The following is a 65,820-nucleotide window of genomic DNA, read 5'->3' as shown; positions in this document are numbered from 1 at the left end:
TTTAACAAGCTCCTCAGGATACTCTAGACTACCCACAGTCGCATATCAGTCCCATCTTTGCTTGATTTCCTATCCATATGGGACTGATATGCGATTATGGGCAGTAGAACACTCATTATATGCAGCGCTTCAGTGATGGCTTCCCGGCTAGCGCTGTTGAACGTATTCTTAACGTCGACCGTCTCTTCTCCGCTTCTGTTTGGACTCCTTCTCGGCTCTCTCGACTTCTGTCTGAATTGCATCCATCGTTGATCTCCATTTCCGGAATCCGAGCTAGCTCTGCGACAATCCATGCTCACTCTCCGTGCATTTCGTCAGCCTGTTTAGTATGAACCTCTCCAAGAGCTTCCCGAGTGCATCCAGCAGACTAATTGGTCCATACGATGCTGGATCCCCCGGTAGTTTTCCTAGTCTCGGTAGCAACACTAGCTTTAGTATTTTCTACCTGTCAGGGCAGTTACCCTTGTCCAGAAATTTCTGCAGCACTATCCTGAACATTTCCGGGGACACCTGGATCGCCGGTTTCAACTCCATGCCAAGGGATTCCATCGGGACCGGGAGCTTTCTTCTCCTTCAATCCTTTCGTCACTGCTTCGAATTCCTCGTTGGTGACTTCGACGTTATCTCCTCTCCCTCTCCGTATGGTGTAGGTGACCAGGTCGTTGGTTTGTGCTTCGTTGGTTCGTCCTTCACCGATGACTTTCAGCTTCTCTGGGCACATTTCAGTAGAAATCGTTGGACCTCTGATCTGTCAGATCTTCCGCGTTCAGTTGGCCCCTGTCCACACGGAGTGCTTCAACGAAAATATCCTTGTCGAAAGCCTTCGTTTTCCACTTTCGGTCGCAAGCTCACGTCCTCCGTACTGCAAAAGTATTCCGTTGGCCAATGCCATATCGGATCACCTGATGGTCGCTATAGAATGGGAATGGGTTCGAATCCGACCGGTACCCTTAGTTTTTTTTCGCAAATTTTCACACACACACGTCTCTTACTGTCTCCAACGTCATGTGCTTACCTCTCAGTATGTTCAAACTATCTTATAAATAGATAGTGATAAACGTAGCTAGAACTATTCCACAGCCGCAGACAGTATATAAGCAAGTAAAACGAGCACTCTTTTGCACTCTTTTTTTTTCGGAAGCATAAAATCTAAGCCGTTGGTTCCCGGTCCATGAGTTGATGGGTCGATAGGTAGGCTCTAGGTGTGGGATCTGCCTTCCTGTCATTGGTAGCATTGGTACTCAGTACGAAAAACAAGATCGACGAAAAACAGATATTGGGAAAAAAAATGCAGCAATTCAGAAAATCCAGTTAAGTTTATAAAAGCACAGCAAATTTTGTAGAAGTTCATTAAACTGCATAGAACTTCAGAGAAAATCAGTTGAATAGGAAACTTTAGCTAATTATGTAAAGACTGTACTCGGAAAAAATGCAAAAGACAAAAATGATCACCATTCATTTTAAGTCGGATATTTTTGAAACTTTCAGGGAATCAATAAACACATATTAGCTATGTTTCTTCAAAGTTGGTGTATTCAACCTCCTCTCCTAGGCTAAATGCCCGCACTGGACTTAACGCTACCCATCAAATCCTGTGCAACACTTGTGCCATCTTTCTTATACACTTTCATCCACTCTTTCTTCAAATACTTGTCGTTTTTAAAGACCTTCCCTATTTATCGGCGCTTGCTAATCATAAAGGGTGTCCACGATGAAATTGCCACACTATGAAATTGCTCTAACTTTTTTACCGTTGGGTAGAATTTAATGAAAATTTGGGTGGATTTAGTTCATAGTGCATTATTTACATCCTGCAAGTTTTAAAGTCCTGTGATCAAAACTCGCGGAAATGGAATCGAAAGAACAGCTCGTGCGTGATAAAATCTTGCGCATTCATCACGAGAACAAGGATCTCTCGCATCGTTCCATCGCTAAAACGTTGGGAATCGCGAATTCCACGGTGTCGCGAGTGATTAAGCGGTTCGAGGAACGGTTGACCACCGATCGGAAGCCCAGAAGTGAAGGAAAAAGTATTCCGTACAACACCAAAAATCACAACCGCGTAGTTGGGGCCTTCAACCGAAATTCGAACGCCTCCGTTAGGGATGTGGCTAAGAAGCTGCACCTAAGCCGAAGTTTTGTCCAGAAGGCCAAAACTAAGGCTGGGTTTCGAACGTTCAAGGTACAAAAGGCCCCTAATCACGACGAGAAGCAGAACAAGTCCACCAAAACCCGTGCCAGGAAGTTGTACCTCAACATGCTGACGAAAGTTGAATGCTGCATCATGGACGACGAAACATATGTGAAGGCCGACTTCAAACAGATCCCCGGCAACCTGTTTTTCACGGCCAAGGATAAGTTCAGCGTTCCGGAGCATGTCCGCACTCAGAAGATGTCCAAATTTGCGAAGAAATTTCTGGTTTGGCAAGCCATCTGCACGTGCGGGAAGCGGAGTGCACCTTTCGTGACCCAGGACATGATGAACGGACAGGTGTACATAAAAGAGTGCCTCCAGAAGCGGCTGCTTCCTCTCCTGAAGGCCCACAACGTCCCAACAATCTTCTGGCCGGATTAGGCTTCATGCCACTACTCCAAGGACGTGCTGAAGTGGTACACGGACAATAAGGTCAATTTCGTGCCGAAAATGTTCAACCCTCCCAACACTCCGGAGCTCCACCCCATCGAGAAGTACTGGGCGATTATGAAGCAGCACCTTCTTAAACGACCTAAGGTAGTAAAGACAGTCGAGCAACTGAAGAAAGTATGGGTTTACATGCAAAAAACGGTTGAATCACAGGTTGTGCAGAATCTTATGGCCGGGGTTAAGGCCAAGGTGCGGGCATTTGCGTATGGACTGTAAATAAAATACGAGTAAAATGGTAAAATGAAGTTTAATACCCGCATAAATCACAACCATACGATTACCACATTGAAAATGGTTTATCTTCCTCTGAAAACCATAATGAGAAAGGTTCAGTCAACTTTAATCAAACCATACCTAGATAAAGTTTTGACCATATGGATTAAGGTTTTCGAAGACCCAACCATACGAACAATGGGTGGTTAAGAACGTTCACCATACGGAATCTCGCTTGTTCCCATACCTTTTTAGCAGAACAACTATAGCCTTACCACATCAGAAAAGGTTCTAGTTGGATATGTGAAACTATTTCCATTAACTTTCGAAAAAGGTAGTACGGTAGTACGGTTTAGAACCAACCATTGTTGTTAACTTCCTGATATACTATGAAATGGTATAAATTACCATACTTATTGACGTTATAATAAATACTGTCGTAGCTTATCCGGAATACAGCCATCATGAGTTGTTCTTTAATTTTATTGTGATTTACAAGATTTCTTTTTGTGGATACCTCCCTTGCCCTTGGTAACATGTTTATTGATCTTAATATTAAATGAATAAATAAATGAATTTGCCCTGCAAAACAAACTCCATTCCATTTCTGGAAAATAAAAAGGCCCCGGCAAAACGAACCTGCTTGGATTTCCTTCTTGGATGATGTGAGCCGCCAGCATCGAAATCTTCTTCACATGTAAACGGCTGCTAGCCCTGAATATTTGTGTAGAAATTGCATGCGCTTTTAAGAAATATTTTATACTTTAAGCTAATATTACCAAAGATGATTTACCGAGGGGTTTAAAAATAAAATAAGGAACAAAACAACACAATGAACTTACGAGCACAGTTTCAATCAAAAGCGTTTTCTTCTGTTTGTACCAATTGTAAAAACATAAAGCAACCATAATCGAAACACGTAAGCGTTGTACAAGTTGTTTACAACTTTTATTCGTAATGTTTTGCAACAGTTCAGTATAGTTGATCAACCGTAGCAAAATTTAGCTGGAACATACCAGAAACTGTAACAGTTGAAAGTAGTGTTTCTTTAATGTTTATTACATTCCATAAACCATAACAAAACTATTTTGTGTAAAGTTAACATAGCTAGTAAGGTATCAGTGAAGTTTGAACTGTTCTAGAAATGGTATTTTTCTATGCGGGTAGTTATTTCTCAATCCCTGAAAATTTGATGGCAATCGGATGAAAACTCGAATTTTGCGAATCAATTTTTTGTGTGGCAATTTCATCGTGGACACCCTTTAATAACCCAGAAATTTTCAATTGAGCGAAGTTCTTGAGAGTTTGGCGGATTTGCCTCCTTCGGCACAAAAACAACATCGTTGGCTTCGTACCGCTCCATCACCGGTTTCGCATAATGGCACGATGCCAAATCCGGCCAAAACATGTCACCTTCGTGGGACTGGAGGAAGGAGAGTAGGCGCTTTTGGATGCATTCTTCTTTATATATTTGGCCGTTGATGGTGCTGCACCCACAGATCGCCTGCCACGCAGGGTACTTCTTGGAAAATTTGACGAACTTCTTCTTCCGGAACTTTTAACTTTTAAGTGGGTCTTAAGTATGAAGGTAATGTCGATTACGTACAAACTAAAAACAAGTGGGCCCACATGAGATCCCTGGTTCTGAAAGTTTATTTTGAAAGCATACAATTTGCTTACGGTTTGTTAAGTAGGGCTGGAGCCAGTTAAACAATTCGGATTCCATATCCTACTTTCTGCAGCTTGAAGAGTAATAATGGTATGTCGATTCCGTCAAATGCTTTACTGAATTCAGTGTAAAGAGCTTCGACGTGGTTACCATTATCCATGGCATTCAGTGTTAAAGAGACAAACTCCAGAAGAGGCAGTAAAAACGAAATTGATAAAGCATTTATTTATTTTTATTTTATTTATTTATTCGTCAATCAATCAAATCGTAGACTACATATTAACATTAAGACTTATGTTCTATGACTTCGCAGGGTTCTGAAATATATTTTTAATTCACATACTGAAAATGATAGTTGGGCTGTTCTGAACCTATCAGTATCAAAATATCGGTATTCGTAAAAAGGATCCGCAACTGACACTGTAAATATTGCTGTTGAAGTTGGATTTGTACAAGTGTATACTGTATTTTCAGTGTACCTTCAGAAAACTAATTTTTCTCATGTTCTCATCGAGACTATTTTGTGAAAAATCGATGGCAGCGATTGGTAGCATGATTCACGTTGCAAGAGTGAACAAAAGATGCAAGATTGTACGATTGAATCCCGAAAGCAACTCTTTTTATGCAATTAATCAGCTCTAGATACGTAGTGTGAAATCTTTTCGTATTCAATCCTGACAATAACTTCTAATCGTGATCAACGAATTTTGCTATTCGCTTCAAGATAGCGATGAAGTGTTCGCCTGAAGGCCTGAATGAAACCGGTTTTCCTCCTTTTCTATTAATTTTCTTCAGCATGCGGGTTCGGATCGCCATCAAATATTTTCTTGACAATTCTCCTCTTTCTTCATGATATCAAAAATCTCTTCGACCGTCGTTGAATTGAAATCAATTCAACCCAGAGCATGCGACCGAATGCCGTCGTCAGACGACAATTGGTACCATTAATTGAAGACAATTTTCTTCCGTCTCAAATACAGTACCGGCAATCCCAGCAGCCAAAAATCGCGAAAATAATGCTTCAGGGTTTTATTTCTTCTGCAAATTGCAACTACGCGAGCCATAAAGAAAAGCCTACCCCTAAAGCATGGGCAACGTTTATTGGTCGGTCGTTTGCTTTGGCTTCCGACGAATTTTGTTCATCCGTGAGCTGACTTCGAGCAGTATCAGAGACGCACGCAAAGGCCATTGGTCAGCAGAAAAAAGTACCGGAGACAAGCGAATCGAACCGAAAAAGCAAAAAAGACGGTTTGATCTGAATCGTGGAAACTGAAATAGAGACCAATTTCTGCTCGTTTAATGCTAAATTGACAAACATTTGGACGGGACCAATCCTAAACGAGCTTTTTTCTTTCTTTTTTCGTCACAAGGCTTATTGGTATGGATTTTATTTTACTGTCCTTGACAAGCAACGAGGATTGGTGAATTGATGGCTTTTCTCTTCCATGGTGCTTGGTTAGGTGGGAATTAAAGTTGAAAGCAAATTCAGTGACACGTTTTGAATAGATACGTGTTACTAACATTGTGCACTGCATAACCAGTGCCAACTTTCAACAGGTGCGGTTCAGCATGAACATGAGCGTGATTACAAGATCAATAATAAAATTGAGTGCCTTGGACCACATTGGCCACTTCCGGGCATGTTTTGGGTGCCCCCGGGGAATTTAGGGGCTTAAAATGACAGAATATCAGAACTTAATTCCGGTTTTATAGTTCTTTTACCTCCTAGGAGTTTTTTTTTTCGTAAATATGTTGCAGTTAGCAATTTTTAGTTTGTTAACATTTTATTTTAAATTAATTCACACATAGAAGGTGTATGAGAAGTGCTTAATGTAAATTCATATAAACAGATTCTTTCGGCGCTTTCGTGGTAGTTCGGAAATCGGTGGTTACCCTTTCAGCCAACCTGACGATGGAATTCCTCCTTTAAATTTTTCGGCAACCCAAATTGAAACACTATTTTCACTGGATTTTCTTACGAAACCACTTCGCTGAATGCATGCAAACGATTCTTTATGCTTTCAGCTTCAATTTGACTATATTTTTACCACTGAGAAAAAGCAATCTAGCAAGGTTTTCTTGAAATGAAACACACGCACTACAAATTGTAGCTGATTTCGAGTTGCCGATAATAGAACAGCAGATTTATATGCAGTTCAAATGGAACGGTTGCCGAAGAAAAACTGGTTGCCGACAATACTCGCTCTCACTAGAGAAGATTGGAGCTTTGTAAAAGCGTTTCAAAACAGTTTTTGACAATTCTTTCGACTGACATTGTTAGAGCAGCTGGCAGCAAAAGATTGTAAACAAACCAATACTGCATATGTGTGCGTTCATTAGAGAAAAAGGCTATAGAAAGAAGGTTGCTGCTTAGGTTGCCGAGAATACGTAAATTCCCCTATATAAAAACTATATACGATATCAACGAAAATACCCTAAGCTACAATATGGAACCAATGTTTCTAATTTGAAAAAAGCACAGCGAGTAAATTTATTCCTTATATTATATGTACTATCAATGTTACCCGCATTATCGAAGATACCCCGTTTTACGGTATTATAATATGCACACTAGATAAATTTTCAATACTCCAGGACTGCTTTCGAAATTGAGAAAAGTTTCAATGATTCTAGGAGATGGGAAACGGAATGATCATTTTAATTTAATTTCCAAAAATACAAATATTGCTCAAATCCTGGACTCGTATGGAAATGCTATACAATCAATTTTATCCAAGACTGCAAATCGATTTGATCTTTGTACAAAAAGCTACTAATCTTTCACTTTAGACCAAGTTATCCAGACGTACCTACATGCTCATGTATACGCCTGTAGGAATGCGCGAGGCAATAGGTCTAAATCAATATAATAATAAGGTCTTTTTTTTTTTTGCAGAAGTCTAATCGAGTTGCAGTCTTCTACAATGTTGGTCTACCTAATATTTCTAAATTTTTGGTGAAATTTGAGCAATATTTGAGTTTTTGGCAAGCATACACAACATTTAAAATTCTCCCGCAAATCTAGATCATAACCTAATTCGTTCAAGTTTGGCACCGTTGTATGGGGCTACAATACACACCGAAGGACAGTGGAGAACATTCCGTTGTGATCCACCATACAAACTTGATCCACCCTAATAGGCACGTTGTAGTAGCAGCGTTCATAAACAAAAGTTCCTAAATTTAATAATATGTCTTAACCTGTTTTGCATCAGTAATTTATCATTTATTTATGAATAAATTGTATGTTGCTGCTAAATACTTTCCATTCCATGAAACGCACGCTGATAAATGCGTGATAGTTTCGAAGTCGTTTTAAAATGCGGGACAAGCAGGTTTTAACGAAAGTAGTCCGCCTTTATGAATGCGATTCACACAAACGCACACAAGTAACAGAGTTTGGAGTGTACTCCAACCCAACCCGTCAGCAAAATACAACAACAACCATTTGTCTGCCCTAAAAGCTCTCGGCCGTCGTAAAGCTTTTGCTTCTCCGGGTGTTCGGGTCCTGTGTAGGTTGGCTGTGGTCAGGGATGATACTTTGGAATGAACATTCCATTTTATTGCTTCTGTTGTGGCATTTTAAGAGAGGCACATCCTCGAAGTGAAGAGAACGTACACAATATACACTACAGCAGTTAACCTCAATCTCAGACCACAATTTATGGGCATTTCAAGTCACTCGGGAAGCCCTGAGAAGTAAACGTCTCGAATGAATTTATTTATCGAAGTTGGTTCAACTCTGTATTAAGCTGCCACTTTGCCATCGCTGTGTGAGTAACATAAAGTCAACCCGAAATACAACCTCGCGTTCAATTACCTCGCAATGTGACGCAGCCGTTCGCTTTGATATCTGCCGGTTGGAAAATGGCATTCTATTTTCACGCAGCTGGCGAAAATGTAATTAAGCGACCCCTAAGAGGAGGGGAATTATCATTGGAAATGCGATTACTGGGTTCATATTGGGAAGCTTTCGGAGTCGATGTAGTGAAATGGGCGGAAGGTCATTGAGAGGGATCAAAATTTGAAGTAATGATGCTTGTTGCATGATGTTGATATTTCTAATTGCATCATTACCGGTTCTGTGCTATCGAAGAGATCAATGGACGGTATCGGAGGAAGGGCGAATAAAACCGATGTATTTTCTTGTCGTGTATGATTGGCAATTGACATTTATTGTCGCAAGGCTTCAGGATGAATTCTCATTATAATATTAGGAAAATTAAATACTGATTGATGTACTTTTGATGTTTATGGCATCACGTCTTTAATGTTTTTTAATTTCCTAGTGCTGTGCACTCTTACATTTTGAACAATATCTCCTTTTGACGTAGGATTACGTCTTTCGGCAACATATTCGGGGTGCAATTTCAAAAAAACCAAAATCAACCGCGGGACGAAAATAGGTCAGGTTTTGACCACATATACCACTGTCAATAGCAGATGAATTTTAATTCTAAACAAGCCAAAGAATTGGGAATTTATCTACCAATCTGCTAAATTGAACACTTTATTAATGTTCAATAGGTCACTATTGAAAAATACACAAATGTCCAACTGTTGCAATGGTGATCAAAATTATAACCGATTACCTGCAAACAGCGCATTCCCTAACACAGATTTAAAAAATCGAATTCGATCCTGTCTCACTGAACGGTGCTCATTCAATCACCGTGTGTGGTGGTGTCCGGTCGTCAACGTCAGAAGCAGCAGCAGTGATTAGCGTGTGGCGTACCCCACGAAAGGCAACCTGCAAGCAATGAGCTGCAGAGCCCACATGAGCACCCATAGAAGGAGGAAGAAGCCGCTGGATCGAAATCAGTTTCCTCATGAGTAGCTGTAGGTCATTTATGCCAAGCGTGTCAACCTTGCTCCAAACAATTAACAGCTCGCCAACCACACCCCAATAGCTCAGCATTACTCAACCATCACGACTAAACGGTCCTTTTCAGGACCACCACAAATTTGTTAAAGAGTATGTTTTGGATATTGTAAAGGTTATCAATCGGATGTCAGTTCCCGCAAGCAGCTAACTATCAAAACTCAATCTGGTCTATAGGAGGTGTGGAATTGTAGGCCTGAATGTATTGGTGCAATTCGTTTTTCACTAGGTTTTCATTTCGATTCGCACGATTCGTTTACTCAGTCACCCTTGTAGTGGCGTCATAATGTTTGTTTCGATCGGCATAGGACATTAATAAGAATTATAGAATTAGTGTATGTTACCAAAATTTTTGAATGGTCTGCCACTAAATGTTGAGATACTTAATTGATTATTGAATATCACACTGTGTATACCATGAAAAAGCAGCCTGTTTGTGAGTTCCATATAACATACAGCTCGCCAGCCTTATCCGTGTTGAACACCCTAATAGATCAGCATTATTCAACCATCACGAGAAAACGGTCCTTTTCAGGACCATCATAAATTTGGTAAAGAGTATTTTTTTTACGTAGGATTACGTCTTTCGGCAACATATTGGGGGTCCAATTTCAGAAAATCAAATTCGACCGCATTACGAAAAGAGGTCAGGTGTTGATTACATACATATAACTCTGTCAATAGCAGATGGATTTTAATTCTAAACAAGCCAATTGATTGGTAATTTTTCTTCAAAGCTGCTAAATTCAATACTTCATCAATTTTCATTTAGGTTACTATTGAAAATTACACAAATGTCCAACTGTGGAAATGGTTATCAAAATTATCACCGATTGCCTGCAAAAAGTGGTTTCCCTAACATAATCGCCAAATATTGATACCGAGCACGTAATCCTACGTCAAATCTACGGTCGAGTCTTGGATACAACCTCTTACTTTTTTTCCTCTGTTTGGGACATAAAACCATTGCGGCCAGTAATTTGATCTATTGTAATATATCCCGTGTCGGAACCGGTACCGGGTATCCGGATGTGGCCAGATCCACCTCACGGTCCATGGCATGATGTCTTTTTAATTCTGGATGGTAAATCATAAAATTTGAGCCTTCGCATGATACCAGTACATGAGGTTTTGGAAGTGTCGCCTACCGGAACCGGTGACAGGTAGCATAAATGGTCAAATTGGAGAAATCCTGGGAATGGTGCATTTAAGGAATCTTCATCTTTCATTAAAGGTCATAAATTGGTTCAAAAATTGGATTTTGGGATCGAGTAGCAGTTTGGGTCTTGACCCGCTAATACACAATGTGTAACTTTTTCCTAATGCATTAGGATGGTTAAATTTTCAGGCTTGCTGCCAAAATCTAATGGACACTATTTTCGTTCTTGGCATAGCAAACATATATTTTTATATTATTATAATTTCTAAGGATCTCATTTCAAGGAAGTTCTAGGAAAATAATCTTTCAGAAAAACATCAAATGAAATCTGCTTAAGGTAGTTCTGATAAATTTTAGATTTCTTGTGAAGCCTGATAGTTTTGAGTAGAATTTCAAGAAACCCTGAATAGAAATAAAAGTAAATTTTAATGAAAACTCTAAAAAAAAATTCGAGGAGCACAACTCTTTCAGAGCGAAATTCCAAAGGCCTTCTGAGGAAAATTTTGTGTTTGTGGGAGAAAACGAATCTCCTTGAAATCTTGTTGAAAATACTAAAAGGAGGATTACAATTAAATCTGAGAATACTTCCAGAACATCTTCAAAGGAATTCGAAAAATAAATTCAGGAGGGTTCGCCAAACATGAGCAGAAATTTAAGGAATTTGTGAGAAGAAATGCCCTCGAATTCTTAGTAGACTTTCAGTGTGAGTAGAATTCTAAGGGAAGAAGTGAGATTCAAAAGGAAGTCTGAAATGAATTCAATGAATATTCGGAGAAATTTTTTCCAAAGGGTTCCTTATTGTGGAGAATTTCAAGATAATTCCGAGGAAAATTAAAAGAAAATTGAATTCGGAGGGTAGCTTTATTGAAATGTTGAAGAATATCTCATTGATAATCAGAATGGACTATTCTGAGGTCTTCAGAATTACTTGAAAGTTCCCAAATTTTTCCTGTAGTTAATGAAACTGCCTTGAAGTTCATTTGTAATTTGAGAAACTAGCCGGATGCTCACAATACTTTTCATCAAACTCTTAAACTTCCCTGAACTTTATAGAACTTCCTAAAGTTTCCTCAATGTTTCTAACAACTTTCGAGTGAGAGGCAATCACGCTTACCACTACACCACCAGCGCCGCTATTGATGAAATGTTTCGCTGACATCAGAAAAAAATAGATTCTAGAATAACATTTGAAATGAGCCTATGTCCAAAACGTAAACAAACTAGAAAATTAATTTTAAATTTTTCCGCCGCTATTCAATTCATATATAAGAAAATTGAAGTATTTTAGGCATTTATATTGTTCACAATAAGAAAAGTAACTGTAAAACCTTTCAAAAAATATGAAAATTGATAACAATTTATTTTCTTTCAATGGATAGGCTCTTTTTGTTAAGCCGTTGTGCTTGTCATCAGAAATGGTAGGCCCTTTGCTAAGCCTTTTCGCAACGTCAAATAAATTCAAAACAAATCATCGGCCCTGTCTCAAGCAGTAGGGCCTAGCTTTGGTTTGAAAATTTTCAATCATCGGCCCTTCTACGTCACTAGGCCTATTAATGAAATGGAATAAATAAATGGTTGGCCGTTTTAGCGTGCGGGCCTATTGGTGACAATTTCGTTGATCGGCCGTTTCGAAAATCGAGTTATTTTTAATGATTTTTCTCGATTATGCAGAACTTTCCTACATGATTAGTAGCTATCAAGCGGTGCAAAAAATGGTATCAAAACCCGATTTGTTTACGTTTTGGGCATAGGCCAATTTCAAATGTTACTCGAGAGATCAGATATTAATGCCACATAACGAACAGCACCACCCTGTATATAGGCAAATAGCTTGTTGGCGAATAGGAGGAGCTTCCGGTTTAGCTTTCGGTCAGCAAGTCCCGATTTTTGGACAGATCTCAGTGCGTTTTGGAAGGTTAAACAAATTTCCTGAGTGACAAATTGCGACTTATGCACTATATGATCACGGTCTGTTTGATTCTGATAGAGTAATTACTCTAATTGATATGATTTCGGACAAAATTTGCCCCTTCGCCACAGAGTTTGTTGAGCGACACGAAGTCAAAAACATTTATCGTTGAAGAGCTTTCAAATGTTATCGAGACTCCAATGGTGACGGTTTGAAATAACTGTACTTTCTGGGACATCCTGTATAACGGGAACGAGAAATTCGTTTTTAAATCTCTTTATAGCAGTAGGGTAACTGATGATGGTTGGCCCTATTTAGGCCGGTTTCACACGACGTCAACATTCATGTCGTATTTGTTTTATGAATTCAACATATAATTATGAAAAATGCGTAATTAGGGGAAAGATCTACCTTTCTTGTTTCTAATAATAACATAAAAAGTTAAATATTATGAACAAATGATTTTATAAAAGGTTTTTATTCAGCAAAGAATTATGATGTTGGTTGGACCTATACTGATCTTGGTTGGACCTAAAAAATGATGATGGTTGGACCTATTTTTGCAAATGCTAGTTTAGCCCATATTTGTTCAAAAACTTTGTTTAGAGCTTATTGGTATCATGAAAAAACCCTTTTTATACAGTTTTTATGAATTTGCTATTTAAAAAAATCAAGAAATTTGAGTTTAACTTCGTTTTTAAAAAAGTTCACTTTCCACGCATTAGCTATTCATCATCGCTCATTTTCTCGGAAAATCATTGACCCGATTTGAAAAATTTTAAACGTCAAACTATAGGTATTGTGGTCCCATTGAAAGCCATCAAATATTTTTGGAATCGGTCAACTGGTTCCGGAGATATGGCCGGAACAAGTTCCAGGTCATATGGAACATGGACCTAATTTTGACATGGAAGGAATAAAACCTATCATTCGATAACAAGATCAATAATAAAATTGAGTGCCTTGGATCACATTGGCCACTTTCGGGCATGTTTTGGGTGCCCCCGGGGAATTTAGGGGCTTAAAATGACAGAATATCAGAACTTAATTCCGGTTTTATAGTTCTTTTTTCTCCTAGGAGTTTTTTTTTCGGAAATATGTTGCAGTTAGCAATTTTTAGTTTGTTAACATTTTATTTTAAATTAATTCACACATAGAAGGTGTATGAGAAGTGCTTAATGTAAATTCATATAAACAGATTCTTTCGGCGCTTTCATGGTAGTTCGGAAATCGGTGGTTACCCTTTCAGCCAACCTGACGATGGAATTCCTCTTTTAAATTTTCGCCCAACTAGTGACGCAAGGTCTTTAGCAGCTTCCCAGATCTTTTTGGCCGTCTTGGCACAGCCAGAAGCAGCGCACATACAAACCCAATCCGCTAGCTGGTTCTCCAAATCAACACTCAACACTATTTCCCTTCCATATTTCTTGCTGTGGCTTCCCTTAATTTTTGCGTGAAGTGTCGTTTTCGGAATATTGTACCTTTTCTGATACGCGGTAAGTGATTTATTTCTTGCTAAAAGAACAGCCTTTTAAAAAATTTCGACCGTATAACTCTTTTCTTTAGCCATTTTTTCAATCGAAGAAACTGATCACTCGGCCAAAACGAAATCGAATTTCAAATCAGCTGCGCATGAAGGATGTAGACAAACCGAAGCGCACCTAGCGGCCATCTTAGGAAACACATAGGTCCAACCATCATCATGCGTAGGTCCAACCATGATCATATTTATCTATTCGAATTTCGTCAATTATTAAATCATTTTAGTGAAACCAATGGATAAATGGCGTACTAACGTGTTGTTTACACCTTAAAGCAGTATTTTACTGCATGAAAATAAAAATAAATGTAAAAAATATTCCTTTTTGTATGTTTGAAAGTAAGGCATGATGACGAGCAAATGCGTGGAAAGTGAACTGTTTTGAAAACACATTGAAACTCAATTGTTTTGAAGTTTTTTCTTTAAAACACCCATGCAAATTGAAGAAAAAGAGTTTTTTTTATGATAGTAAAGTGGTCTTTGAAAAAAAAATTAGCGAAGATTGACTAAACTAGCGATTGAAAAATAGGTCCAACCATCATCAGTTTTTCGATTTCCAACCAGAATCAATTACCCTACTCATTTTGATCAGTTTAGCGCCTTAAAATCCATTCCACAGAGAAGACATTCTATATAGACAAACATAACTACCTTCAACCAGCTGTTGGAAACGCCGAAACGCGAGCGAATAAAGATAGAAGGCATAAACGAGATTTTATTGCCTTCTGAACTGTAATCAAGCAAAAAGACGCTGCTTTCATTAAATGGAGCAAAATTCGCATTTGCAAGGTAAGTGGCGCTGTGACTGTAATTGAAATTTTTGCCAATCGTCGCTGTTGCTGGGTGGTGGTTGAATTCCAATCGAAAACGAAGATAGGCACTTGAAAAATGTCAATCACACCACTAGGCCCAACCGGAGTGATTGACTTTGAACTAACATGAAATTGGGACGATTCATATCGCAATCAATTTTTTTAGGTGGGTGATAGAAAGAAAGCAACGACGACGGAGCCCGGCTGATTTCCGCTGCTGATGATGCTATGATTGGCTTGAGTTGGCAGACTCTGGGATTGGTTATCTTTTTTTCCTGGAAGGCTTTACAGCACTAATTGGATCTCAATAGCTCAAATTATCAATATGATGCATGAAAATGCCATGTTTACGCAAATTCAAAAATAGGTTTAATAGAACTTCGGTGATTGTTTAACAGATAATAAACATAGTAGGGTTACGGTATGTAATGTGGGTCTAGTCCTTTCATTCGGCCTATCACGCAAATAAATAATTAATTAAGGAATATTACACAAAAAATAAGGAAAATATTGATCACTGATGATTGATAAATGTGTACCACACACAAATCAATTTATATCACAACATTTCAATACATTTTCAGCTCTCGTAAGTAATAAAACTGGTTGAGAATATCACTCTGTTCGGAGTTTTTAGCCGCCATGACTTCTAAGGTTAAGATGGGAAGGTTGCACTGACGATCATCAAATGGCCTGATTATGGCATTTATTGAATGGAATTACCTGATAATACACACTAGACGTAAAACTCACAGTTACTGTTTGAATATTTTATGTTTATTTTAATTGTTTAACAACGTTTTCACAAGTAAATCATGGACCCAACTTTAGGGACACATTTCTTTTCTATGTTCCTAACTTTGGCCCATGAAATTCATTTGACAGCATATAGCAATAAGAGTAACGTCAACAATGTGGTTTGCATTTGGATGATAAGGAACGAACAGGAAGGGAGATTTTTTCTGCCAAATCTGTATAATGAACATCACAATGTTTTGATTTAGATATTCTGCGGTCGAAAGACGATAAGCGAAATTTTTAATTTTTAATTTTTAACTTGAGTGATTTAATGTAGTTTTCGTAAAATTTTCTCTAAGAAATGTTTTGAGGAATGAAGAGTATTAAGTTAACAGTGATAGTGATAAAAAAAAATACATAAGAAAACGTTACCAAGAGCGTTTTTTTTGAGAATCAAACAGGATAGGACGAAGTTGCATCCATAAATAGACCCAATTTGGGGACAATAGACCGATATTACATACATTTCCCTGGTGAGTTTTTGTCTTAAAAAAAGTAAGTTTTTCAACTTTTTGCGGTTCCTGATAGCAAACGACATGATAAGCATATCTAAGCATACCATTTAGCAGTAGAATATCGTTTGCAGGTAAATTAATTGATGAGTTATGATTAAAAACGTAATCTATGGCTGCATATTAGCTGCATATAGGGACGTATACCCTATATGCTATGTTTTTTTAATCATAGAATTATTTGGGAATACCTCGATTTGCAGTACTCTCGTTTTTACATACTTCAATTTCGTCAAGTGGGAAACTATTACTGGTTTGATATATACTCCGCTCTGGGTGATCCACCTTAAAATGTGTGTGGATAAGCGCCTCAAGAAAAACAAATCTAGAAATAATTTACTTATCTAACCAGCTGGCTACCAGGTTTTGGGTGTTCTGGAAGGATGAACTGCTCCGCTATTTATATTCCATATTCATGCCAATTTCATGAGTAACAGGTTAGGGACATAATGATACATCTTTACACGATCTGCTTGTGTTTTTCCAGAGAAACGCCCTCATTTTCATGGTTTCGATATAAAAAAATGCACATCTGCTAAGTAAAAATCATCGGGATAGAAACTACGACGCGTTAAAAGTGTATTTGTACTCTCTGGACAAGGACAAAGGACATTTTGAAAAAAATATTCTAAATTCAATTTTAACAGCGCTCTCCATTGGACGATTGTAAAGCACGCCGTGTTTCTCGGCCCTCGTATAACTTGATTGTTTTCACATTTTTTGTCGGACACAATGAAAAAAAAAATGCCATGCTTGGAAAACAAACTCCGAGTGGGACGCAAACATTATTTTATTTTCACCCACATACATAAGCTCCAAGAGCATGAACTCTCCTAGAAACGCAAGTCATCGCAAATCGATTTTTGAGTAGGGGGAAATGGTGTAATACGCACCGGGCAGGGTAATACGTGCCACCAAGATATTTTGCATGATGGACACTTTGAAACACTTGTCATTGCACCAACAGGTAGTATAGTGGTCAGGCTTGCTTCCACTCACTTTCTATGAAAAAAAAAAAAACGGTTTTCGTAATTTTGGAATCATTGGAAGTTATAATGATATTTTGTACTTGTTAAATGCAAGAAGAGGTGGAAATGCAAGTGTTTGATACATAAAACCTGTCACACTCGTTTTCAGATAGTTACAATCAGCGATTATACGGCTCACGAGCGCTCACGAGTCATAACATAGCTGATTGGGACACTTTGAAAGCGAAATTTCCAGGTTTCCTGTGTCAAACAAACACTTTGCTACCTCTTCTTTCAGCTAACAAGTACACAATATCGTATTAAAATATAACGATTTAATAAAAAAAACAGGTTTTTAATAGCAAGTGAGTGGAAGCAACCCTGATTGTGGGGTTAACTGTTATTCTAATCTTAACAGCTATGGCAGCAGTAACTGAATTGGGACGATGGACTTCCGGAGCGTCTTCATTCTTGGTGGCTGTCCTTTCGTGAGATCTTCATATACCACGATGAGTATTCAGAGATGATGCAGTAACTGCTTTGTTCGAAAGTATACGGAGCATTCGGTTCTTCGACGGTTCTTCGAAAGGATACGGAGCATGTATCTACGAAGTATCGCAAGGGCCGACCACCACGCAAACAAGCAATCTTCACATAGCAAAATCCCGGGTCGCTCCAATCAGGGGCTATTCCACGCCACGTCTGGAACTCTGTGCTGCTGTTCTGGGAAGTTAGTTGGCAGACAGCATCCATAAAACCACTAAGTTTAACGCCAAAATCACCTTCTGGTCGGAATCGACGATCGTTTTGCACTGGATCAACTCCCCGCCGTCATCCGTGGAAAATATTCGTTTCCAATCGAATAACAGAGGTCATCAGAACCACAGAAGGCTCCCAATGGTGAACAAAGTTGATTTTGTGTACAATGATTCTTTGACAGTGTGCAAAGAGTGTATCATTTTGTCATTTTTTTATGCATTTCAGTTTTGAGTAGAGTGAAAGAGATAGAACCAAAACATTCTAATACATTTGGTGAAAATGCTAGTACATTCCAGTAGTAGTGTTGCCATGTGATACAATCTAGTAGTAGTGGTGTTGCCATGTGGTACACTGAAAAATTGAAATAGCAGGTTAGTCACCAAAGTTTTCGAGCCGCTCCGTCTGTCACTTCGTTTGTGCTCACGTAATATAGGCTGTCTTGCAATGAGCACTCATACATAGGATTTCCAGTGAAAACTAGATTTACGAGTGCTCATTGCAAGACAGCGTATATCACGTGATATACGCTGTTATGTGAACGGGGTATTAGCAACAATCAATACGAAACTAACGATTTTAAATTGGCTCACTACTTGACTAGCCTATTGGTCCCAAGCAAACGATTAACGTATCCCATTCTAGGCGAAATTCTAGTACTACGCAATGTTTGTTTTGATTCGCTATGAAAGTTTGACAGATGAAATGAGGGGTTATTCGTTTTTCCTATGTTTCGAGAGGTGAATCGATTAGCTTGGGACCGAAGAGAGTACCAGAGCTGAGCCAAAAAGTTGAGCACGTTATTTCGGGACCTTCTAGTCTTAGAGTTACCTCTATGGTATTAGGCTGTGTTCCATTTGGTAAATTTTCACTTAAATTTGACACTTCGAAAATAAATTATAATGTTCGAAAATTCCTCTGTTGTTATCTGCCGATTTTCGAGAAGGTGTTTGTCAAAATTAGTTACTGGTCGGTCAGAAATAAGTCTGGTACAAAAGCAGGTTCATTTGAAAATTTTCCATCTGTCAAAATTAAGTGAAAATTCACCAAATGATACACAGCCTTAAAATATATTTACATGAACAGACTATCTACAGCTCAGGATAGATCATTGGTCTCATTGGCCAATCTGGAACCACTTTTATATTCCGAGGGAAATCTGTAGTAGGGCACAAGTTGTTAGAAATTGTTGATAACAGTTGAAAATGTAAAAAGCAATTCAGAAAAGTTAGGTTGGGCGCGATACACAAATTACTTAAAGCAATAGGTCGTATGAATAAAAGTGTTTACTTTACTTTTCCGTAAGAAAGCACCCCAACAAACATTGAATGTTTAATAAGAGCTTATTCAGGCAAAAACAAGCTTCTTCAGCTAAAAAATAGCTTATTCAGCTGTTGAACAACTCAAATTGTTTGTTAGGACGGGAAAGTAAAGTAAAATCTTTTTTATTCATACGGCCCAATAAATCTGGGTTTTGATACTTCGCTTATGTAACAGTAAGTAACGCTTAATGCTTCCCTTAAATTACGTAATGTCACCCCACCCATTTTTTTCAAGATTGAATTCAAAAAAATCAGTAACCGTACCCGGTTTCCATTACCAAACTCCCTCTATGTAACAATAAGTTACTTAAACTCGACACCCTACCCCTCCTCTATGTGTTGCGTAATGTGTGCACGAATCCTTAACATTGAATCCACTTTAGATTTTTTAAATAATTCCGGCAAGTTTGTTAACTCTTGAGGAAAGTAAAATACTTCGAATCGGTTGAAAATGTACGATTCAGTATAAGGTATTGGCCCAATTTGACCGCACTTGACTTCATTTTTTTGAGCCAATTAATACGAAAAATGAAATGCTTCTACTGCAGATGACTAGAAAGTTTTCCAAAGTGAACCCATGTTTTATCAGAAGCGAAGATTTTTCCCAATCACATGAGTTGCATTGAAAGTAAATATTTAAACATTTGTTGTCAACAAGTATTTCTATTTAACTTTATTTACATTACATTTTCGGCTATTTCAGTTCTTTTTAACTCGCCTAGCCTACGCAAGGCAGCATTCCTTGAAGACTGAGATCCAGTTGGTAAATTGTTTGGCACATTACCTCTTGTTTCGTCGTAAATTTCATCAGGATCCTCATCTTCCTCATAATGATCATTTTGATCAATGCACATATTGTGCAAAGTGCAACATGCGATAACAAATTTGCACATTCGTTCCACGTGAAAAAAAATCCAGCCGTGTTAACTGGCTGAATCGTTGCTTCAGCACACCGAAGCTATTTTCTATTCTGACCCGAGTTTGACAGTGCTTCCGATTATAATTCACCTGCTTAATCTTCAAGTTACCGTAGTCCTTGTACGGAGTCAACAAATACTCCCGGACCGGGTACGCAGCATCACCGAGAAGATGATATCTTCCCTGACATATACCTGGTAGATCATCGCTGATCGGTGACAATGAAAACACTCTTGAATCGTGGATTCGACTTGGTGACCCAACACAAACATCAAGAAATCTTCTGTTAGAATCACAGATTCCTTGAAGAGTCATCGATAGCATATCGTGCCGGTTGATGTAGGTGGACCTGATTTTATTGGCGGGTTTTCGAATTGCGATGTAGCTACCGTCAATACAGCCTATAATAAAGATGATGATGATGGTCCCACCTCTTACCCCTACAAAGGTTTGAGCTGGACGAGTTATCTTTAAGATAATTAAATATAAACATTTTAACCAGGTTTGCAAACAAAATCGAGCTGGTTACAATTACAGATATAAATGTCCTGTTAAATATGCTATAGGCATCAACCAAAAACATTCAAAGGTGTAACTAGTTATCAAAAGTTCAAGTATAGTCCTCGACAATACTTCCATTTACACGTGACCTGGGATTTACACGTTTAAGCTTCCGCAGTGCCAGGACTATATCCAAGGAAACGACTTCCAGCCAACCCTTTACTAATTCAAGGCTTTTGCCACAATTTCCACGTATTAGTCATTTATACCTGTATTTCGCGCGCGAGGCTCAAACCATTGTAGACTACTCAAAGCTATTTTTACTATTAATACTACAAAATCAAAAAACTACAAATCCTTCATCACCATCGAGGCAAACAATGTAGTTTTTTGTATATGCTACACAAATTACTAAAATGTCCATACAAAATAATCCGTTAGAGATAACTTTGTCTAGATACATGATTTATCCATTCATAAAAATTTAACTGCTCAATAAACAGCTTTTACATGTGAAATGCAGCGTCTCTTGAATTCTGTAAGTGTAGTTGCACGCTTGATGTGTCTAGGCATCGAATTGAAAACATTTATATCTTTGAAAAATAATGAATTTTGTGAAGCATTATTCAAAAGATGTGGTGCTCTTACTTCATCCGCGTTTCTAGTGTTATATCTATGAAAATCACTTCCTCTTTCAATCCGATCACACAAATATCGAGGCAGCAAACCGTTAACTACTTTAAAAATGAACACCATAGTCAAAAACACAATTCTTTGCTTCACTGACAGCCATTGCAAAGCGTCCAGCATAAAAGTTGAGGAAGTGAATCTATTACATCTTAAAATCAAACGCATTACTTTATTCTGCAAACGCTGTAATCTTGATATTTGTGTTTCATTGGCCAAAAATAAAATGGAAGGGCAAAAGTCTAGATGAGGGGAGATGATTGATTTGTATAACTGTATTTTACTACCAATAGTTAAATCGTTTTTCAAGCGACATAGGATTCCATACTTCTTGGCAATTTTCTTGATGACATTGTCAATATGAGAATTGAACTTGAGTTTGTCATCAATAATCACGCCAAGATATTTAATTTCCTGAACGCGATCAAGTGTCTCATCATCAATAACAACAGAGACATCATCATCTACACGATTCCGCGAAATTACCATGAATTTAGTTTTACTTATATTCAATTTCAATTGTTTATACTTCAACCATCTACTAAGAGAACGCAAATCTTCATTCAAGCGTGAAACGGCTTCTTCTAAATCTTTAGCTGCAATGAATAACACAGTATCGTCAGCAAAAAGATTAATATCACAAAACCGTAAAACTCGTCGCATGTCATTAATGTACATAATAAATAAAAGGGGCCCTAATACACTTCCCTGAGGCACTCCAAGGTCATTGTCAACGGGACAAGATACAAAATCATTAAAAACAGTCCTTTGTGTTCTGTCAGATAAATAGCTTTCAAACCATTTGTATGCAGAACCCGAAATTCCAAAGCGCTTGATTGTACTTAACAGTAAGGGCCTAGAAATTGTCTCAAAAGCGCGTTTTAGATCCAAAAACACAGCAAGAATCGTATCTTTATGCTCCAAATTTTCTTTCCATTTAGCTAACACTAAGTTTAACGCGGTTTCACAAGAATGGCCTTCCCGGTATCCCGATTGTTCCGGTATCAACAAACAGTTACTATTTAAATATTCTAACAGCTGGCCTTTTACAACAAGTTCTAAAATTTTCTCTAATGTGTGCAACATGTTGATGGGACGAAACTCTTCGGCTTTAATCGTCCCAGCAACTTTTTGTATAGGAACAACTAAAGATTCTTTCCAAATATGCGGCACGTGCCCAGATTGCAATGATTGATTAATAAGGTCCCGCAGAGTGTGTCGAATGACATGAAAGCAATCTTGAATAACTCTAGCATTAACATTATCTACTCCAGCCGTTTTTCCTAATGAAAAGCAAATATTTGTAAGTTCATCTAATGTAATTGGGTGAAAACCATTAAATCTACAATTACTATTAATCGGCTGTTTTATTTCGTCCGGTTCATTGATCAGTTCAACAGATTGATTGATCAGTGAAACGCTCTCGACGAAATAGTCATAAAACTTAGAAGCAATTACTTGTTCTGACTGTTCTAATATACCATCAAAAGTTATGGTCCGCGATTTACAATTACTAGGCTTCTTCAAAGATTTCAAAATTTTCCATAACTCTTTGCTGTTGTTTTGATGCTGATCAATTTTCCTCTAAATATATTCACATCGAGTTTTCTTAATCGATTTTGAATATTTATTACGCACGACCGTGTACCTATTCCAATGATTATCACTATTAGATCTACAAAACTTTTTGTACCATTTGTCCCTCTTACGTTTAAGACGCAAAAGATCCAAATTGTACCAGCTGTTCGAGTTTTTCAAAGAAACAAACTTTTGTTCAACTAATTTATTGGTACAAGTTTTCAAAACGTTAGTAAGAACAGCTGCATCTTCATCTAAAGTTCCGGTAACTAATGGAAAATCAGGAAAACCAGCAATCTGTAAATAATTTGAATATTTGATACTTTCAAAACATTATCCAATTTTAACTAACACTTTTGAATCCTGTAACGATTTTTTCCATTTCGGCCTCTGTCTCCGGAAAGCGAATAATCTCCTTGGACAGATTATAAAAAAAAGTCCAAGATTTTATTGAGGCATTTGTCGAAGGACGTTTCGGACATATTAAATAAAGTACCAATCTCTCGGTAAGAATTCTTGTTTGCACAAAACCTAGAAAGAAAAAGAAAAAAGTGAGAAAAATATATTATGAAATGATATTATTTTTCCGAAGCTCAGAAAACTTTCTCAAGGTTCGTAAAATTTTCCTAAAGTTCACACAACTTTCCTGATGAACTCACATTTTTTTTTTGAGTACCCCTTTTTTCTGATTTTTTTCTGAAGTTCACCGAAATTTTCTGAAATTTGCAAACAAAAACAAAAACTCATGGAGCCTCAGGGGAATTCTGTGAACTTCAGTACAATTCTGCAAATTACAGCATCGTACCAAACACATGATTGGGCTTCCCTATAATGGTCATCAGAATGTGATCCTCAAAATCGGAATCCGAATCGGATTCCCTTTCCGATTCCAATAATTGGACAGCGGAAGCTGCAAGAGCGATAGCAACGTTTTGCATTTTTTTTTATTCGCACAAGTTTCTTTACGATTACACGATCCAAAACAAAACACAATTTGACAGTTGGATGCAGTTGTATTGGTGAACCCAATCGCTAAACCGTAAAATAGCACAGTGCGAAACTAGTACTTTTTGAGTTGAAACTAGTGCGGAACTAGGTTGAACCAACAATCAATACGAAACTAACGATTTTAAATTGGCTCACCACTTTAGTAGCCTATTGGTCCCAAGCAAACGATTAATGTACCCTATTCTAGTTGAAATTCTATTACTACACTATGTTTGTTTTGATTCGCTATGAAAGTTTGACAGATAACATCAGGGGTGTGTGGATTCATGCAGAACATGCAGGGGTGAGTGAAATAGCTTGGGACTGCTTGGGACCGTTGTTCTGGTACTGAGTGAGACAAAAATAATAATGATTTTCTTCGGGACCCAGTGGTCTTAGAGTTACCTCTATGGTTGAACCCAAGAGAATAAAAAAACGTTTTGACAGCAGTTAGGTTGAAACTGGTGCAAAACTAGTTTCAACATGGGAATAAACAAATTCGCTATATGATCAGTCATTTCATGACTTGTACAGTGGCAGTTTTCAAGACTGGCTGGGGCTGTCAGTTAAGTCTTATATTGACGTTAAGCAATAACGGACCTACGAGTCAGCGCAGTGGTGCATAAATAATAACGTTATTTTTTGAAGATTTTTTGAAAAATCATTTTGTCGATGATGAATGCATATAATGCACATGATGTTTTCGGTAACATCAAGAAGATTATTCAGTCTAAGGAATGTGTGGAAATATAAAGTTTATTTTTGATTAAAACAAAGTGAAAATTTATAATTTCCTTAGGAGGTGATGATGATGATGGTCCCACCTCTTACCCCTACAAAGGTTTGAGCTGGACGATTTATCTTTAAGATAATTAAATATGACAATTTAACCAGGTTTGCAAAACAAAATCGAACTGGTTTCAGTTACAGATATAAATTCCCTCTAGAGTTTACAGTTGCTTCACAGCGATATGAATGTGGAAAAGCTCAGGCGCCCACCTCTTAGCTCGCCTTTTTGTCCACCTAAAATATTCATAAGTATTACAAGCAATCAAGAGTTAATGAACAATCAACAAAGCATCCTATTACACTAGTAACCCCGCAATCTGATGCTATCATAATTTTCAGCAATGTCAGGAATGCTCACGAACCCCCAACATTTGCCAGAAAACTTACTACTAATTCAAGAAATCTTCCAAATAAGCTTCAAAATTGCATTTTTTTTTTATCAAATGTTAAATTCAGTCCTCTATATCCGTAATACGTGCGCGAGGGTCGAGGTGCGTATAACCGCATGTTCCCCTAGTCACAAATCGGTCAGTGCCATTGAAGCGCAGTAAAAACCATACTTTTGGGAGGAAATCAATTTTACGAAGCTTCTCGTGCACCACAGGTAGTTTGTTTGGCAAGTGTCATCCAGGGTACATGTGGAGCGAAAATACCGCTTCTGATCTGATGGGTCCCCGGTGACACTTGCCCGGTATGTGTGCGTAAGGAATGTTCACCTTTTGCTCTTGCAGATTCTCATGTTGCAAACTCGATAAAAAAATACCAGTAGCGAGAATATGCAAATTTACTGAATGTGTTTGGCTGCCAAATGGGAGCTTCCGGTCCACACGGGCGGGCTATTAGGAAGGTGTGAATGTGTGTGTATGTGCGTTTGGCTTAAATCCTCAAAACCCTGTATGCTGCTGATTTCTTCGGTGGACATTTCAGTCTTCCTGTGGGGATCTTTATTGAAGGTGAAACCGTACAGGTGTTTTTGTGTGATATCATTATTTGTCGATGTGCAAAGCTTCCTTCCTCATGGGAGGCACTTACGAACAGAAGCTCATTATAATAATGACTAGGATAAAATCGTGGAACCGAATCAGTTCGCAAAAAAAAATTATAACGAATGAAGAGGATGATTTCAGGTGAGTAGTCTTAGGACTTTTGAGTAGTTTGGGAAGCGAAACAGTAGATCAATAGTTCAAACTGTAAGAATCCTAGACCGCATTGTATAAAGCACTCATCTCGTTTCAAGTACTTTCCATCGCCTTACTATTACATAAAACCGGATCCATTAGCAAGTGGTAGTAGAATAATCACTCTATCCCAGTTTTGACAAAAGCAAAGCTTGCACGGCGTTGTACCATCATCGTTCTCAGCTTCAATATATATGTATGGAATTTTAATTCAATTAAATTATCTCCCAAACCCTTTTGGCTCGGCGTATATCGTCGTCGTCGCCGTCGTCTCGTGACTCAGAACCCCGTCCTGTTTTGCGGATATCCTGTCTGTGTTTACATGCTTCCACCACCACTGCACTGATGGCAAGAGCGAAGAAATTGTACAACAATGTCTATAAACTGACAAACGAAGTGCGTCGACATGCGCTTGCTACATAAGGCAACAACATCAACACAAACGCTAAGGATGAGGAAACACCATGATAAGCGCGATGTCGAGATAAAAATGTAATTTCTGAACTCGGTACATAACAGAACGAACGGAAACTGACGTCTTGATTCATTGCGTAGCTTGGATGTGTCGTTATTTGTAAGATACTCAAGAGCCATGCATGTTAGATCTTGTCGAATGTATGCAGTGAAATTTGTCTGCAAATTAAAATAATGTAAATTTAAGGTAAATTAAAATGGATGAATGTTCTGGCTGCTTGCCAACGTGTGTTCCCAGTGTTCATCAATTTGTTTCAGCTCGGGACGATCAAATACTTTAAGGGTACGCGTGACGTAGGTTGTCAAGCGAACCTTTGCTCATCTGAATAGGGTAAGATGGGGTAAGATGGCTTTAAGCACATTTTGAATACTTTTTCAATATATCTTCGTGGATTTATCAATGTTCCTCAGAAAATCCTCGAAAAAGAAGTAAAAAATAAATTAAAACATCAAACAGTAATTAACCACTTCATTCGAGCAGATAAAATGATGTTTACTACCACTCGAACTTTGAAATGAAGCATTGTTTTGAGATTTTTTCTTCTAGAACCTCGAAAAAAATAGCCAACCTTTGTGCGTTTCACAACAAAATAGAAATTAGTTGGTCCAGTTTTGTGAAATCGCTGGTAGAAAGTCACGCCAAAACCGCTTGACAAAGTGGTCATTTCTACCCTGGGGGTGCATCTTACTTCATTTTAAACCATATCTTAATCTTCACGGAAAAGTGATACTGATAAAATCTTTTCTTATGCTTACATTTCCTTAGACATGTGCTTCGTACTATTGTACTATGCAGGTTATTGATGCGCAAAAGGACGTCTCCTTTACTCACAAATATTATTTTCATAAAGGATAGGCTAGTAGCGCACAGTACTGCCCTGGTAACACACCGAGTTTGTGCTATTCATCACTACGCAACAGTACATTCGTTTGTATTCATCTCAATCATGCGTATCACTCTCGGATACTTCCTACCTATCGAGCTCACAGAAGAATGTTAAGTTTAGCTTTGCATGATTGCACATATGGTTCCTATTCCGTAATTGATCAGAACCAGTTAAACTGCACAATGAATCAATTTGATGGGGTTGGGAATAACCTTCCAGTCTCATTGTACAACATTCAGTTACTTCAAATTTTAAAGATCAATAACGTTGCCGGCCACATCCTTGCATAAAGGTGAGAGTAGGGAAGGACTATTAGAATGACCTTTGTTGTTTTGGTAACCGTGTTCAGCTCGTCGTCCCCAAAAAGGTCACAAAAGGGATAGTTGTTAGTAGTAAATCTGAATTTTACTGGTGATGTAAACATCAATGCATGCAAACATTCATGCATGTAAACTTCCTTTTCACGTAAACTAGCAACTTGTAAGACATTTTGCTTACAAAGATGGATGGATTCATCGATATTAGAAATATTTCATCAAATGTCTCATAGCTTTACACGATCTAAAATGCAAATTCATATGCATCATAGTATCAGAAATTTACGCAACTTTTTTTATTGAGTTACGTAGGATCAGGATTCGCCTTGATAAGTGATGCGATTGAAGTTTTGATAAAATGTATTGAATAACGAAACTGACGCAAATAAGATTTGCGATCTTTGCAATGGCTGGAAGACAAATGATATACGCAAAATAATCCGTTCCCATATTGTAACATTGTCCAGCTGTTTAGTTTTACATATACGGGCTGTGTTTTTTTTTTAGGATATGTTTCCAATCAAAGGTATACCGAAATATGATCCAAGGGGCAGTCAACTGGCTTATTTTAGTTGTTTTCGCTACATCCATGTTTCCTTTTGTATATTTTCCGCACAAGCTGCGGGCAATGTTTACTAATCATGAACACTATATCAGTGCCAACATTTTAAAGGGGCGTAATTGCATTTGTAAACAATGGCTTTAGTCGTCAATTTCTCGCAAATAAAAGCTCACCCATGAAAATTAATTACACCAATAGCATTTTTTTTATATACAGAGGGGATTCTGCTCACAGACACCTGAGAAGGAACTCAGGGTGTGGGGATGGGAGAATTTCACTCCCGACCCACTAAACCTTACCCTGTGCGCTTGGCCCTTGACCTCCCCGGAACCGCCCGAAGGCATTACTTCGTGGGAGGGGTCACTGTAGCGCTATGGCGCCTCTCTAGCAATACTCTATCGATCTAGTCTGGCAGTAGGCAACTGCTGCTCGGCACGCCACTGTCGTTGTAATTCCGAAACTATGTGGGTGACCGCAGTCACCACCGCGCTCCAGTTCTCGGTGGTACCACACATCCTAGGAACGATGTTATCCGGACTGGTATCCGCTCCCCATATCGCTAGCATCGCGCTCGATACTGGCTCGAAGCGTGGACAGGCGAACACAACGTGTTCGGCGGTCTCCTCGACGCCAGCACACGTGGGGCAGATGGGAGTACTTGCATCTCCGAACCTATGCAGGTAGCTCCTAAAGCAGCCATGGGCTGGCAGGAACTGTGTCAGGTGGAAGTTTACTTCCCCATGGCACCTGTTGACCCAGCTTGATACGGAGTGAGGGGGTTTTCCCACTCCGATTGCCATCTCGTGGTTGACATAACTCGCGCGTTGTTGCGCACCCCTCGAACGGTCCTCGGGTCATAGCACACCACATCCTCCTTAATGATAAGGCTGATTGGCATCATCCCTGCTATGACATAGACGGCCTCTCTCGAGATAGTGCGGTATGCACTGGCCACCCTCAAGCACATTAGCCTGTGTGTGCTCTCTAATTTCCGCCTGTGGCAGTCAATATCCAGTACCGCAGCCCACGCAGGGCCGCCGTATCTGAGGATAGATACTACGACCCCAGCGAGGAGCCTGCGCTTACTGGCATTCGCTGCCGAGCTGTTTGACATCATACGGGATAATGCCCCCACAGCCATAGACGCTCTCTTCCAGGCGTACTCGACGTGGCAGCCGAAGATGAGCTTATCATCGAGCATAACCCCCAAGAGTTTCAGAGAGCGCACAGACCTAATTGTGCTTCCACCGACTGTCAACGTCGCATGCTGTACTGACATGCGATTGTTGTCTACGACCACTTCCGTCTTGTGATGGGCAAGCTCCAGTTTCCTGGATCTCATCCATTCCTCCACAAGCTTGACGCAGTGAGCCGCTGTCAGCTCTACCTCCTCGAGGGATTCCCCGTAGACTACCAGCGTGACATCGTCGGCAAAACCTACAATTTTCACGCCTACCGGGAATTTTATCCTCAACAGTCCATCGTACATGACGTTCCATAACACCGGGCCCAGGATGGAGCCTTGTGACACTCCTGCACACCAATAGGTATAGGAATGATTCCTATACCAGCTATCATTGTTAATTTGGAGGAGTGAGCTTTTACTGGCGAGAAATCGACGGCTAAAGCCACTGTTTACAAAAGCAATTACGCCCCTTTGAAATGTTGGCATTTAAATGTTCATGAATAATGAATAATGAACATTTCGTGTTCATGATTAGTAAACATTGTCTGCAACTTGCGTCACTCTTTCTCGAGTGAGTGAACTCAAATTCATCCGTCATTCGCGCACAATCGTTCAAAGCAATCGCATCGGAAAGTGAATTCCTCGTCTTGTTTTGGCTTGCTCGCGAACACGCGGTTTTGAAAATTTGGAAATTTTAAAATTCTCAAGTAAAAGTGGTGGAAATATTTATGGTGTAGATAGTTAAGTTAAGTTTTCGCGATACGTTTATTTTTTGTATTTTTCCGTTGACTTCTTTCAATCTTTAAATTCAAAAATCTAAAAGAGAAATATTTATTAAGTTAGGTTAGGTTTATTATTAAGTTTTTTTTCTCTAGTGGTGTAAGACAAGTGTGTATGCTCTGGTGAATGAGCGATAATGAAACAGAATTTCGAGGATTTGAGGATTGGCTTGTACCAAACCAATTCTCACTTCCAGGTAAGCTTGGCATAGTTACGCAATCTGAACGTTATGGAACTAGGAGGAAGTTAGAAGACAACGACGACTCGGGTAAAGTGAAAAAGACATCAAAAGTTGACACCGAGATGAGACGCAAAAAAGAAACAGGTTCAGACATGTCTGACGAAAACATGAACATGGACGACGAAATGGAACATAACCTAACACAAAAGAATGACGAGAATACAGGAAAGGAATCCAAAAAGAAAAAAGGTGACACAAACAAGAACTCAACTAGACAAAACTGGACTAAGAACACAACAAACACGGTGTTTTTTATTGAAAGAACGGACCCAAATCAAAAACCAATTCATGTCATGGAAATTGCGAAGATACTACACAATATCGGAATAAAAAACTACAAAGAACTGAAGTTTGCAGGACAGGGAAGGTACCGAATTTCATTCAATCGAGCCGAGAAGCGGAAGATTTGATTAACTCAAAACTTCTCGTTGATGAATTCCACTACAAGGTATACGTTCCAAACATGTTGAAACAATCCATAGGAGTAGTAAGAAACATCCCTCCCTCGCTAACAGATAAGGAAATAGAACAAAACATTCAGGCAGGAAAAAAGAAAGTTGAAAAAGTGGAACGCATAAGCAGAATGAAAGATGGAATTCTGATTCCTACATACACAATCAAAATTTACGTTAACGGGCAGGAACTTCCAGAATTTATTTCGATTTACGGAGTTAATGCAAAAGTGGAAGATTATATTTTCCCTATCAAAATGTGTTACAGATGCTGGAGATATGGTCACAGGAAAACGGCTTGTAAAAGTAAGAACGCGAGATGTGAAAACTGTGGGCTTGAACATGAAGATCAGATCTGTCCAAACACTACACAATGTATACATTGCAACCAAGCACACAAGGTTACAGATAAAAACTGCCCTGAAAGAATTCGACAAGACAAAATCCGCTATGTTATGGCTAACGAGAAGCTAACTTTTACAGAAGCTGCCAACAAATTCCCAAGACCAAATCAAGCTCAGAACAGACTAAACTCACTGACAGATTTTCCTCCTCTTCTTTCTAATGACGCTAACAAAGGAAACAACAATAAAATCAGACCAAATGCAAAAATTTCACAGAATTCAAATACGCAACCCGATACAGTACAAAAAATAGTTCAGCAAGTAAAAGAACAACTAATCAAACAATTTGATCTAGCAACAATCATGAACAAGATTACATCCATCCAAAAAACAATAATCAAACATACAGAAAACCCCAAGAACAGTAAAGATACTATTGACTCAGACATACTGCTAATTAAAATAAGCGATCAGATCAAATCGATTATTGAACCGGAAGTCATGACAGAAATTCTTAACCACCCCGGCCCATCATGGATAGGTTCAGGAATCTAAGATTTATGCAACATAACATCACTAGTATTAGACCATCCGACACACGTTAAACACTTAAAAACTTCCTTTATTTAAATAAAATAGATATTGCTCTTTTACAGGAAATTTGGATAAAACCCAATGAAGAATACAAATTCAAAGGATTTAATTTTGTTAAATCACTAAGACCGAATGGTTATGGGGGAGTAGGAATACTCATCCATAATCAAATTACATATACAAAATTTACTTTACCAAATCTAGCATCATTAGAAATAATAGCCATTAAAACTTTAAACACTTCACAAAAACTGTTAATAATTTCAATATATATACCTCCCCTTCCAATCATGAATCAGGAAATTAAAGAACCATTAAAAAAAAACTTATTGAAATAATAGAAAAGAGTAATTTACCTACAATATTTGCAGGAGATTTTAATGCTCATAACCAGATTTGGAATCCACAGCAAAATAATTGTCCTAGAGGTGAACTCATCGAAAAATTATTTGAAAATACAAATTTTGTTATTTTAAACGACGGCTCTCCAACATTAATTAAACCACCAGAGACTACACCTTCTACAATAGATTTAACTTTTGCATCGTCAACAATTTCACACAAAATAGAATGGAATATAATTTTTGATGAAATATGCAGTAATCACAGAATAATAACATTTGAATTTCAAAATACAGCTAAGAAATATGACCAAAAAATAGAATTTTTGAACAAGAAAAAAGCAATAGAAAAGATAAATCAAATTAAAATAGAAACAATACATGATCAATTCGATATTCTTCCAATCATTAAAGAAAAAATAGATAATTCAAAATACATAGGAAAAAGTAATCGCATGCCTAAATCTTGGTGGAACAAGGAAATTGAAGTACAATTAAAAGTTAAAAATGATTATCTAATAAAATATTTTAGGAATCAAACTCATGAAAATTTTCTGCATTTAAAAAAAGAAAAAGCAAAGCTAAAACAGCTAATAAAAAAAGCTTCTAAACAGGATTGGAATAATCTAATAAATACAATTAACCCAGATATGAACTGTAAAGAACTTTGGAATACTGTAAAAAGAATCAGTGGAGGGATACCTTCTAAAAATAATATACATCTGCTTAATGATCAAAAACTTGCTTCAGAATTTGTAGATTTGAATTTTCCTGAAATAGAAAAAGAAATGAAATATCAATGGAAATCAAATGTCAACACTATTAACATAACCTTTCAAGAAATAAACAAATTAATTCATTCAAAAAAAGATACGTCCGCACCAGGAATAGATGGTCTTTCTTTTTATTTACTTAAAAATATAAATCCAACAATGATGTGCAAAATAATAGAAATTTTGAATACAGTTTTTAATACAGGTTTAATTCCAGACGATTGGAGGGAAATAAAAATAATACCATTACTAAAACAAAATAAAAATCCAATGATTGCCAATTCCTATAGACCAATAGCCATGCTTTGTGTTTTATTAAAGCTCATTAATTTTATAGTTAAAAAACATTTAACAGAATACTTGGAATTACATCGTCTTTTACCAAGTTATTCTTTCGGATTCAAACAAAAAACATCTGCAATCAACTGTGTCAATGCATTAATATCACATATTACACAAGCTAAGAGGGAAGGAGAAGTAGTAATAGCTACATTTTTAGATTTATCTAAAGCGTTCGATAACGTAAATATTGAAAAACTACTAGTTATATTAAATAACATTAATACACCTCCTGCAATAAGTAATTGGATTTACCAATACCTTAAAAAAAGGAAAATTACAATAGAAATAGCAAATGGAACTAAAATAACAAGATTAGCTAATAGAGGTCTACCTCAAGGATGTCCATTATCTCCAGTCCTTTTCAATATTTATACAATGGGTTTACTTAGCCTTTCAAAAAGCGATAGAATTTTTTTTCAATTTGCAGATGATTTCACAGCAATAGCTATAGCAAAAACATTAACACAAGCAACTGAAATAATGAACGAGTTCCTAATACAAGCAGTCTCATTTCTTAATGATCTAGAAATGGTAATCAATCCAGATAAATGTGCCACAGTAATCTTTACTCATAAATTTCATCCTTCCACAAATATTTCAATTAATAATCATCCTTTAGAAATAAAACCATTTCATAAATTTTTAGGAATTTACATAGACCATAAACTAAACTATAATAAACACATTGAATTAACTGCATCAAAAGCAAAACGGAAAATTAATATTCTAAAAATGATAGCAAAAAGAAAAAATGGAGCACACCCAGAAACAGCTCTCAGAATAGCCAAGGCTATAGTACAACCTCATCTAGATTACGGACTAACCATTTCAGCAGGAACTTCAAAAACGACATTCGCCAAACTAGAAACAGTGCATCATCTATATATTAAAACAGCTATGAGATATTTAAAATCCACCCCAAATCAAGTAATCCTAGCAGAAACAGGCGAACTACCACTAAAATCAAGAGCAGAATATTTAGCTTTTAAGGAAATTACTAAAAACATTTACTACGAAAATAGCCCAATAGTACCTTTTCTTTATAAATTCATACTTTCTGATTATATACCTAAACACAGCTCTTTCTTAGAAAGAACGGCAAGCATAAATAATTTTCATTTATTACAATTAGCGAAACCTACTTCTTTTGAATCAACTTTTCATTTAACAATTAGGTCAGAGATTAAAAATCTTAAGAAAAAAAATCTCTCTACCAGCACTCAGAAATAAATAGTTCTTGATTTGATTAGATCACAATATTCACAATACTATCATATATACACAGATGGCTCTAAGTTGAAGGAAAGAACGGGATATGGATTTTACGATAGTCAAGAAAAAACCTCATATAGTGGAAGATTAAAATGTCAATTTTCAATCATGAATGCAGAACTTACAGCAATACTCAAAGCTATAGATTATATTATTGAAAAGAATATAAAAAAGTTAGTTATATTTACAGATTCAAAAAGTGCTACAGAGTTACTAAAAAATATACCTTCAAAAGAAAACTACCTGGTATTTGAAATATTTAATAAAATTAACTCACTACAGGAAAAAATTACAATTCAGTGGATTCCGGGTCATATTGGACTTTTAGGGAACGATAGGGCTGACTTAGCAGCAGTCTTGTAAGCGGTCACGGTAGTCGACACATTTTCTGTGATAATCGACTGCTTTTGCCTCCGACACTTGGAAAACAAGCTATCATAGTACAGTACCAAACTCAAATGTCATACGACAGGCTCTGTCATATGAAACTGTCGCCGAAGACCGTCACGAATGTATGTATTTTAGTTTTTCTCATAATAAGAGCTGCTGATGTTGTGCCTGTGTGAATTCTGAAAATAGCAAGCAATGATGTCATAGGAATAACATTTCTGATCAGAAATGTTTTAATTTACACCAAATTGAGAAATTAGAACGAAATTACTCATTTCATAAGATAGTTATTTGATCATTTTCTTTTCTCTCGAATGTTATTCTACCGGTTGTGTTGTGTGAGAGAGACGACGGTAGAGCATGAGTGTAGGAATAAAAACAGACTGTCGCGCATGACAACGAAGCGAGTGTAGTAAAAAACGTCAACAGTTTCAACCCCTGCTTAGCAGCAAAATTAGGTGCAAATAGATCCAAAATAGAAGATCTAAACTTAACGAAAGGAGACTTACAATTAAGCTTAAAAACTGAAACATACTGTTTATGGAATCAGGATTACAAAAACATATCAAAAGTGTAGTGGTAAGCGTGATTACCTCTCACCCCAGCAGGCCTGGGTTCAATCCCAGTCGGCGCCTCCGGGATGTTCTGAGGCATAACATCTCTGATCACGTCTTCCTTCGGAAGGGAAGTAAAGCCGTTGGTCCCCGGTTCATGAGTTGATGGGTCGATAGGTAGGGTCCAGGTGTGGGAACTGCCTTCCTGGCGTCGGTAGCATTGGTGCTCAGCACGGAAAACAAGATCGACGGAAAACAAACCAAAGAAAAAAAAAAAAAAAAAAAACATATCAAAAGATAAAGGAAAATATCACTTCCTAATAAAGCAAAATGCTACATCAGAACCATGGTACAAAAACATGAACTTACCAACAGAACTGACGATAATCCTTTCTAGGATTAGAACAGGACATACTGCTACCAAAGACAGACTATACAGTTGGAGGTTGATTGATTCAGATAAATGTGAAAAGTGTGATGTCACAGAAAACCTACCACACGTCTTACACCATTGCACCAAATTTCAAGCAATAAGACAAAAATATCCAATCTTGATTTAAAGTACTGATATTACTCCTATCCTGGCTGAAAATAATATTGATCAAATTAAACAGATAGCTGAATTTATAAGGGAGATAAAGGTCAATGTTTGAAATAAAATCGCGCGATAAACAAGAATATTTACAAACTTAACTTTGCTGAGCAACATACTATTCCCGCTACTGAAATAAGAGATTTTTCAAATTTCTTTCGATCGTCAATTAATTCACGTAAATGACAACTAAAGCTGTCAGAATGCAAAAACAAGACTTGGCTGAAATGGATCGAAAGGTCTGCGCCAAAGAGAGGAAAAAAAAAAAAAAAAAAAAAAATCATCCGTGCACTCGTCTATGCGCGCCACGTTTTAACAGTGCACTGCAGTGGTGCCATTCGAACGGTACGTCTGCCTCGTGGTTCACGCAAATACGACTCCATTTAGTACGCGCTATTGGGATCTTCGGTAAATGTGATTATCAGGATACTACCATAGAGGTAACTCTAAGACTAGAAGGTCTCGAAATAACGTGCTCAACTTTTTGGCTCAGCTCCGGTACTCTCTTCGGTCCCAAGCTAATCGATTCACCCCTCGAAACATAAGAAAAACCAATAACCTCTCATTTTATCTGTCAGACTTTCATAGCGAATCAAAACAAACATTGCGTAGTACTAGAATTTTGACTAGAATGGGGTACGTTAATCGTTTGCTTGGGACCAATAGGCTAGTCAAGTAGTGGGCCAATTTAAAATCGTTAGTTTCGTATTGATTGTTGATACTACTGCACCCAAAATTGAACGCTTTATACTTTAAGTTTGGTTTTTACTTGAACCCCTAAAGTAAGAACATTACTACGCGCAAAAATAACAAAGTTACAATCAGATATGGGAATTGTCGCGTTTGTCATTGACGCACGACAAGATACATTAAAAAATGGTCATCCTGGAAAATTCTCGTCAAGCAACAATTTCTTGTCGCACGACAAGATCACCACGACAAAATCAAGAATCCATCCCGTCGCGACTAACTATTCTAGTCATATGTCACTCATACTGTTCCTTGAGACATAGAACTATAGGTCATTTAAAAAGGAGGATCACAACAAGTAACCATCCATTCTAAAAAGGAGGACAAAATTAAAAAAAGACCAGACATAATGTTAATTTCCTTCAATATTGGTATTTGCCATTTCAGAAAAAGTTGGAAATACTGCCAAATACCCTTCAATATGCATATTTACGTCTAGAGACCAAAAATCGATATCCAGAGTCATCTTGGCTGAAATACAAGATGGCGGCTTCCGATTTCAGAAAAAGTGGGAAATACTGCCAAATACATGTCAATATGTATATTTTTAGAATTGGGATGACGTCTCGAGACCGAAAATCTATATCCAGCGCCATCTTGAAATCCAAAATGGCGGCTTCCGGTTTCAGAAAAAGAGGGAAATACTGCAAAATACCCTTCAATATTGTAACGCTGTGCGTTTGTTTTCAATTGAGTTGGCGGTAAAGGTTGTGGAAAAGAATGGAATTTGTAAATATTTGGGATGAGTTGTATAAGTTGTAAATATTATGGAAACATGTGTTGTCATATAGGTTGTAATCTTGTGCGAAGAAGCTGGTTTGTGTCTAAGCTATGTTTTACATTTAGCTTTGTATATACATTTGTAAGGTTTTATAGCAAGCTAGCGTTTTTTATGGAACAATAAATAAGATGGCTAAAGAGGAGAATTGCTAAATACGCGAAGGAGATAGGATTCAAATGAACACATAAATAAGATGGCTAATCGACATATGTTTTCGCGCCATATCCGATCCTTTTATCTTGAAGAAAACCTGTGGTTTCTTGGGGAACAAAACCTCTAATCTCGTCCATTTCGCTAACGAATCGGCTGGAAAGCAGATGTGTGTGACGCGGTTTTTAAGTTCGTAAAGTGGACTCTGTGAAAGTAATCTACGTACTCTAAGGTGATTAGTTTAAAAGGAGTTATTTGAGCCAGCTCAGTTATTTAACGTGTGTTTTTTGTACGTTTAGGTCAATTGTACTGTTCAAAGTAGTTGCGTCGTAGACATCTGCGTTTTTAGTGTTTTATCGTACAAAAAGGTAATTTGTAAAAAACATTTAAACATTAGCATTTTTGTAATTTCGTGTTTTTCGCGTTGGACAGCTCGTTCAACGGGCTTTTTTGTACGGGCTGGATTTTTGACGAGTTCGGCAGTCATCATCACCGGAACTTTGGCTTCGTGGCGTCATCAAAGCCACATTTTTCGTCCGTGAAGGACGGATCAGACCCGTGCGCACAGCGAAGGCCCAACTCTCGTAGGTAGTCAAACGGAGGAGAATGAAGACGCTAAATTTCTGCTTAGCGAATTGTTTCCCGACGGTCGCCAGAAGCCGTCGGTAAGGTCCCCATCCCGTTACAACCCCGGGGACCGTGACATTCGAGATCTCGGACTGTAGGAGTACGAAGCCAATCGCGTACCTCGGTTCGGATTTTAACCAAAGAGGAGAAGATTTCATTCCATCTCGGGCGGTCAAAGCGGAAACATAGTACGCGAAGCTGTGCGACGGTACTTTGGTCTCTCTCTTCCTCGGAGCGAATTTCCCGGGAAAAACTCGACTCCATCGATGCCAAGCTCTCTAGAAAGCAAATCGGAAGCCTTCCGTCCAGCCGCCACTACCTCCGCACCTCTAATTTCGGCCATACCGCACACGGGTCACTTTTCGTCGCTGCACGCCATTTCCTCAGCTAGATCGGCGCCATTCCGAGACAGCCGCCATCATCACAGGTCATCGGAAGGGCGACAGTCGCCATCGCTAGGACCTTGGTAAGGTCTCCGGCCGCCATTATCGCTCCATCCGTCGCCATCACCGATCCATCCGTCGCCATCACCGCTTCATCCGTCGCCGTTGCATCGCATCGCATCGCATCTCACGGAACCTAAATCCTGCGCAGGTATGTCCGTATTCTTGTTTTCATGGCCATGAATTTAGTTTTTCCGTTGTTATCGGGTTTGTCCAACACAACACGAATGTAATTATCAAATACGTGAATATAGTTTGAATTGGTTGTTTTTTTGTTGTAAAGTATATAGTTTTCCTGTCAAATACCACCCCAAAATATGGGTATTTTTGGAATCGGAGTGACGTGTAGGAACTGGAAATCGATGTCTGACGCCATTTTGAAATCCAATATGGTTACTTCCGGTTACATAAAAACAGAAAAATAATGTTAAATAACCCACAATATGGGTATCTTAAGAATCGGAGTGACGTGTAGGGACCGGAAATCGATGTCTGACGCCGTTTTGATATCCAAGATGGCGGCTTCCGATTACACGAAAACAGAAAAATACCGGTGAATACACAACAATATGGATATTTTTGAAATCGGGGTGACCTGTGAGATCCGGGAATCCATGTCTGACGCCATTTTGAAATCCAAGATGGTGACATCCGGTTACAGAAACACTGGAAAATACTGTCAAATACTCCACAATATGGGTATTTTTGGAATTGGGGTGACTTATATAAATTCAATATGGCGACTTCCGGTTACATAAAAACATAAATAAAATGTTAAATAACCTACAATATGGGTATCTTAAGAATCGGGGTGACGGGGTGGTATTTGGAAATTTTTCTGTTACCGGAAGCCGGCATCTTGGATTTCAAAATGGCGTCAGACATTGATTTCCGGTCCCTACACGTCACTCCGATTCCAAAAATACCCATATTGTGCGGTATTTGACAGAATTTCCAAGTTTTTATGTAACCGGAAGCCACCATCTTGGTTTCCAAAATAGCGTCAGATATCGATTTCTGGTAACTGCCCAACACTCCGATTCCAAAAATACCCATATTATGGGGTATTTGGCAGAATTTCCAAGATTAACCGGAAGCCACCATCTTGGATTTCAAAATGGCGTCAGAAATCGACTTCCGGTTCCTAAACGTCACTCCGATTCCAAAAATACCCGTATTGTGGGGTATTTCACAGTATATCCCCCAGTTTCCCATAATCACAAAAAAAACTCGTTATTTGCAAATACTTCGTAAAAAGAAAACTAGATATTTGGGATTTCCTTCGTAATAAGAGGGACGTAAATTGAATACTGCGTAAAAAAAAAAGACTTCTTAAACAGAGGTTTCAGTGTATACATCTCGTGAACGATTTGTTTGATCAAGATGGTGTCAAAATAGTGTCAAGCACCATTATGAGCTTTTTGGTTGTAAATTTAATGTGTTTTAATATTAACACTATTTTAAAGATATTCGATAACTATTGATAGTATTTTGGAAAATACATATTTTTTCAATAATTCATAACTCTTTGTTTATGATTTGCCCAGCAAATGCACAGTGTCAGTAGGTAATACTTTGCCTAAACTATAAAATAAATATAAAAAAATAATTTAAAAAAATATGCAATTTGAGTAATTTCTATTTTTTTAAATAATTTTGATTTTTTTTTTGTAAAAAAATATATTTTTTCAAAGTGTATATTTTTTCTTGAAAGGCACAATACTTGTCCGCAACCTCTTCTAAGACACCATCTCAATCAAACAAATCGTTCGCAAGATATATGTTTTTCGATTGATGCGTATCATTTTTGCATAAGCCCTTTTCAAGTGTTAGTCGTGTACAAAACTAGGGAACCAAATATGTAAAATGATATGTTGGACAATAACAAACAACTGTGCAAAGTTTCAACATAATCGTAGAAGGTCGATCAAAAAATTAAAAAAAAAAACGTCATTTGAAATGGAACTGCTGTTTATCATTTTTTCTATGATCAATCCAATCTTTTCCAGATCAACTATCAGTTGTTTGCAGATGTACAGCTTTTAAGTCTTGGGAAAATTTTCATAAAATTTTACGTTCTACGACTTTGCCCAAGACTCTAACTTTTGAAAAAAAAAAAGAAGTTTGTATCGCTGTGCCATCTTTGCGGCCAAAACTTGAACTATTTATTTCCACCAAATTAATCCAAGAAACTTCGCTGGAGGTTGGATGCAACCCCATAGCGATATTATTTTTTTTATTCCTGGTCCATTCTGTAATGTAAATAAGTTGCTGGGGCATAAAATCACTTGATTTTTTTTTCCAGTAAATAGCTCCCATTCTGAAAATAGTGCATACAATGCATGCAAAGATTAAAATAAAAATATCAACTTCGTTCATATATACGTGTGTTTACAAAAAAGATAGGAGTGACGTCACCATACAAATGTGTAGAGTACACCGTGATTCCTAGTAGTGTTGTCAGATTGTTTTCAAACTTGTCGTTAACAAAGGTTTTAAGAAGTCGATATTTATCGGTTTTTGCTATTTTAATAAATTTTATATGTTTGCCGGTTTTTTTGCACTTAAAACGAAAAAAAAAACAACTTCCAGCTGAATTTCCGGGGAATGTTTAAACAAGCTTATGAAAGAAGCTGAAAAAAACTTCCAGAGAAAGAATAAAGAAATTCTTTTGGAAGAAGTTTGAAGATAGTTATATGGAAAGTCGTAAAACATTCTGGGACCTTCCTAGAAAAATATTGAAAAACATCTTGAGGAAATTTAAACAAACTTTCGAAAAATAGTTGGATGACACATCTAAATGAAGCACGACTGGTTTCGAAAATCGGAAGAAAATTTCAGTATCCACACAGAGAAAAATTCTGAATATTGATTGTCACGTTATTTTGAGCTATACTACCTATAATCGCATATCAGTCCCATATGTTTTTTTTTGTCAATTTTGAGATAAAAATGCTAACCACTATCAATTGGCATCTACTTTCATACACAGCAAAAAAATAATTTTGATATCACGTCAAAGTGGATGCACTACAATCATGTCGAAAATATGGTGTAATATTACTTGCTAAAAAGGACAAAATTATCATTAATACAATGCATGAACTGACATTACGCTGCTTTTACTGCATTTGTTTATTTATGTGGTCATAAAAATTACATGAAATTTTCGACATGATTGTAGTGCATCCACTTTGATGTGATATCAAAATTATTTTTTTGCTGTGTAGTAAGCTTTAAAATTACGGACGTTGATCATACAAAATGTGACAACATCATGATAGTTTGTCCCATCAAGCAAAGTAATTGCAAACGTCCAGAGGTCAAGTTTCAGTTCTGCTTTATAAATTAACTTATTTTTCACTGATATAACAAAACATGCAAGCTTCAATGCAGCTGATTTTACCTTGAAAAAATATGAATAAATTTGCTAGGGTTTTTCAAATATTTACATGGGAATTGCATTTCGTAACTTTCTCAATGCGTTCTTTTTCCATATGTGACTAATATGTGATAATAGGCGGTATAGTTGTCATAAACAACGAAATTTCATACAAGGTTGTTAAGGCATTAAATATCGTGTAAAATTACGCCAAATCCAGCGTTAATAACATGTGCGGTATGGTTTTTTCATACGGTTCATTTTCCGGAAAGCAAGAAGCAGCTCTCAAAAACCTTCCAAGTCGGAAAAAACCTCCGGATGAAGCTTATGGAGAAACTTCCAGAGGAAGACGATAGATACTTCTGAGACAATTCGTTACATACTTTCGGTAGAAGTTTAAAGAAACTTCCTGGACAAGACGGAAGACACTTCTGGAGAAAGTTGGAAGCCAGAGGGTTTACGGGACAGTTGATAGAAACTTCCAGGATAAGTTGGGAAAACCAAAACTGTAAGAAAGAAATTTCTGGTGGAAATTGGTAAACTCTTTTAGGGAAAGATAGAACAATATTCCGGGGAAGTTGAAATAAACTGGCGGGAAAAAACGGGAGAACCTTTCGAGCGAAGCCAGAAGAAGCTTTCGATATTTTGTCACTAGTACCCAAAATGGTGGGGAAATGGAAATATTAGTCAAAGGAATATCAAGCATAAGAAATTGTAAATTATTTCCACTTAGACAGTACTGGATCAACAATAGAAAAGGGCCCATCAGCATTTGTAAACAAATCGTTCCAAAGCCCTTTACTCACAAAGCGAAGGCCACCCACCCAAACCATCACCATCATCGGATAGGAGAAACTTCTACCTACACGGTGATGGTGTTGGCTTGTGTGGACGGCCTTCGATTTGTGAGGAATGGGCTTTGGAACGGTTTGTTTACAAATGCTGATGGGCTCTTTTCTATTGTTGATCCAGAGTAGTGTTGCTTGTATACGTCTGATGCTATTTAACCTAAAAATTTAAATTGCTACCATGTCGAGTGCTGTCAACATATTTTGATAAAACAACTTGCAATCGATCAGGAATGTATTCTAGTGTTTATATGTGTAAACATTGAGTAGGGGAGTCCAAGGCGGATAATTAAAGATGCCACAGAAGGAAGAAGTCAGTGCCAACATTTCAAAGGGGCGTAGTTGCTTTTGTAAACAATGGCTTAAGCCGTCGATTTTTTTTTATATTAATTTATTTGTACAGGCTCAATTGAATAAACTTTACAGAGCCGAGTTATCATTTGCATTATACACGATTAATGTCTTAAATCTAGAGTTAAAGGAATTGAACCGATTACTCGCGGTCGTCTCGAGGTTAGTGGAGATTTACAATTTTTTGGATGGGGAAAGGGAGAAGGAGGTTTGAAATATTATTTATTATACAAATATTTAATTAATCCTAAAACATGAGCTTATTTCTATTCATCTTGAAAACAAACATTAAAAAAAAACTACACGCACAATACACAAACTAAACACAAGGTTAATCAAACTTACAATCTAAGGTTAGTATTCTTAAAGTAAACATATATGAGTTTCATAAACTCCAGATCACGTCTAGCCAAAATATCCCGAACTGGAACATAATGTTCCAGGGTTGTCCTAAGGTTGTCTACCTCGAGCCCGAAGGGAATCGCACAGCTCAGATCTGACTCCACGATGCTCAGCACAAGACCAAAGGATGTGATCGGCGTCTTGGTAACCTTGTTCACATTCACAGAGATTGCTGTCTCCCAGCCCAACACGAAACAAGTGAGCGTTTAACGAATAGTGATTGGACATGAGGCGAGACATCAGACGAATGAAGTCTCGACCCACATCCAACCCCTTGAACCAAGGACTCTTCGACACCTTAGGGATGATCGAGAATAGCCATCGTCCCAAACTCCCTTCACTCCACTTATTCTGCCAGCTGACGAGTGACTGTTGACGATAAATGAAGAAAAATTCATCGTAGGCGATTTGTCGATCGTAAATATCGCCTTGCATAGCGCCCACCTTAGCAAGTGAGTCGCCTTCTCATTGCCCGGAATCGAGCAATGAGATGGGACCCATGCAAAGGTGATGACAAAAGATCTTAAAGATAAAGCACTCAGAAGCTCTCGTATTTTCATGAGAAAATACGAGGAGTGCTTTACCGGCCTCATGGAGCGAATAGCCTCGACAGAACTGAGACTATCCGTAAAAATAAAATAGTGATCTGGTGCAAGTGAGGCGATCGTTTCTAGCGTATAGTGTATTGCCGCCAGTTCAGCAACATATACGGAACAAGGAGCATGAAGCATTCGGGAGACGCTATGAAATTCGTTATAAATACCAAAACCAACGGACGCCTCTATTAGTGATCCATCTGTGAAGAACGATCTTGCGGAATCAACTTGGCCAAACTTCGCAGCATAAATTGACGGAACAATCATGGAAAGATGATGTTCTGGGATTCCACGAATCTCCCGCGTCATAGATAAATCAAAACTAACTGAATTGCCGAAGTCGGAGAAGCATACACGATGGTGATTATGCTGTGAAGGGCTGACATCCTGAGCTATGTACACGTAGTACAATGACATAAAACGAGTTTGAGGGTTTAGCTCAAGAAGCTTCTCAAAGTTTTCGATTACCAGTGGGTTCATAACTTCACAACGGGTGAGGAGCCTGAGGGATAATTCCGAAAACCGATCAGAGAGTAGCAACATGCCCGCTAACACTTCGAGACTCATCGTATGAGTCGAGTGCATGCATCCTAACGCGATACGAAGACAACGATACTGGATACGTTCCAGTTTGATGACGTACTCTAAAACCGATAAAATTGTTGTCCGGTACAACGGTAGAAGATCTTGCGGATGAGCTCCCCACCACGTTCCGGTAATTGTTCGGAGAAAATTGATCCTTTGTTGGCATTTTCGTCTCAGATACTCAATGTGGGATCTCCAGGTGCATTTGGAATCGAACCAGACCCCAAGATATTTGAAAGACATGGAATGAGAGATCGGCTTACCCAAAAGTTGAAGCTTCGGTTGTGCTGGGCTATGCTTCCTAGAAAAAACGACCAACTCAGTTTTCTCCGTGGAGAATTCGATACCTAGCTGGATAGCCCAAGTAGACAAATTGTCTAAGGTATCCTGTAAGGGTCCTTGCAGGTTGACCCCTTTGGGCCCTGTCATAGACACTACGCCATCATCTGCAAGTTGTCTCAACGTGCAGTTGTCACTTAGACAATTGTCAATTTCTCTGACATAGAAATTGTACAAAAGGGGGTTTAAACATGAGCCCTGGGGTAGACCCATGTAACTAAATCGAGAAGCTGTAGAGTTTCCATGAGAAAAGCTCATATGTTTCTCTGACAGCAAATTGTACAAAAAGTTATTTATTAATGGGGAAAGGCCACAAGCGTGGAGTTTGTCTGAAAGGACTTCAACCGATACTGAATCAAAAGCCCCCTTAAAGGGTGATACGGTCAAAATTTGGTCAATATCAACTTGACGTATTTCTTTCAATTTTGCATTTAAAAAACCTGAACACCCCTCATTTTGAAGGTGTGTGTGTGTAGAATGTTGCTCCTATTTTGATTTTGGAATTCACTCTTCAGTTGTCAAAATGCCGTCCAAGCAAGAAGAGCAGCGTATCAAAATTTTGCTCGCGCATCGCGAAAATCCGAGCTACTCGCACGCAAAGTTGGCAAAATCGCTAAAAGTTGCCAAATCAACCGTTACAAATGTAATTAAAGTGTTTGGGGAACGTTTGTCGACAGCCAGGAAGTCTGGATCGGGGGGAAATCGAAAACCGGAAGCAGCTGAGACGACAAAGAGAGTTGCCGGTAGTTTCAAGCGAAACCCTAACCTCTCTCTCCGAGATGCCGTAAATAAGCTGGGTGTATCGTCTACAACCGTGCATCGAGCCAAAAAACGAGCCGGACTATCGACTTACAAGAAGGTAGTGACTCCAAATCGCGATGATAAACAAAATACGACGGCCAAAGCGCGATCCCGGAGGCTGTACACGACGATGCTGACGAAGTTTGACTGCGTGGTAATGGACGACGAAACCTACGTCAAAGCCGACTACAAGCAGCTTCCGCGACAGGAGTTTTATACGGCAAAAGGAAGGGAAAAGGTAGCAGATGTTTTCAAGCACATGAAACTGTCAAAGCCATCTGTACTTGTGGCTTGAAAAGCAGCATTTTCATAGCTTCCGGGACTGTCAACCAAGAAATTTACGTGAAAGAGTGTTTGAATAAACGTCTGCTGCCTTTCCTGAAGAAACACGGTTGTTCCGTACTGTTTTGGCCGGATTTGGCATCTTGCCATTACGGTAAAAAGGCCATGGAGTGGTACGCCGCCAACAACGTGCAGGTGGTTCCCAAGGACAAGAACCCTCCCAACACGCCAGAGCTCCGCCCAATTGAGAAATACTGGGCTATTGCCAAGCGGAACCTAAAGAAGGCCAAAAAAACTGCTAAGGGCGAGCAGCAGTTCAAGGCAAACTGGCTTTCTGCGGCGAAGAAGGTGGACAAGGTGGCTGTACAAAATCTGATGGCAGGGGTCAAGCGTAAGGCCCGGCAATTCGGATTTGGAAAAGCGGAAGCCTAACTGAATATTTTTCCTGAATTTTATACTAATTGAACTTGAAAAAGAAATTTAATTTGATTTTTTAAATAAACGATTTCACCGATTTACACGCGTTTTCCCTTGACCAAATTTTGACCGTATCACCCTTTAATATCCAAGAACACAGAAGCCATTTGCTCTTTTTTGAAAGCAACGCGAGACAGTCGTTCGTTCCCTTACCCCTACGGAAACCAAATTGAGTATCTGAGAGTAGGTGGTTCGTCTCAACCCATTTGTCGAGGCGAAAAAGGATCATTTTCTCCAACCATTTTCGAATGCACGATAACATCGCGATGGGACGATACGAGTTATGATCTGACGCGGGTTTTCCAGGCTTTTTAATGGCTATAACTCTCACTCGCCTCCAATCATCTGGAACAATATTGAACTTCAGGAACTGACAAAACAAGTTCAACATGCGCCTCTTAGCGACGTCTGGGAGGTTCTTCAACAAGTCGAACATGATCCTATCAGCCCCCGGAGCAAAATTTGCTACACGAAAGGAGCGCGAGTGAGAGCTCCAGCATTGAAAAAGGCTGGCTGATCTCGTCTACCGAATTCGTCGTTTCGCGAGGAATCATCTGTGCCGGCACGGAATCAGGACATACTTTTCGCGCGAACTTGAGAATCCACCGATCCGAGTACTCCTCGCTCTCGTTGTTTGAAGACCGGTTACGCATCCTTCGCGCCGTGTTCCAAAGCGTATTCATCGACGTTTCGCGCGATAAACCGTCCACGAATTGCCGCCAGTATCCGCGTTTTTTGGCTTTGATGAGGCTCTTGAGTTCGTGTTCAAGAGTCGAGTACGCTTCGAAATACTCGGGTGTTCCGCGTTTCCGGAAAAGCTTAAACGCGTCGGACTTTTTACGATAAACCTCAGTGCATTGCTGGTCCCACCAAGGGGTAGGAGGTTTCCGTAGGTAAGACGTTCCTGGAACCGGCCGAGTTTGAGCTCGAAGCGCGCTGTCCAAGATCAGATTGGAGAGGAAGTTATATTCCTCCAACGGTGGAAGCTCTTCTACCGACAACACGGTTTCATCTATCGCGGTCTTGAACGTTGTCCAATCGATATTACGGGTGAGGTCGTACGCGACGTTAACGGATTCCGACGAATTGAACCCACTGGCAATCGAAATGCCGATCGGCAAGTGATCACTACCGTAGGGATCCTGGATCACATTCCACGTGCAATCCAACGATAATGAATTAGAGCAAAGTGTGAGGTCTAATCTACTTCCATTTAAGGATGGACCAGCCAGACGTGTTACTTCTCCATTGTTAAGAATTGTCATGTTGAAGTTATCACAGAGGTCATATATCAAAGTAGAACGGTTGTCATCATACAGTTCCCCCAGCCTGTACCGTGGGAATTAAAATCTCCCATAATCAACCGTGGAGTAGGAAGAACTGAACAGATATTTGAAAGTTGTTTTTGACTAATCGAAACTCGGGGAAGAATATACACAGAAGCAATACAAAGGCTCTTGCCTTTAACAAAAGCCTGACATGCGACAACTTCAATACCTGGAAATTGTGGAAGATTCACTCTATAGAAGGAATGGTACTTTTTGATCCCCAAAAGTACTCCTCCTCCACGCGAATCCTCACGATCCAGCCGAATTATGTTAAAATCATGAAAAAGAAGATCGATATCTGAAGAGAGCCAAGTTTCACACAGAGCAAATGCATCACAATCATTATTGTGAACCAAAAACTTAAACGATTCTATCTTAGGAATAAGACTTCGATAATTTCACTGTAGAACAGTGATCAAATCCCCGACCTCGTTTGGAAAATTATCCATCGAAGGAGATGATTGCTGCAAGGAAGGGCCACTTCAATGTCAACTGCTTCAAGAGGGTTTTCACAGTAGGAAGCATTGCCAGAACAATGCTTTTCAGAGGATCAGAAATATCAAGGTAATTGAGGATACTGTCCACAATGTTATCAAATGAGAACAACCCAGATGAAGAAGGGGCTTGTGTTCTGAAAATTGGGGCATCGGGGGTTTTGGATGTCCCCGGAAGAGGTGGAAAATCCAGGGTATAATAAGTTCTGTGGAATCCAGCAGGAGTAGAAGTCTCCTTTTTTCCACCACTCCTAGATTTGGACAAGCTGATTTGGGGTTCTTGATCTGCAACTTTCCGCGAACGGATGCGTTTTCGTTTCCGGGCAGAACCTTCCGGAAAACTGAAAGAAACTCCCTCCTCAGCCAAGTCAGAGCCAGACTCGTCATCTGACAAAAGAGCGAAGGGATTTGTTTCGTTGGTCGATGGCTTGGCTGTCTTAAGCATTTCTGCAAAAGACCGCCTGGAACGTTCTTTAAGAGAGCGCTCTAGTTTCTTCCCGCGTTGTTTGTACACCGGACACGACGAGAGACCATGAGGAGGAGATCCTTTGCAGTACACGCATTTTGGTGCCGCGACTGTGCAGGCGCCATCCTCGTGCTTCTCCCCGCATTTGGAACAGCGTGACTTGCTGCCACAGTGAGAGGCCGTATATCCCAACTGTTTGCAGTTTTGGCAGATCATAACCCGAGGAACAAACAAGCGCACAGGTAGCCGAAGTTTTCCCAACTCGATGTACTGAGGAAGGGCTGAACCAGAAAAGGTCACGCGAAACGAGTCTGTGGGGGTAAAACTCTTTTTAACCTCGCTGACAGATACTGAGCCCAGTTTTTGGACATCCAGTATCTTCACCGGAGGAAGCAAACGGTTCTTGAAACGGCCAACCGCCTGCTTCTCCAAGATCTCGGAGGTCAGACTCGCTTCGGTGACCACACCTTCGATCTCCACATCACGAGCTGGTATGTAAACCCTGTACTCAATCGTAAAGAGCTGGGAGGCAGCAATCTCGTTAGAAACGACAACACGAAGTTTATTATGCCTAACCTTCGTGATTTCGGTCACGGCCGAGTATCGCTTCGTCAGATCAGTGGAATTTTGCATCAAGTTCAAAGGTTTGTTTTTGGGCTGAAAGTAGACAACCCATGGCCCAGTCGAGTCATCTGGATAGGCTCGCGATCGGGGGCTTTTCTGAGACGAACCATGAATGACAGGACGTCTTTTCTTGCCATCGCGTGGTAAACTGGTGTCATCTTCCGACAAAACGTCCATTTTGCCGTACTAGTGGGAGCGGTAAACACTCTACCACTGAAACGATGCTTAAAACCACACAGACACAATAAACAGAAAAAAAACTACAAACACAGAAACACAAAATTTAATTTAACTGATGGGCGAGAGAAAGAAACTGGAAAAAAACTTATCTGCTATTCTACTACCACCGAGTGATTACACAGCAACAGCGGAGCGACGCGCAGCGTGGGTGACCTTCGATGCGCGTGTGCGGGCGATCTTTGTAGTGGTGTGCTTGTATGAGGCTCGGCACTCAGCTGGACACACGATGATGGATGACCGGTATAAATGCGGAGGCTGATGCTGACACTCGATGACGATGATCTGTGTGCAGGTATGCGTGATCACGCACCGATGAAGTGCAAATTGGTTTGTTTGCGAATATCCAATTGCAAGTGAACAATTCTCTTTCCGATGACGCCGAAAACCACACTTTCTTCTCAGAAAAACTCACTTTCAGATAATTGTTTAGCCGAGTACTATGCCAGTAATCACTAAGCGAGAAAAAAACTGATAATTTAAACGAACCGAATACCGAGAAAACTTCCGAAATACCGGAGCGCGAAACAAGTCGACTGTACTTCTTGCTAGGTCGCAGTGGGATGAGCCGTCGATTTCTTGCAAATAAAATCTCACTCCTCCAAATTAACAATGCTAGCTGGTAGAGAAAACATTCATCTACCTGTTGGTGCAATTAATTTTTATGCGCGATCTTTTAGTTGCGAGAAATCGACGGCTAAAGCCATTGTTTACAAAAGCAATTACGCCCCTTCGAAATGTTGGCACTGAAGTGATAGTTTGTTTACTAAAATGAACTATGACAATAGTGTATGGCAAGTTTTGCTATAGTCAATCTTCTTCGTGTTTATTCACGAAATTCACATCACTTGGGTAGGAAAACAATTTGGCAAGGCATTTGGCATACACCTTCTGGTCGTATGAAACAGGTGAAAATCCGCCCGTAAACTTTTTTGTTTTGGCACTATTCATGGCAATAGCGTTATCACTTTAACGAAAACTCATCATAAATCACAGCTGTCATTGACAATATATTCTAGATTCAAACAGTGTTAAAAATATAACTTGACCACATTCGATGCATGTCATGGAAAAGTCAGCAAATGCGACAAAATAATAAAAAATGACCCAACAATTAATTGACTGGTACCGTGAACCCCCGTTAATCTAAACGACACTTCGTGCATATTTTAATTTGAACTTCTAGTATCCCTACACGGCGAATGATAACGACCCAAATGTTAACTTATAAATCACATAAAGTGCAGGAACTCAGCGATGAGTAACTTCCCGAATATGAGAAAAGTAAAGTTTGGATTTGCTCAGTCTATTGGTACTACTCCTAGAGATTAAATTTTCGTAGATTTTCCTCATTTTTTGGCAGATTTTTGAGGTTTTCCACAGAAAACCATTAGGCAAATTTATTCATCACTGAGCTCCTGAACTTTTTGCGATTATGAGTGAACTAAACTCAAATTTGAGTCGTTCTCATTCGCCGTGTACGACCATTAGGAAAGCGAGTTTCTGGTAGCCCTATTTGCTGTTTAGAGTTGATTCTACATTCAATTTCACCTTGTTTCATTTCATTGTACTCTTTGTGCTACATGACGTTTGAACAATTTTTAGATTGCACGGCGTGCAGATTAGCGGGGTACAAACTTAAAAGTGTTCAGATTAAGATCGGTCAGATTACCAGGGGTCCACAGCATACTCAGTTTTTATGTCATGTCTGAGGAGCACCGTGCTCTCTGCTCCGATTTCCTCGTAGCATAGAGAAATTTATCAGCTAATCACCTCTTATTACTGACAAACCGGTACATTAACGATGCGGTGTGAGTGAAATAAAATTTATCTGAAATTCATCGGAAATAATTTATTCAAGCAGCCTATTTATCACACCTTGTGTTTAAGACTTTTTCAACCCCCCCGTGTTGTTAAATGCTGTACTTTGAAATGATCTCCTAAAGGCTAAAGGCTAAGATAATTACTTCACCTTACCACACCGCCCGTATACTTTCTGATGTCCCCATCCATTAAGCACTGACATAAAGCCCGCAGCGAGGACACGAGAGCAGACTACATCGCAAGGCTATCGCTATGCAGCTTACCTTGTTTTGAAAGCTTGGTGTTGGTAGCTGAAAGCATGCCCTTGGCGATCACAAATGGAATCAGATTTATAGCAAAGTGGTTCCTCGGAATCGACCCTGGAAATGGGTTAACAAGGATGGAACAAAAAAAAAAGAACGAGGTGTTTCAAATAACAACAGTGAAAATGGGGGCAAACAGCAGCATCAACGGTTTGTAAAAAAAAAACTGTTTCCACCTCCGTCTGCATAGGTCACCTCAAACCGTGGGTTGGATTATAAATTAGGTACTTTTGTTAGACTTTTGCATAACCCGTGAAGCGGTGGAAAATGGGTTCAAATTAATGTGGGGCAACAGGTTAACGAACGAAGCGCTCACATAATATGTGTGCGGATTTGTTTCACATTTGGTTTTGTGGCGAGAACAGATGAGAAAGCGATTTTTTAATGGGTTGAGTTTATGATTTTAAATCACAAGAGATTCGGGTTGGAAAATAACGTTCATTTTGATGATTCCTCTGAAATGTATTTATATCATAAGGAATCACTACTCTACACGTAATTGCAGCAATTCCAAGAGCCATACCTCTACAGAGAGTCTCTACGATAAAGACGCATACAAAAAGAACATATTTCCAAGATCCTAGCTTTGATTTATGACACGTGCAATGTGTACGTACACACAAAGACATTTATACATACACATTACACACAATGAAGCAACTGGAGCCTTGTAAAGAGCGTCGTTGATTCCGTCATGAAGGCGGACTTTTGCCATTCGCTGGAAGTGTACCCTTCCTAAGGATCAATGTTTACCTTCCATCAGACCTACAACATTGACTGGCAGTAACCGTTCCGCCGACAGGCCACCAGGCTATGCACAAATCTTTTCTGACAACAAGGGCAGCCCTAGGACACCCCCACCCGTCTGTCCGTCTGTGTCAAGTCAATCCCATTCGTGTTTTGGTCGGAAGGCGTCGAGGCAAGCCTTCATCCGGTGAGCAAATGTTTGGCTTCTTAAGAAACGAACGAACGGTTTCATTCCGATCGGACGGATGCTTCGATGTGTGCAGATGCTCAATCACATCCTTTGCGGAGGTCTCTCGACTCTGAGTCGACTAGTAGCTACCTAGCAAACTGCCTATTGTCGCATATCAGTCGCATATGGCAAAAGTAGGCATTGCGAAAATGGCAGTCAAAGTTACAAAGTTGCAAATATTTGAAAAATCTTAGAAAATTTAGTGATAATTTGATGAAGTTAAAATCAATTCCAATGAAGTGTTTTGCTATATCTGCGAAAAATATGGTAGTTAAAAAAGCAGACCTCTGGACGATTGAATTTAAGGATGAAGGGATTACTTTGCTTGTTTTCACATTTTTCATTATCATTGGTATTGGATAGTGTTGTTATCTCAAAAATGACGAAAACCCATATGAGTCTGATTTGCGATTACAGGCAGTCAAGGTATGTGGGAGGAGTGTTTTCTTTAACGTCAAGAACCGAAATTGAATTGCATTGTCAAATAGTTGCGACAAATGATAGTATCATTCTGCAGGGCTGCATGAAGGTATAACAGTATAAATAAAATATAAACAAACTATTGGTTAGAGAGAAAACAACGACGAAACCTGTACTGGTATGTGCAGAACATTGAGCGTGTTTTTGTCACAAAATATTAGCAAACTGGCTGTAATGAGATTTTTCGAATGGTTGCATTGAAAGTATACTGACACGAAGTAATACTTGAAAGTATACTTCTAAAGAAGCATATTGTACTGAAAAATGTAAATGGAATTTGATCAGAGAATTGGGAAGACTGCGAAGGCTCTAGAATAAGAGAGGAGCGGATAATAATCTGCCTTGGCAACCTATGCCTAAGCGGTTTTTAGCAACACTGTCAATGCAATCAAGATAGGCGCTGCTCGATTGGCGTTGGCTTTGACCGTTCGATTGAATCAAAACCAACTAGTCTACTTCTCACTTATCCTAGATCCTCTCTTGGGATGACTTATCAGTAGAACTGTGCAACTTTGTTCCATGCTGACGTCTCCGTTGCCGATAAGTAAATTCTAACCTTGAGAGCAGTGGTTCCTTAATTGTGACATTTTAGGTAATTGACATGTTCGATGGTCAAATGAAAATCGTAACTACTTTCTAACCCCAATGTGTCTGGGTTCAATCCCAGCCAAAGTCATTTAGATTTTTCGGAGGCAAAAATAACTCTATTGACGTCTTCCTTTGGAAGATAAGCAAAACCATTGGTGCTGGTCCCAGGGGCGCAACATTTTGAATCCTTCATGTGATGGAATATCAAAGCAACCTGTTAATTTTTCCATTGAATCAGAATATGCATCTGCCCCAATACATCAATTTCCAAACGTACCAGAACGTCAAAATCAAAGACATGTTGGATTCAAACTGTTTCACTTCTGCCTCTGCTGCAGCTCTGCCAAATAGTCAACTGACCAACGCTCCAAAAATCCGTTCGCATTTTCTGAATGTGCTGTCATCTAGATAATGTTGCCGGTTTGAGGTGATCATAACTTGGTTCAAGAATTGCATTGATAGCACGACCAATCAGCAGATGGCCCGGTGTAATCACGTTGTAGTCGCTTGGATCGGAGGACTGTGCTATCAGAGGGCGTGAGTTTAGCAAGCCTTCAATCTGAACCAGCACCGAATGCCACTCTTCTTCGGTTAGTTTAGCTTCTACTGCTGTGCACTTCTGGAAGTATTTTGCTGATTTAACACCAGCCTCCCATAAACCTCCTACGTGTGGTGATCATGGAGGTATGAAATGCCAATTAATCTCTCGTGGCATTATGAATTCCTCGATGGCTTGGATTGCCTGTTGTTGACGCAGAAGTACGTAAAGTTCATGCAGTTCCGAGCTTGCGCCGGCCAAATTAGTGACAGCCTTATGAGGTAGTACGCTATGGTGACGTAGGACTACGTGGTCTTATATAATAAATCTTATTTGTTAACTGCAGCAGGAACTTCGTTGGCATCAGCCGCTCAAAATGAAAACACTTTTGAGATTTTGTCTTCCGATGAACTGGACTCTGACACAGCAGTTGAGAGTGAGTCTCCAGAGGTACACGCCCCCAGTAAAAAGAAGCCGACTAGCTCCCCGGGAGTGCGCCGGAAAAAAATAAAACCACTCCCAAAAGCATGCAAAAATCTGAAGGTGGCGGGGATTCATTGAAAAAGTCGAACAAATCGGTAATTGCTGCTCCATCTGATCCTTGCTGCAGCTTTTCCACCCCGCCGCTACCTAATAAAGGTAATCGTAAGAGATTACCAAAAATAAACACCACGTCTACTCGCAATTCAAAGAAAACTCTCCCGTCCAAGCGAGGAAAGATTAAACTTAAGGACATTGTGGATAATATTTTGAATGCCCTCGGCTTTCCCGACGAATCGCCACTTCGAGGGCTTATTGACCTGCTTGTTCCTATAGTCGGAAACTACTTCAAGCAATTGACTGCATCATGGCCCCTCATTGGTGAATTCATATCTTTCGATGGATAATTCGTCGAGTGAGGATCAAGATATGATCACTTTATTACAATGGAACTGTCGTAGTTTAATACCTAAATTAGACTCGTTCAAGTATTTGATTCACAATTCTGATTGTGATATATTTGCACTCTGTGAAACTTGGCTTTCTTCTGAAGATGAACTAAACTTCCACGATTTTAACATTATCCGCCTGGACCGAGATGATTCATATGGTGGCGTACTTTTGGGGATCAAAAAGTGCTACTCCTTCTATAAAATCTCAATCCCAATAATTTCAGGCATTGAAATTGTCGCTTGCCAAATAAATGTGAAGAACAAAGATCTTTGCATAGCTTCTGTATATGTCCCTCCAAGGATTTCCATAAACCGCCGTCAGCTTTGGAGTTCAGTTAATATCCTTCCATCTCCAGTTCTAATACTGGGCGATATGAACTCACACGGTACTGGTTGGGGCGAATCATACGATGACAATAGAGCGGGTATTTTCTATGATTTGTGCGACGATTTCAACTTGACTATCTTGAACACTGGTGAAGCAACACGTATAGCAAACCCTCCTGCTCGAGAGAGCATTCTTGACATTTCTTTGTGCTAACTCACTATCATTAGATTATCTGTGGAAGGTTATCAATGATCCCCATGGTAGTGATCACTTGCCAATTATTATTTCAATTAAAAGTGGTCATCTAAAAACAGATCAGTCAATTCAAGTTCCTTTTTACCTCACGAGGAACATTGATTGGCAAACATTTGTATCGGCGGTAACTCTTGGTATTGATTCTACCGATCCTCTACCACCACTGGAAGAGTATCGTTTCTTTACCGAACTAATCTAAAAAAACCGCATTAGAAGCTCAGAAACGACGTGTTCCAAGTGCATCCCTCAAAAGAAGACCCGCCACCCCTGGATGGGATGACGAATGCACAAAGTTGTATCTTGAGAAATCCGATGCCTTTAAAGATTATCGTAGACATAAAAGATCTGAGCTTTTTGAAAAGTATCTAAAGCTTGAAAAAAAAGCTTAAAAACTTACTAAAAGCAAAGAAACGAAATTACTGGCGTACTTTAATCGAGGGACTTTCTAGAGAAACCTCGATGACAACGCTTTGGAAAAAGGCTCGCTATATGCGAAACCGCTCATCTTCCAATGAGAGTGAAGAATACTCCTCAAAATGGATATTCGACTTCGCTAAAAAGGTTTGTCTAGTTTTTGTTCCAGCACAACCAACTTTACGGGATACAGCCCGAAGTAACGGTTCTCTGGATGAACCATTCACAATGCTGGAATTTTCAATGGCACTTCTTTCATCGAAGCGGGAAGCGATATGATCAAATTTGACCTTCTAAAAAACCTCCCCGATATCGCTAAAAGACGATTTCTTAACCTATATAATTCTTTTATGGAATTAAATATAGTTCCACCAGCATGGAGACAGGTTAAAGTAATAGCTATTCAAAAGCCTGGGAAACCAGCGTCTGATCACAATTCTTACCGTCCGATCTCTATGTTATCATGCCTGAGGAAGTTATTAGAAAAAATGATCCTATGGAGACTTGACCATTGGGTTGAATCAAACAATCTACTTTCAAATACGCAATTTGGTTTCCGAAAGAGTAAAGGAACAAAGGATTGTCTAGCGATGCTTTCATCTGATATTCAACTGGCCTTTGCGCACAAGGATGGATCCACTGGCTTCGGCGTCTTCAATGAATACTCAACCGCCTTTCGGAAACTTCAGGAACCTTGTTCCGTTTATGTTGCTGAGCTAGCAGCAATCAACTTCGCATTGGGGATGATTTCCGATATGCCCATAGACCATTACTTCATCTTCTCGGATAGTCTCAGTTCGATTGAGGTTATTCGGTCGATGAAACAAGGTAGGCACTCATCTTATTTTCTTTCAAAGGTAAGGGAGCAGGTGAGTTTGCTGGTCGAAAGATCATATATGATTACCTTTGTATAGGTCCCCTCACATTGCTCAATCCCAGGCAATGAGAAGGCAGACTCTCTCGCAAAGGTGGGCGCACAACAAGGCGAGATTTATGATAGAAGAATTTCACATGATGAATTTTTCCCATTAGTACGACAGAGTTCTCTTTTAAGTTGGCAAAACGATTGGACGAATAATTATCTTGGGCGGTGGTAACATTCCATTATTCCAAATGTTTCTTCGAGAGCGTGGTTCAAAAGTCTGGATGTAAGTCGGGGATTCATTCGAGTGATGTCAAGACTTATGTCCAACCACTACTCGCTAGACGCACATCTCTATAGAATAAACCTCGTTGACAGCAATATATGTAGGTGCAGAACCGGTTATGATGACATCGATCACGCAGTTTGGTATTGCCCGGGTAATGACGCCTCCAGAGCACGACTATTGGATACCCTAATGGCCCGAGGTAGACAACCCTTTCGTGAAGTAAGAGATGTATTGGGAACACGTGATCTTCCCTACATGCAAGCGATCTACGAATTCCTTTGTTTTTCTGATGTTAGAGTTTGATGTGACTATCCCTTCCTTTCCAAACAATTTCCCGCCATTGTGTCCCAGTCTTATTATCCTCCTGTTCCTGTGCTACTTGCCCCTTCCCAGTCAGGATTTGGTCAACCGTCCGAGAGTAGTATCTGAAGGAGGCTTCAGAAACTAGTTTCCTACCTAGATCCTTCCAATTGAAATTGTTACCCATTAACCTCGAGCCCGCCACGAGTAATTGGTACCCAATACTAACCTAGAAACAAGGTTGCAAATACTCATTTCAGCTAAAATAATGTTTTTCGGAATAATAAAACCCAAAGATGGTATGATGGCATGTTTTACCTGTTACTTACAAGAAGAGGTTACAAAGTATGCGTTGGAAACATAAAACCTGTAAATTTTGCTTTCTATGAGTCACAATCAACGATTTGCTGATCGCTGAGTGAGTGAGTGAGTGAGTGAGTGAGTGAGTGAGTTTGTGAAAAATCGCTGATTGTGACTCTCATGAAGTGAAATAAACAGGTTTAATATGTCAAACACATTCTTTGCAACCTCTTCTTGTATCCTACCAATTCAAAATTTGATCATGGCATCTAATTATTTCATAATTTAGAAAAACATTGTTTTAGCTGAAATGAGTCTTTGCAACCTTGCCTAGAAATACTGCTATTTAAAATGTAAATCAAACATTACTGATTTTGGCTCCGCAAAGTGTCACACACGACTGAGCCTAGTAAATAAACGAACTAGTTAAAAAAAACTGCAGCAGGAGCTTGTGTTTTGTGTAGGAATAGAAATTTGAGCGGGGTTTTCTCTGTTTATACTCTTTAGTATGACGCACTTGGCATAGATGGCCCACAGCAACTCACGAAGAGCTACTGATTCCGATCAATAGCGGTGCGGCTTCTTCCTCTTTCTATGGATGCTCATGTGCGCTGCAGTTCGCTGCTTGCAGGCAGCCTTGCGTTATGTACTGGAGAACACCACCACTCACCACGCGGTGATTGAATTAACATCGTTTGGTGAGACCGGTTGGAATTAAACTTGGAAATCTGTGTTAGGGAAATCGATTTTCGCAGACAATCGGTGATAATTTTAATTATCATAGCAACAGCTCCGTTAAATTTTCAATAGTGACATTTTGAAAAATGATAAAGTTTTAATTTCAACAAATTTGTAGAAAAAATTCCAATCGATTGGCGTATTAATAATTAAAATCCATCATCTCTGGATCAAAATCAGATCACTTTCATGCCGTGACCGACTTTGGTTTTTGAAATCGTATTCCTAATGTTGCCTTAAAGTACATGGTATGTTAGATTTAAACATATCTAGATAGAAAATTAGGCGTAGCAGCTTTTGTCTCACCCTACCTGATGGTGATGTTGATTTGCGTGGGCGAGCCTTGACTTTCAAGACATCATCAAATGAAGTCATTATTTACAAAAGCTGTTACGCCCTAATTCCAGCTTTATCTTGATATGGGAACTGATATCCGATTAATGACCTTGACAAATGTCCAAAACATACTCTTTGCAAATGTATGGTGGTCCTGAAAAGGTCCGTTTTGTCGTGATGGTTGAGTAATGCTGAGCTATTAGGGTGTTACACGCAGATGAGGCGGTTGAGCTGTATGTTTTTTTTTTTTTTGAGGGTGACGTGCTTGGCATAGATGGCCCACAGCGGTGCGGCTACTTCGATGAATGCTGATGTTGATGAAAAAAGATAAAGCCTTAAATTTAACAGATGCGTTGAAATATCTCTGATCGAATGGTGATTAAATTATTGAAATTGTTCCAGGGGCAGCTGAGTTATTAACGTTCAAAATCTTTCATAATTTTGTTACATGTTCCATTTTTGGATTTCACAAAGTGTACCCCCATATAGAAATCTCAGACGTAGTTCCACGTCAAAAAACTAACGTTTTTGGTAGTTTTAAACTACGGGATTGGATTTTGTTTGATTTTGATATTCCCAAAATAGTGCTTCCCTAATTATTACGTTACTTCGTACTGTATATCCGTGAATTGAGCTTTATTCATAAGAGTAATAGTCATTATCTGGTTCTGGATTGGTACAATCATACGTCTAGACATGCTGGCATTATCATCTAATCGTGAATTCCGGCTACCAATCTTAACACGGTCCGGAGGTACAATTAGAACTCCAATTGCCGTTACATCTGATAAAAGTGAAACCACATCCGGAACGGCACGCTGACATAAGTTCACCAACCACAAGCAATACTATCGTGCGGAAGTCTTTAATCGTTGCATACAAGACAGCTTTATTTGGGCATTTAATTTAATTTATTCTTCCATAAATTATCCCAATTATTCAGCGAGTGCCTTTCCGAACTATCCACCTACACATACATGCCTATACAAGTATACATATATCGTCAGCCATCGCGAGCCCAACTAGCACTAGTTGTCAGAGGAGGTACATATTCCAAGGGGCTTTTGTACTCGCAGAGCAACATCATAAATTCTTCACTCGCTGACTTGTGCTTTGTTTGTGTATGTGCCATCAACCCAACCCACTAACAAATACCCATTAGACTGATGCACATTTTGAAAAGTAAAATGCTCCACATGCCACAAACGGTTCCAAATCGGGTCCTTATTAGCCTGTATTCAGTGCTGAGCGATATTGGCACGCACGGGCGGGATTTAGATTGGTAAGATAGAAAGACAGAAAAAGAACTTTTGTCTTAGAGGCGCCGGTGGTGTAGTGGTAAGCGTGATTACATCCCACCCCAGCAGGCCAACCCAGCAGGGTTCAAATCGGCGCCGACGGGATGTTCTGAGGCATACTCACTCATACCAATGGAAATCTAGCTCCTTACTGGTGTGCTCCTATCTGAACATGCATTAGCGGAAGCGGAGTAAAATTGTCGTTGGCATGAGAAAGACAACTAGTACTTTTCTCTCTTTCCTACCATTCCAAATCCCGTCCCGCGCGTGTCAATATCGGTCTCATTTGGTTAAGGTGATACGATACGAGAAGCCTCAAGATCTAGAAGTGACATGTTAGTTCTTCAGATCTTTCGGAACATCCGTAAAAGTGATCAATAAAACTTATTCATAACTTCCAAAATTTGTTATACAGCTATATACTAGTAGTTCTGATTGCTTTGGATTTCTGACTTAAATATGGACTGTAGAAGTCAGTGGATGGACTTGCCGAAGACCTAAAACTTCCGTATTGCATGCGTGATAGTTTTATTTTTATTATGTTTCCCTAACTTTAAGTAATGACTTTCAGTTTTACGAATTGACCCAGTATACTGATGTTTATCTGAACTCCCTTTAGCTGAAATGGATTTAACCCTATGATTGATTAGGTTTAATTTTTGAAAGTTTAAGATTAAACGTAGAATTTGTTCATGAAATCATGGACTTGAAAATTTATTATTGAAACATATCTAAGAATATATAGAGCCTATAACGACGGATGATCGAAAAACATTGGTTCATTGGAAAATACAGCATGTTGAAAATACGATTTTCAGGGACCACCCTAAGTTACTTAATAAGAACCATTATAAATCGTAAACCATTGAAAATATAACATTGATTCCATGAGCAAAATGGTATCAATTGACTAGTTCTACAACTTTGCTGGTCTTTATCGAATAACTAATATCTTGAAGCTAAAGTTATTGAAAAAAAAATCTGAAGACATTATTTACCTTAAACCTTTCATTAACATTGTTTACCTTTCAAAAACTACGTAGACAGTTTTTAAAGGGGCATTAACAGGTATTTTGCACAAACAATTTATTCCACCTAATACGGATACTGGACTACTGTTCACTAGCATCTTTTCAACATGAAATAGGCAGAGGGTAAAATTACTGACTGCTTAGGCTGAGTGTGAAAGCACTACACTATTCAATCCATTGATTGCTCTGTGCAGACCGTTCGTACCAAACGGTAAAGGACGAGGCAATGAAAGAGCCAACACTCGTGAACAGGCGACTCACACCCACGATGGAAAATGAACAGGTGGGCAGGAACTCACAGTCTCCCAGTGTTGGTGAGTTCTTTGCCGTTAATGTTCACGAAAAGTTCACTATTTTGCTATACAGAAATTCAAAACAAAAATTTTATCTGCGGATTTGAACAGTTTTTGACCTGTTTCATACTACCGGAAGGTGTATGCTGGTCACAAATGCCGTGCCAAACTGATTTCCTACTCAATTAATCAATCTTTGATGTGAAATTCGCTAATAAACACGAGGCGCATTTCGTATAGCAAACATGCCATAACAAAATGGGCATGGTTCATTTAAGTAAACAAACTAACACTTCTTCCGACTGTTACACCTATGTATTAGCCGTCTCGACTCACACCGCTTGCCCTCGCTCATACAGCATGTAATTGAGGCATTTTTTCCATAGAAAATGTACGCTCAGTCTTTCAAAACAAGTATTGGGTACCATCACAGAAGAATAAACGTGCTGACTGCGCTACTGACTGAGTGCTCAGCTGTCAGTGACTCGTTTACCTCACAATCATTCAGACTCTCACAAGGCAGTGAATGATGAGGCAGATGGCAGTTCATATTCAGCTGACTGTTTTGCGCACTGGAAGTAGCTCACAACAATCAAGGTCTAACTTTTTCAATTTTTCTCACTGTCTTCTGTACACATATTCCTAATGAGCCAAGCAATAAGTGCACCCAAGCCACTAAAAAGATTCGAAGTAAAACAGTAGTTTTATTAGCATTTGCGCACAACAAATAGAATAAATTTTACTTGCAATGCGCAATACTTGATAACACAAGAAAGGTGTGCACTCGCATTTTTGACGTAGGACTACGTCTGTGATTTCTATATGGGGGTTCACTTTGTGAAAACCGAAAATGGAACATGCAACAAAATTATGAAAGATTTAGAACATCTGGATCAATAGTTGCTGGATCAATTTCAATAATTTTATCACCAATCGATCAGAAATATTTCCACGCATCAATATCAATGCTTCCGACTGATGATTTTCAACAAGAAACTATTGAAAAAGTGGTCATGAAAAAACGTTCTTCCCAAACCCAGTCGTCATAACCGAGTACCACTTGGTTGCACATCATCCTGTTTTTATCTGAAAAGATATAAAAGAGCGCTGCTGTGTAGCCTCAACTCAAGCAGTTCAGTCCGGTATTGCTCGCTCTGTCGAGTTGTTCGATAGCTTATTCCAAACGTTTATTCGCGTCGTCAGTAGTGTCGGTCGCATCGTGTGATGGGAAGACAGCGCTCCCGGAGCAGGCTCCGTGAGAAAGCGGAGAAGAACAGTGGTGAGTGTAGCACGAGTGTACCTATTTCAAATAGGTACGCTACTCTTCCCACCGATGTTGGAAATACCACCTCCGCCACGGTGAAGCGATCCAAGAAGAGGAAGAAAAACCAAGGCCAGTCCGATGGTGCGAGTGGACGTGATGACGTCACAGCAACGAACGCCAGCGACATCGATGATTTCGGCGACGCCATCGACAACGAAAATTCTGCCGGCCCGAGTGCGGCAAAAGTGAAGCTACCTCCCTTGGTAGTGAAAAATGCTCATCTTAATGAGCTCATCGCGGATCTAGTGACGCTGGGCGTTAAAGCCGAATACAAGTTGGGCAGAGTCGGCACCAAGGTGGTGCTCCGTACCAAAGCGGAGTATGACTTGGTCGTCGCCCACCTGAGGACTTCCAAGGTGGAATTCTTCACCCACGACATTCCCGGTGAGAAACCATTCAAGGTCGTCATCAGGGGCCTACCGAACTTCGACCCGAAGTTTATCGAAGCTGAAATCAGGGACTGGTACAAGCTGGCCCCAAGTGCCGTCTATTGGATGACAAGAAGAGACGAGAATGTGAAGGCGTATCCGGATAGCCTTTTCCTGGTACACTTCCAGAAGGGAACGGTGACACTCAACGCGCTGAAAGCCATCCGCTCCATCAATTGCATCATCGTCCGCTGCACAGCAAAAAAATAATTTTGATATCACATCAAAGTGGATGCACTACAATCATGTCGAAAATTTCATGTAATTTTTATGACCACATAAATAAACAAATGCAGTAAAAGCAGCGTAATGTCAGTTCATGCATTGTATTAATGATAATTTTGTCCTTTTTTGCAAGTAATATTACACCATATTTTCGACATGATTGTAGTGCATCCACTTTGACGTGATATCAAAATTATTTTTTTGCTGTGTGGGAGCCATACCGTGGCGGCCATCGCGATGTGACTCAGTGCCAACGGTGTCTGAACTTTGGACACGGCACCCGCAACTGCAACATTAAGCCACGACTGCCCTGCGGATGGAGCTGTGGTGTTAAAATGCGCCAACTGTGGTGGTGCTCACCAAGGTTCCGACAGACAGTGCTCCAAACGCGAGGACTTCAAACGGATCCGAAAACAGGCGGCAGCTAACAGCCAACCAGGAAGCAAGAAGGACAAAGTCCCGGCATTTCGGACGGAGGATTTCCCGCCTCTTCGTGCTCCTCAGCAAAGGCAAGCGAATTCGCGGGTGCATTCCGTTCAAGCAACTTCTGGTGATTCTGCTGGCCAAAGCTCTCCATCCCCCCCTGGATTCTGGAGACAACCACCAGCGCAAAACAACAACCCCGATCTGTTTTCAGCGGATGAACTGATGGAAATTTTCGTCAACATGACCGGTGCTCTACGTAAGTGCCGCAATAAGCCCGAACAGATCCAAGTGCTCGGTAAGTTCATCATCCAATATGGTGTCTAAACCGCTAACCATCGCTACCTGGAACGCTTGCTCTGTAAGAGCAAAACATATTGAGTTTGCCGACTTCCTCCGCAAGCATAGCACCTAAAGTCCGGTGACAGCTTCTGGTTGCCTGACCACAACATTATCCGGCTTGATCGCACCAGCTCCAGGGGGGGTGGTGTAGCGGTCATCGTCAGAAAGGGAATCAAGTTTTGCACTCTGCCCCACATCCGCACTTCTATCATCGAGGCCATTAGTGTGGAGGTGGAATCACCAACTGGAAACGTCCGGTTCATCGCTGTTTACTGCCCACGTCAGTGTACCGCAAGCAACGGATTAGGAATCCAATTCAAGAAGGACCTGACCGCCATCACCCGTACTAGCTCCCGATTCATCGTTGGCGGAACTACCAGAGGAACCGGAACGGATGTCTATTGTTCGACCACGCACAACATGGATTGTACACTGTGCAATTTCCGGACGCACCAACTTTCATCTCTCCGGCGGGAAATCCCTCCACGCTGGACTTTTTCCTGTCAAACATCGGACTATCCAAGCCGGAGACGCACAACGATCTCAGCTCCGACCACCAACCGGTGGTGACTGAAGTCGGTGTCAACGTGGTTCCTGCTAGAAGCTGCCTGCGTAAAGACTACCACCATGTCAACTGGGTGCAGTACGGACGAATGGTGGACAGCAACATCGATGAAAATCCACTGCTCAACACCGTAGATGACATCGACCGAACGTTGGAAGGGCTCCAACAGGCCATATCCATGGCTGACGAGGCATACGTTCGACAAGTTCCTGTGAGGGGTAAGTTTGTTGCTATTGATTCCCACACCCAATTACTTATTCGGTTGAGAAATGTTCGTAGACGCCAGTTTCAGAGGACTGGAGACCTGGGTAAAAAACGTGAAATGGCCGATCTGAATAGGCAGATTGCTTCCAGAATGGACTGGAAATGAAAGTTTCGGGCGTGTTGTCCAGAATCTGGATGACCGCTCCAGACCATTCTGGAAGGTAGCCAAGGTCCTGAAAAATCATCCCAAACCCGTTCCACCTCTCAAAGTCGAAAATGATGACGATCGGCTTTTAATCACCCACAGGAGAAAGCAAATGCGATCGGCGAGCATGTAGC

The 65,820-nt window shown here is 39.5% G+C and overlaps 1 pseudogene; it reads right to left on the bottom strand.

Moving 5' to 3' along the window:
• Nucleotides 1-19,861: 19,861 nt before the first annotated feature.
• On the bottom strand, nt 19,862-23,806 carry LOC135704355 (putative nuclease HARBI1; annotated as a pseudogene).
• Nucleotides 23,807-65,820: the final 42,014 nt, after the last annotated feature.

Source organism: Ochlerotatus camptorhynchus, unplaced genomic scaffold (assembly GCF_037179485.1).
Source record: "Ochlerotatus camptorhynchus isolate MF236.1 unplaced genomic scaffold, CSIRO-AGI_Acam_v1.1 ptg000001l, whole genome shotgun sequence".
Taxonomy (NCBI): domain Eukaryota; kingdom Metazoa; phylum Arthropoda; class Insecta; order Diptera; family Culicidae; genus Ochlerotatus; species Ochlerotatus camptorhynchus.
This window is presented reverse-complemented; position numbering and strand designations above follow the sequence as displayed.